Raw genomic sequence first — 71575 nt, forward strand, 5'->3', positions numbered from 1 at the left:
TATGTCAGAGATAGTTTTCCATAGATACAACATTTTCACTGATGCGTTTTCAAATTCATATAAAAACAAAATTTGTGTTAGAAAAAGTTTTTCAGTTTAGCGATATTTCAACATAACAAATAAAAATTTTGCCCATGAGCATTCCCCTAAGGAACAAGGGCAAATTTCTCATATATCAATGAGTGCAGTCCGATTTAAGTTTTAGCTCAATGATAAAGGGCCTTCTTTTTAAAGCCGAGTCCGAACGGCGTGCCGCAGTGCGACATTTCTTTGGAGAGAAGTTTTACATGGCATAGTACCTCACAAATGTTGCCAGGATACGAACTCAGGCGTTCAGCGTCATAGGCGGACATGCTAACCTCTGCGCTATGGTAGCCTCCAAGAGGATATTTAACTAAAGCGAAAAAATTAATTGTACATTTCATTAGGTTTCACTTAAGAGGGATTTCTCACTTAAGCGTATTGCAGTTAAGCGGTTTCGACTGTATATATCTGCGCTACGGTAGCCTCCAAGACGATATTTAACTAAAGCGAAAAAATGAATTGTACATTTCATTAAGTTTCATTTAAGAGGGATTTCTTACTTAAGCGTATTGCAGTTAAGCGGTTTCGACTGTATATATCTGCGCTACGGTAGCCTCCAAGAGGATATTTAACTAAAGCGAAAAAATGAATTGTACATTTCATTAAGTTTCACTTAAGAGGGATTTCTCACTTAAGCGTATTGCAGTTAAGCGGTTTCGACTGTATATATCTGCGCTAACCTCTGCGCTACGGTGGCCTCCTAGAGGATATTTAACTAAAGCGAAAAAATGAATTGTACATTTCATTAAGTTTCACTTAAGAGGATTTTTTTACTTAAGCGTATTGCAGTTAAGCGGTTTCGATTGTATATATCTGCGCCAACCTCTGCGCTACGGTGGCCTCCTAGAGGATATTTCACTAAAGCGAAAAAATGAATTGTACATTTCATTAAGTTTCACTTAAGAGGGATTTCTCACTTAAGCGTATTGCAGTTTAGCGGTTTCGACTGTATATATGCTTTATAGGGTCGCAGGTCAATATTTTGTGCAAACGAAATCGTCATTAAAATAAGACATAAAAAGCTTATAAAAAATTATGAAAAGCAAATAAAGGGCGTTGATTTCAACTAGGCTCCCGATTTGACTTTTTTTTTATTCTATATGGATAAGTTCAAAGTTTCTGTCTATAACTGGATATCGTTCCAACTACTTGAGAAATACGATCTAAGATGGAGATTAAAAAAGAGTCAGCTTAGCCAAACTTAACACGCTTTTACTTTAAAATATTTTTTTTTTATAAATACCTGTTTCATTTATGCCTCTTTTGGTCTCCGGACATATGGTCACCGCCGGAAATGGTATATTCCATATGGGGGTTGACTTCTCCGACAATGAGACAATAACAGGTGTCTCACTCCACTTGGCATACAATTGCAAGATGATGGAGGTGCAAAAGTAAATCGACACCACAAATACAGCAATCCAGAAAAATATCTCCTTCCAAGGGCGATGTTGGCCAAAATATTGAAAGCCATGTATGGAGGTGTTGAAACAGAATTCTGTATAAATCTCCTTAAGGGATTGGCGAAATGTAATATTCCCCCTTGGTGTTTGATTAAGGGATGGAATCTTCTTTGACAGTTTGGCGGTAAGGATTTTTTGTTTCTTTCCGCTCTTCAAGGACATTTTGAGCTAGGAGAAAAAGATTTTTTTAATGATTATAGAAAACTTTTTTTCTACTAATTAAATTTTTTTTGCTTACCTATCCCTTAATATTTATTTATTTTTGTGTGTATTTATATGTTGTTTCGCCAATATTTATATTGTTTTATATATTTTAATTTATTTTTTATTTTTTTTTTATTTTATATATTTTAATTTATTTTTTATTTTTTTTTTATTTTTTTTTTATTTTATTTTAAGGAGAATTTTATATATTTTTGATTATTTTTTCCCTTAAACAATGTTTTAACTAATCGTTATTATTTTCCATTAAAGCTTTTTATACCTCATGCGTTTTGTTTTAGCAGCCTAGTTTAAAAGTTAGTGATTAACTCATGACAATTATAGCTGTGAACGTATATAAGGGTGGATTGTGCTAAGGTAAATTCAACCTATAGCATATAAATGATAAACTTTTAGCAGCATTATTTAATGACAAATCCAAAACTAATTAAGTGGAAGCCACCGTAGCGCAGAGGTTAGCAAGTCCACCTATGACGCTAAACGAATGTGTCTCCCTAAAGGGTTGTGGCACTGCGGCATGCCTTTCCGATTCGGTCATGAAGGTCCCTTATTATTGAGTGAGTCGGACAGCACTCATTGACATGTGAGAAGTTTGCCACCTCTTTGGAGAAATGTTTTTTCATGGCAAAGTACCTCACAAATGTCGCCAGCTTTAGGAGGGAATAACCACCGCAGAAAAATGTTTTTGATGTTCTCGCCAGGATTTGAACCCAGGCGTTCATCGCCATAGGCGGACATGCTAACCTTTGCGCTACGGTGGCCTTCTCCTTTTAATTTTCATAGGCAAATTAGCAATTTCAAAAAAAATTAAGTATCTCGTTTTTTTTAGCTAAATGGTTGTACGAAATTCGAAATCAAGAGAGCCACCCCAATACACATAATATCAGCCTAATTATTTTAAATGTTTTTATTTTTGTTTTTTGTTTAATTAGAATTACACTTGGGCCCTGCATACAGCTAATGGCTCCCTGGAGGGCTACCACAAATCTCTGAGTGTCAAACAATCCTTGAACCAAAGAATATTTCAATGACATTTTATTTATATCGTTATTTAAAACAAAAAACACAAAGTATTATGTGAAACGAATTGAACAAAGTACAATTTGTTATATTCACCACCATAGGGTGGTGAGTTTGCGTTACATATAATGGCGAGATTGTGTTACATATAACTGCCATCAATGGAAAGATATTTTTCCAGAGAAGCGACAAATATATATGAAAATTAATTTTCCTTTAGGAAATGCCATGAAAATGAGGAGTTCAGCAAAAAGACGTATCTGCGCTAAATATCAGTTTAATTTAAATATTTGAAGGTGGGGCTCGGGCCCAATAGCCTCCTAGCTACGTTCCTGCTATAAACCGAGCTAAATATGGTCGAAACAGTTCACTACCGGATATAACTTCAATGTATATTGATCTCCCGTTTTGGAGTCTCTAGACTCCATTTAGTTCAAACTCTGCACAAAAACTTTTGTTATGACTTCCAACATCCGTGCAAAGTATGACAAGAATAGCTCCATAACCTCATAAAGCTTCCACATAAACCGATCTCTTGATTGGACAGCTTAAGCCGCTAGAGGGCGCAGTTTCTATTCAATTTAGGTGAAATTTTGCGAGATGACTTTTGTTATGATTTTCACCACACGTGCACATTATGGCTCAATTCGGCTCATAATTTGATATAGCTCCCACATGAAACTTTCCCCGATTTTATCTATTTAACCGCTAGAGGGCGATATTCAACTCAACTTCCGAATTTGACTTTTTGAGCCGCTAGAGGGCGCATTTCTCATCAGATTTGACTGCAATTTTAATAGATGTGTCCTATTTCCAAATCCACAACAAGTATAGTCCAAATCTCATATAAATCCAACTTCTAATTTGACTTCTTGAGCCGCCAGAGGGCGCAACTTCTTCCTAATTAAACTTTTTTACGTTACGATTATTTTTATAACGATTTTGAAATCCATAACATTTTATGTTCAGCTTCGCCAGCACAGAGCCCCTTCTAGGGTGAATTTCAAGCGAATTGCTTTATTCGCTAGCCAAATCTCCTTACTTTCCAACACTGTTTTATTGTTCGTAAAAATGTTTACATCCGACTTCCTCGCGTTAGTACCACACCACTTCACGTATTCCGTGATCGGCCGGATCTCTGCCTGCAGGACCGTATTATGGTCAGGCAGTCTAAAACAGATCTGAGTCCCTGGGTTCTCTATGTAGACCCCCAGGCCCACTCTGCTCCTAGCTTTGATCCATCCGTGTAACATGATCTTCCAGATGGCAATACTAGGGTTCCGTTAGTCCAAAACAGTGCCGCTGGCAGCAGTGCCTCGCACTCGACCACAAGTGTCATCTCAGGTATCCGATCGGAAACCTCTTCCCTTCCTACCAGGTTTTCTACCGTCGCCTCGATCCCATCCTCAATCCATTCTAACATGTCTCATAGCCCCAATGTCTGCCTCACACCTCATCTGTATGTCAATGTGTCGGATATCTAGAATAGTCTCCAGTGCCTTAGTGGGCGTGGTCCTCATCGCCCATGGAGATAAGATTGTCCAGATTTGAATTCTTGATCCGCTAGAGGACGCAATTCAAATGAGATTTCACAAACATTTTGCAGGCTAATATCTGTTGTTGTTGCCTAATATCTGCAATAAGTATGTCCCGAATCGGTTTATAACCTGATATAGTTCTCATATCAATTTCAGCCAAATCGTAAACGAATTGCGTCCTCTAGAGGCTGAAAAAGTCAAATAAGGAATCGACTAACATAACAGCCAGATCAGGATATGGAGCGATTAAACTATCCTTGTCTTGGATTTCGGAAGCCATTATAAAAATTATTATGCATAATGTAATCGAAATTGCATAATAATAGCGCCCTCTATCGGCCAAAAAAATCAAATTGGGAGAACGGTTTATGTGGGAGCTATATCAGCACTCAAACTGTTTCGTGCCATACTTTTCATGGATTTTGGAAGTCATAAATCCCTCAAAAATATGTTCAGAATCGGTTCATAACTGGATATAGCTCCTATATAGTACATTCGTCCTATTTGATTTCTCGTGCCGCTAGAGGGCACAATTTCTACTACATTTAGACCAAATTGTTCCCAATTTCTTCTAATAAAGGTAAAATATCTGTGCATAAGCTAACTCGAATGGGTCCATAACTGAATGCAGCTCCCATACAAACCGATCACCCGATGTCCCTTGAGTTGCTAGAGGGCTCAAGCGACATAGCTTATGCACAGATGTTTAACCTCTATAAGAAGACATTGGGCACAATCATTCCATAACATCATTGAGTTTCCACCCGATTTCGCGACTTTATTTCCTTGCCAATGACTTCGGGTTCAAATCGGTCTAGAATCTGTTATAGCTTTCACTTCTTCAGAATCTGGAGGGTGCAATTTTTACTTCACTACAGAAATTTTCAAACTCTAATCAACCCACATAACACTGGTGTTGCCTTATGGCAACGCAAAAATTTGGACTGGTTTTTTTTATAAATTTTCAAAATTGCATGTTTTTGACAGGTGAGAAGCGCTTCTTTTAAACAAGTGCAGATTTGTCATTTTTGGAAAAATAAGTCATGAAAAATCTTTGAAAATTTACCAAAAAAATATCAGAGAGATGCAGATGTTTAACAAATTTATTTAAAAATACATCAACTTTTATTCAAACACCTCTTCTTCTATTACGACCCAAATTCGACCACAATCTCAGGGTAAAGTGATAAAATATCTCAACTCCACTCAATAAAGAAACACCCATAAATAGTCCACAGACACCGCCAAAATTGGCCAAAAGATCGGTGACTCCATACAATTCGGAACGTCGAGAGGTAATGAATTGAGGCTCCTTAAAATAGATCCACAAAGCGCTCATTACCATGCCAGGATACTTATCACGCAAGCCCTGAAAATCGCCAATGGCCTTCAGCGTATTCTCCAGACTAAAGCTACCCTCGGATATCTCAGTTTCATAGTCCAAGGAAGTGCAGGCGGGCAGACAATCACAATCTCCTAAGGCCTCAACTGCCTCTATCGCCTGCAAGCCACGGTTAAATTGCCGAAACAATAACTCTTCGTTGGCCTTGCGATAGCAAGAGAGTTTATCTGCCCCACACACAGGTGTCTCGGGACTACGAGGCATGGCGAAGGTAACACAGCCACACAAATGATAGGTGAAATTGGTGAGACACTCATAGGCGCAGTTAGTCTGACTGTAGATTTTGAAGAACTTCAATTGGCGATCCTTGGTTAAATAACATTGCCTCTTGTGAGGAGTATATTCAGCTATGCCAGCCGAGGTGGTTATCATTTTGGGTTTCACCGCAATCATTATATCCTTGTTCATGGAGATGTGTAGGAAATGTTTGCTCATAGTAGGCACATCATCTGGAGAGTGTAGCAGTATCTTAAAACCAGCAGCCACATAACGACAACTATAATCAATGTCCTCGGCAAAGCCTTGTAGGGTGGGCATAAACCCCGCCATCGATCCAGAACCCAAGACACGAGCCGGGTATGTGTGTAATACACCTTGAACTTTATAACCCTCTTCCAGGGACCAGCTTAAAGAATGATTTTCAAACATCTGTACTCTTTCATGTAGTGTTGAATTTAAACTCCTTTGGTATTGCATGGTATTTTCTCGATATAAATCTTTTTCCTTTAGACCATTGAAGGTAAAACACACTCCCTCTTCGGTGTAGGTACGGCTAAACATTTTATCACAACTTTTCTCCACACCAAACCATATGCCACTGTAACAGTATCTGTTGAAATCTGGCAACATTTTGTTGAGAATTTCTATGTAGTCTAGGGCGTCATGTTGAAACGATGGCAACCCAGCATCAGTGGCAACATCGCATAATTGCATTAAGGTGAGAGCATCTTTCAAGTCTGTAGTGGTGAAATTTGAATGAAATTTCTTGCCTTGCTGTAGGTAAACTCTGAGAGAGTTGACAAGTTGTAGATATGAAGGAACTATCAAAATGAAAGAGAGAGAGAGAGAGAGAGAGAGAGGGATAAAAGGAGAGAGAAATGGAATATGACAATTTTTAATAACCATTTGAGTTGGAGAGAGTAAGAGTAAGCTTAAAATCGATAAAAAAAAGGAAAAAATATCAGAGAATGTTAATCGATTTTATGACCACGAAAAAGTTAGCGAGGTGAGTTTTTTTATGATCTCAGGGGAGAGGAGCAATTTTCATTTTCAGGCCATGAGGAAACAGATTTCATACCATTGGTAGGCAATTTTCAAATAATTTGGTCAGAGATATCACAGCAGTTGCAGTTGCATTTCTTAGATTACTAAGATCACCCCATTGTTGGCTATGATTATAAAGGTACCGAAGAGTTGATCTTACCAATCACCTGCAAGTGCTGGAATATATATTGCCAAACTGTCTGAAAGTGGACGACCAATGGTGTGACATCTGTTATTGTCTGAAAAAAATGCCTATTCTTTTGCTCAGTTCATAAAAGCACTCATGAACTAATAAGCTCCATAAACCCCGTTTGGGATTGGATAAGCACAAATATTTTCCACATTTCTTTCTTTGAATTCTTTTGTTAATATTGGGTTGCCCAAAAAGTAATTGCGGATTTTTCATATAGTCGGCGTTGACAAATTTTTTCACAGCTTGTGACTCTGTAATTGCATTCTTTCTACTGTCAGTTATCAGCTGTTACTTTTAGCTTGCTTTAGAAAAAAAAGTGTAAAAAAAGTATATTTGAGTAAAGTTCATTCTAAGTTTTACTTTCTTTTAAAAAATCCGCAATTACTTTTTGGGCAACCCAATAGTTATAAGATCCATAAACCCCCTTTGGGATTGGATAAGCACAAATATTTTCCATATTTCTTTTTTTGAATTCTTTTGTTAATAGTTTTTGTTTTTTTCTTATTCTCACCCGTTTGATTTATGCTTCTTTTGGTCTCCGGACATATGGTAACCGCGGGAAATGGTATATTCCATATGGGTGTAGATTTCTCCGACAAGGATACAATCACCGGAGTCTCACACCATTTCCCATATAATTGCACAATTATGTAGGTGCAAAAGAAGATCGAGGCCACAAACATGGCAATCCAAAATATTACCTCCTTCCAAGGACGATGTTGGCCAAAATATTGAAAGCCATGTATGGTAGTGTTGGAGCAAAATTCCGAATAAACCTCCTCTAGGGACTGGCGAAATGCATTTTTCTTAGATTTAGGCTGATGTGCAAATGCATATTCCTTATCAACTGATGGTATGTCAATGATGAAACTTTTGTTTCTAGCTGACATTGTAGCTGTCGAAGAAAATATGTAAAAAAATTTGCTAAATTTGCTAAATTTAGCAAATTTTGCCAAGTGTTTGTCCTTGTTGTATCACAATGAAACTGATGACCACAAAGACTTTAGCTATTATTCGAAGTAAATTTTCATTTGTGGTCTTAAATAATGCTTCACGCTAAATGGCCATAATTAAAATTTACTATTAAATCCCAAGAAATATCTTTCCACTGTAATTATATCAAATGCATATTAGGGTGGAGCGATATTATTTTTATACATTTGTGGATAACACATGATTTCCAAATTCCAAAGATGGCTCGAATTTTATTCAACATACTCTCTTATATAAACCTATCGCTCTATTGAACATAGTAAGCCGCTAGAGGGCGCAATTCTTATTAGTTTTTCACCACAAGTAAAGTTTTGTGTTTTGTTTCACTGTCAAACATCTTCAGTGTGGTCTATAATTTCACCATGAATCGTCTTACAAACTGTGGTGTAAATATTTAAGCCAAATCGGACAAAAATGTCGGCTTGTAAGGGCTCAAGAAGTCAAATTGGGATATCGGTTTATATGGGAGCTACATACAAATCTAAACCAATATGGCCCATTTGCAATCCCCTACTACCTACATCAATAGTTAGTATCTGTGCAAAATTTCAGGTGGCTAGCTTGACGCTTGCGACCGCTATCGTGATTTCGATAGACGGATGGACGTCATGGCTAGATCGAATCAGAATGTCAAGGCGATCCAGAATATATTAACTTTATGGAGTCGCAGATCAATATTTCGAGGTGTTACAAACGGAATGACTAGATTAGTATACCCCCTTTCTATTATGGTGGATAAAAAAAGTAACAGTTTGGGGTGGTTTATGGGTTGGTGGCATCATTGGACCTTACTTCTTCAAAGATGATGGGAATCGTAACGTAGCTGTGAATTATGAGCGCTTTCGTGGGATGATATCCAACTTTGTTCTTCAAAAATCATATTATATGGGCCGTACTATCGATTTTTCTGAATTTTGTGTGTTTTTATACCCACCACCGTAGGATGGGGGTATATTCATTTTGTCATTCCGTTTGCAACACATCGAAATACTCATTTCCGGCCCTATAAAATATATATGTTCTTGATCGTCGTAAAAATCGTAGACGATCTCGCCATGTCCGTCCGTCTGTCTGTTGAAATCACGCTGCAGTCTTCAAAAACAGAAATATTCAGCTGAAACTATGCGCAAAATCTTTTTTTGCCCATAAGCAGGTTATGTACGAAGGTGGGCTATATCGGACTATATCTTGATTTAGCCCGATCCACCGATTTAAGGTTTTAGGTCCATAAAAGCCACATTTATTGGGTTGCCCAAAAAGTAATTGCAGATTTTTCACATAGTCGGCGTTGACCAATTTTTTCACAGCTTGTGACTCTGTAATTGCATTCTTTCTTCCGTCAGTTATCAGCTGTTACTTTTAGCTTGCTTTAGAAAAAAAGTGTAAAAAAAGTATATTTGATTAAAGTTCATTCTAAGCTTTATTAAAAATGCATTTACTTTTATTTTTAAAAAACCCGCAATTACTTTTTGGGCAACCCATATTATCCGATTTTGCTGAAATTTGTGTTAGTTGTGTTAGGCTTTTCAACATCCCTCTTCAATTTTGTCCAGATTTGGATATAGCTGTCATATAGACCGATCTCTTGATTTAAGATATCGGGTCCATAAAAGGCGCATTTATTGTCCGATTTTGCCAAAATTTGGAACAATGAGTTGCGCTGGGCCCTTCGACATCCTTCTCCAATTTGGCCTAGATCGGTCCAGATTTGTATTTAGCTGCCATATAGACCAATCGTTCGATTTAAGGTTTTAGACCCGTAAAAGTCGCCTTTATAATCCGATTTCGCAGAAATTCAACCCGACCTAGCCGAACTTAACGCTTTTTAACTTGTTTCTTTTTTTTAACTTTCCTATAGCTCTTAAAAAATCACCGCTAGAGGGCGCATTTTTTTTATACGACTGCCATTTTGCACGATGACTGTGATTAATCACATTAATCACAGTCATCGTGCAAAATGACAGTCGTACAAACAACATGCGCCCTCTAGCGGTGATTTTTTAAGAGCTATAGGAAAGTTTAAAATAAATTCACGTCAATGATGTCCCGAAGCGATTCATAACTGGATAAAGCTTTCATATAAACAAATTTTTTGATAGAACTATTTGAGCCGCTGGAGGGCGTAAATTTTATCCGTTTTCATTAAAATTTTGCACAATGACTTCTGCTATGACTTTTAGCAATTCGTTAATTACAGTCATCGTGCAAAAATACAGTCGTATAAAAAACATGCGCCCTCTAGCGGTGATATTTTAAGAGCTATAGGAAAGCTTAAAGTTTAAAAAAATTCACGTCAGTAACGTCCCGAAGCGGTCCACAACCGGATAAAGCTCTCATGTAAACAGATCTTTGATAGAACTTTTTGAGCCGCTAGAGGGCGTAATTTTCATCCGTTTTCACTAAAATTTTGCACACTGCCTTCTGCTAGGACTTTTAGCAATTGTCAGCAGTATGACATATATCGGTCATATAAAACGGTCTGTTAAATTTTAATTTTATCTCCATGAGAAATTTTGTCAAAATTTCATATCCATGGAAATTTTTGTCAAAATGTCAGTCCTATGGGGAATTTAGTCAAAATTTCCTTTAAAAAATTTATTCAAAATTTCTTTTAATTGTAGTGTATAGAAAAAAGTCTGCTTAATAAATAAAAAAAAGAAAGGTAAAGAAAAAAAGTCTCCTCAATAAATTTAAAAAAAAAGGTAAAGAAATGTTTCTCACAATTTCACTTCTATGGGCAATTTTGCCAAAATTTTATTTCTATGGGAAATTTTGTCAAAATGTCAGTCATGAGTACCAAATTGGTCTTTCACCATGTCAGTCATGCGTACCAAATTGGTCTTTCACCTGTCACCATGTCAGTCATGCGTGCCAAATATCGCTTCCACATAAACCCACCATGCGAGTTTACTTCTTGAGAACCCAAAGGGAAAATTCTTACTTGACTTGGACACCATCAATCCCAGAAAATTATTTATAACTCCAATTAAACTCTATTTGTAGTTCAGTTTTTTTTTTTTTTTTTTTTAAAGTACATACCACCAAAACTTCTTTCAAACCCCTATTTGATGTCTACCCATATTCGACCACAATCTCAGTGTAAAATGATAACATATTTCAACTACACTCAACAGGGAAAACCCCATAAATAGACCAAATGCACCGCCAAAATTTGCCAAAAGATCGGTGACTCCATACAACTCCGAACGTCGAGAGGTAATGAAATGAGGCTCCTTGAAATAGACCCACAAAACGCTCATTGCCATGCCGGGATATTTAACACGAAAGCCCGCATAGTCACCAACGGCGTTCAGATGATTCTCCAGATGAAAAACTGCCTCTGATATCTCAGTTTCATAGTCCAAAGAAGTGCAGGCTGGCAGGCAATCACAATTTTCCAAAGTTCCAATGCTAGTTTCCCTCTTCGATTGCCAATCTTGGGTAAATTGTTGAAACAATAGCTTTTCGTTGGCCATGCGATAGCAAGAAAGTTTATCTGCCCCACACACAGGAGTTTCGGCACTACGAGGCATGGCAAAGGTAACACAGCCGCACCGGTGATAGGTGAAATTGGTCAAGCACTCCAATTCACAATTATTACGACTGTAGATCTTGAAAAACTTCAATTGGCGGTCCTTGCTCAAATAACATTGCCTTTTGTGGGGTGTATATGCAGGTATGCCCGCTGAGGGGGTTATCATTTTGGGTTTCACCGCAATCATAACATCCTTGTCCATGGAGACATGTACGAAATGTTTACCCATGGTGGGCACATCATCGGGTGAGTGTAGCATTACCTTGAAACCATCTGGCACATAACGGCAGCTGTAATCAAGCTCCTCCGCAAAGCCTTGTAAGACAGACAAAAATCCCGCCATGGCTCCAGAACCCAACACACGACCCGGATATGTGTTCAGATCGCCATCATCATGGTAACCCTGCTCCAGGGACCAACTCAAAGAAAGATTTTGAAACATATCCACTTTGTGGTACAGGCTTGAATTTAAACTCCTTTGGTATTGTATGGTATGCTCTCGATATAAGTCATGATCCAGCAGACCATTGAAGGTAAAACACACTCCATCTTCGGTATAGATTCGGGTATACAGCTTGTCACAACTTTTCTCCACGCCAAACCATAAACCACTGAAGCAATATCTGCTTATATCTGGCATCAATTTATTGATAATTTCAATGTAGTCTTTGACTTCGTGTTCAAAGGATGGCAACTCTACCTCAGTGGCAACATTACACAGTTGCATTAAGGTGAGAACATCTTCTAAATCGGTAGTGGTGAAATTTGATTGAAACTCTTTGCCTTGCTGTAGGTAAGCCCTGAGAGAGTTGACAAGTTGAAAAAACGAGGGAACTTAAACAAGAGAGAGAGAAAGAAATGGGAGAGAGAAAGAGATAATAAAATGAAAATAGGCATTTGGTTTGCACAGAAATGGAATTGGTTTAAATTGTATTAGGCAAATATATTTTGTCTGCACCGTAGGATGGGGGTATACTAATTTCAGCATTCCGTTTGTAACACCTTGAAATATTCGTCTAAGACCCCATATGTGTATATATTTTTGATCGTCATGGCATTTTAAGTCGATCTAGCCACGCTAACTTTCGAAGAAGTAAAGCTAGGCGATTGGAATTTTGCACAAATACTTCTTATAAGTGTAGATTGTTTGGGATTTTAAATGGGCCATATCGGTCCATGTTTGATATAGCTGCTATATAAACCGATTTTGGGTCTAAACTTCTTGAGCTTCTAGAGGGCGCAATTCTTATCCAATTTGGCTGAAATTTTGCGCATATCATTTTGGTATGACATCCAACAACTGTACCAAGTATGGTCTAAATCAGTCCATAACCTGATATAGCTGCCATATAAACCGATCTTGGGTTTTGACTTCTTGAGCTTCTAGAGGGCGCAAACATCCAACAACTGTGCCAAGTATGGTCCAAAATACTCCATAACCTGATATGGCTGCCCTATAAACCGATCTTGGGTCTTGAGCTTCTAGAGGGCGCAATTCTTATCTGATTTGGCTGAAATTTTGCACATATCATTTTGGTACGACATCCAACAACTGTGCCAAGTATGGTCTAAATCTGTCCATAACCTTATATAGCTGCCCTATAAACCGATCTTGGGTCTTGACTTCTTGAGCTTCTAGAGGGCGCAATTCTTATCCGATTTAGCTAAAATTTTGCACATATCATTTTGGTAGCACATCCAACATCTATGCCAAATATGGTTAAAGTCAATCCACAACCTGTTATAGCTGCCATATAAATCGATCACCTGATTTGACTTATTGAATCCTAGACGGTGCAATTCTTCTCCAATTTGGCTGAAATTTTGCAATATGTCGTTGTGGTATGACTTTCAACAACTGTGCCAAGTATGGTCTCCCAATTTGACTTTCTGAGCCTCTTGAAGGCGCAATTATTACTCGATTTGCCTCAAATTTTGTAGGTTATATTTTTATATGACATGTACGGCATATCAGGTACGGTCCACATCGGTCAATAACTTGATAGGCAAATGCAAATTTGCCCTTGAACATTTCTTTAAGGAATTGAGGCCAACTTCTCACAAATCAGTGAGTGCTGTCCGATTCAATTTTTAAGCTCGGTGTTAAGGGACCTCCTTTTTACAGCCAAGTCTGAAAGGCGTGCCGCAGAGCGACACCTCTTTGGGGAGAAGTGTTTACATGGCAAAGTGCGTTGTTTTACAGCGCGAGTGCGTTGTTATTCAAAACACTTTGACTGGCATGGTGGATCGCGATTTCTGATACGCCATGTCTCTTCATCAACACCATGGTGTATCAGAAATCACGATCCACCATGCCTGTCAGTGTTTTGAATAACAACACACTCGCGTCCAACTTTTATAAGTTCTTTGCTTTGCTATTCTTTGAATAAAAAACATGGAATATGATCTCGAGCTTTGCGATTTTTCCAACATCTAGCTCGAGATTATATTCAATGATTTCTATTCAAAGAATAGCATAGCAAAGAACTTATAAAAGTTGGGCGCGAGTGTGTTGTTATTCAAAACATTTTGACTGCCATGGTGGATCGTGATTTCTGATACACCATGGTGTTGATGAAGAGACACGGCGTATTAGAAATCGCGATACACCTTGGCAGTCAAAGTGTTTTGAATAACAACACACTTGCTTTTTACTACTTTTATAAGTTCTTTGCTATGCTTTTCTTTGAATAAAAAGCATTGAATATGATCTAGAGGTAGAAAATGTTCAAAAAATCACAAAAAAAATGTATGTCTAAATTTGGTCGAATTTTCCAAATTGCCTTGGGAAAAGTTTGTTAAATTTCTTTTTTTCTGTATTTTAACAATCCCCCACCGACCTTACCTCTTGACCCATTCATGGTCCTTTTATTTTCCGGGCATATGGTAACTCTCGGAAAGGGTATTTTCCAAACGGGTGTAGAACGTTCGGAGAAGGTTACTATCACTGGTGATTCGCGCCACTTCACATAAATGCCTAAAATGATAGAGCTGCAAAAATAGATGGATGTGACAAAAACTATAATCCAAAAGATGATCTCCTTGCGCGGCCTCTGTTGGCCGAAATATTGAAAGCCGTGTATGGAGGTGTTGGCACAAAACTCTCTCCAAATTTCCTTGACACCTCGTACCAGAGACTTTCTGCGGCAGGTGGATTTTGGAGTTGCATTACTTTCCAAAGCCTTTTCTTCATCGGTAATAGAGATGGTAGTGTCCTTGGATTCCGTCTTATTGCGATTGTAGACAGCCGATGTCATGATGTAAAATGCTGTATAAGGGAATAATATAAAATTTTATATCCGGGAGAGTCTGCTTTTGATATGTTTTACTCAAAAAGAAATTTTTTCAATTTTTTTTTTCAAAGAAATCGTTTTTAAAATTTCTTTTAACTGTACTCCAGTCAGACGGACGGATACGATACACTAGGCACTGATGAGGGTCACCAGTTGTTGTACAACTCACACACTCAACTCAACTCACACACTCAACTCAACTCACACACTCAACTCAACTCACACACTCAACTCAACTCACACACTCACTTTGTTACAGGTTTGTTTCACTCAAATTTACCCCGTCGCACAGTGTACCTATGCTGCACTAATTATTTTCCACTAGCTGACATGCTAATTTATAGAAATTTTCCCCATTACTTTAGCACACTGGAACTCCCATACGAATTTACGATTGCATGGCTGAGCACACATTACCATATTGAACAGCAATTAGGGTCACAATTGGGAGTAAAGAATGTAAAAAAGTAAAAAAAAAAAAATCTTGCTGTCTTTGGTGAATAAAAAGTCACAGGGCAAATCGAATATTAGCGAGGTTTTATTTGAGCAGAGTAAAATGCAAAACATGCTTTCCATACGATTCGTTTTATTTGTCCAATTTTGCATGAAAAATGTCGTCAATATTTGAACATTTTATCAAAATTTTATTTCATGAAAAATTTTTTGGGGAATTTAAATTTTGACAAAATTGACAAACTGAAATTTAAATAAAATTCCCCTTAGAAATTTTGATTAAATTTCCAAACTACATAAAATTTTTACTAAATTTCCCTATTACATGAAATTTTGAAAAAATTTATGAAAAACTTTTTGGAGAATTTAAATTTTGACAAAATTTTCCATAGAAATGAATTTTTGACAAAATGAAATTTAAACTAGATTTGCCTTAGAAATTTTGATTAAATTTCCAAATTACATGAAATTTTGACAAAATTTCCCTATTACATGAAATTTTGATAAAATTTCCCATAGAAATAAAATTTTCAAAAAGTTTCCCATAGAAATAATTTTTGACAAAATTTCTTACAGAAATGAGATTTTGACAAAATTTCCCTTAGGATAGGTTAGGGTTAGGTTGAAAAGAGGGTGAAGATATTAATCCGCCCCATGCCACTATGGATATACACCTAAGCCAGTAATTGGCTTGTTGTGGCCTCTAAATACTAAATACTAGAAAAGTAACCTCGTAAAAGAAAATTTAAGTTAGGAATTCCGTGCTACTTACAAAATCCTTAATTGTTTTCAATACCACTCCCCTAAGTTGGTTCATGTCTGGTATTGTGTCCCCACCTAAGTACTGGTATCTATTGGAAGCGAAAGCCGGCAATCACGTAGGAAAAGCTCCAATGTCTCATCATCTACCCCGCATGCCCTACACATGCGCTATCACTTGTCGCACCGATTTTGCATAAGTGAGCTCGTAGTCCTATGTGTCCCGTTATGATACCGAAAACTTTACTGAACTCCTTCTTACTTCCTTGCAGTAAAAGCGTCGTCTTCTCTCGACTTGGATCCCCCCATAGAATTTTCGTCCGCCTACCCACCTTTTCGCTATTCCAAAGGCTTGCATGCGCTTTAGTCGCCCACGCCCTTAAGTCGGACAACGTTGACCCGAAAGGCTTCGGGTTAACCAAGTTTATTGGCGGCATTCATCTGGTCTTCACTGCCAAAACGTCTGCTTTCTCATTACCCTTATTCCGCTATGGCCCCGCACCCAAACGATGCAGATCGTGCCATCCCAGATAAGGCGTTAATTTCCTTCTTACATTCCAAGACTGTACGTAATATTACCGTCCTGATTATTATTGCCCTTATACCCTATTTACTGTCCGTAAAGATGTTCATACTGGACGTTATCGCATTAACACCACACCACCTCACGCATTCCATGATCGCCCGGATCTCCGCCTGCTGGACCGTATTATGGTCTGGCAGTCTAAAACAGATCTCAGTCCCTGGGTTCTCAATATAGACCCCCAGGCCCAGCTTAGATCCATCCGTGTAACATGATCTTCCAGATGGCAATACCAGGGTTCCGTCAATCAAAGACTGTGCCGATGGCAGCAGTGACTCGCAGTCGACCTCAAGTGTCGTCTCAGGTATCCGGTCGGAAACCTCTTTCCTTCCTTCCAGATTTTCTATCGTCAGCTCGATTTTGACGAAATTTAGCATAGAAATGAAATTTAGACAAATTTTTTCATGGAAATAATATTTTGACAAAAATTCTCATAACAAAGAAATTTTGACAAAAAATTTCTCATTGCAAGAATAGTTGGTAAAATTTCCCATAAAAATTAAATTTTGACCAAATTTATCAGTGAACCGAAATTTTGACAAAATTTCATATAGCAAGGAAATTTTGACAAAATTTCCCAAGGAATAAATTTTTGACAAAAGGAAATTTTAACAAAATTTCCCATAGAAATTAAATTTTGACAAAATTTCCCAAAAAATATAATTTTAACAAAGTTTCCTATAAAAATGATATTGTGAAAAAATTTCCTACTGAAATGAGATTTTCACAAAATTTCCCATGGCAAGGAAGTTTGGACAAAATTTCCTTAGACATATAATTTTGGAAAATTTTCCATAGGATTGCAATTTTGACAAAATTTTCCATTGCAAGGAAATTTTACAAAATTTCCAATAGCAATAAAATTTTGACAAAATTACAGTAGTTTCATTTCATGTCATTGGGAAACTTTGTCAAAATTTTATTTCTAGGGGAAATTTCGTTAAAGTTTTATTTTGTCAAAAATTCATTTCAATGGAAAAGTTTGTCAAATTTCTTTGCAATGGGATATTTTTAATATCTAAGGGAATTTTTTTCAAAATTTTATTTCGATGGGAAGTTTTGTCAAAATTTCACAGGAAATTTTTGCAAAATTTCATTTCTATGAAAAATTTTTGCAAAATTTCATTTCTATGGGAAATTTTTGTAAAATTTATTTCTATAGGAATTTTTATCAAAATTTCATTTTTGGTGGACATTTTGTCAAAATTTTATTTCTATGGGAAATTTTTGCAAAATTTCATTTCTAGGGGAAATTTTTGCAAAATTTCATTTCTATGGGAAATTTTTGCAAAATTTCATATCTATGGGAAATTTTTGCAAAATTTCATTTCTATGGGAAATTTTTGCAAAATTTTATTTCTATGAGAAGTTTTATCAAAATTTCATTTCTATGGGAAATTTTTGCAAAATTTTATTTCTATGGGAAGTTTTATCAAAATTTCATTTTTGGTGGACATTTTGTCAAAATTTTATTTCTATGGGAAATTTTTGCAAAATTTCATTTCTATGGGAAGTTTTATCAAAATTTCATTTTTGGTTGACATTTTATCAAAATTTTATTTCTATGGGAAATTTTTGCAAAATTTCATTTCTAGGGGAAATTTTTGCAAAATTTCATTTCTATGGGAAATTTTTGCAAAATTTCATTTCTAAGGGAAATTTTTGCAAAATTTCATTTCTTGGCATGATTTTTGCAAAATTTCATTTCTATGGGAAATTTTTGCAAAATTTCATTTCTATGGGAAATTTTTGAAAATTAAATTTTTATGGGAAATTTTTGCAAAATTTTATTTCTATGGGAAATTTTTGCAAAATTTTATTCCTATGGGAAAATTTTGCAAAATTTCATTTCATTTCTATGGGAAATTTTTGCAAAATTTCATTTCTATGGGAAATTTTGGCAAATTTTTTTCAATGGGAAATTTTTGCAAAATTTTATTTCTATGGGAAATTTTTGCAAAACTTTATTTCTATGGGAAGTTTTGGCAAAATTTTATTTCAAAATTTAATTTATGTGGGATATTTTGTCAAAATTTTATTGCTATGTGAAATTTTGTAAACATCTCATTTCTATGGAAAATTTTGTCAAAATCTAATATCTGTGTGAAATGTTGGGAAATTTCTAGCAAAATTTTATTTCTAGGGGAAATTTTGTAAAAATTTTATTTTCAGGGAAATTTTGTCAAAATTACATTTCTAAGGGAAATTTTGTCAAAATCTCATTTCTATGGGAAATGTTGTCCGAATTTCATTGTTATTGGAAATTTCGGCACAATTTCATTTCTCAAGGAAATTTTTATCAAAATTTAATTTCCAAGGAAATTTTTGTCAAAATTGCATTTTAATAGGAATGTTTGTCGACATTTCTATTTTATGGGAATTGTTGTCAAAACTTTGGTTTTATAGCAAGTTTCGTTAAAGATTTTATTAAAAATTCCTTTGCTCCTGAATAGTATGTCATAATTTCGTGCTTTAAAATTTTTTCAAAATTTCATAACTATGGAACATTTTTTTTCAAAATTTCATTTATATAGGAAATTTTGACAAATTTGTTGTTTTATCAAAATTCACCTTAGCTTGGGAAATTTTGATAAAATTTCTAAAAAAAATTTAAAAAACTTAAAACTTCATTTCTGTGAGAGCTTTAATAAAAATTTTATTCTATATAGAAAATTTTAACAATCATTTTTCCTGATTTTGCTATCTTTGAAATTCATATGCCATCTTTTTTTCCTTATTTACTTACACTTCAATAATAAACTTTAAGGTTTTTCCAACTCCTCTTAGTCGTCTAAACACGATTCATGTTCGACCACAGACGCAGTGTGCAATGATAGAACATCTCCACCACACTTAGTATGGAAATGCCCATAAATAAACCAAAAACTCCTCCAAAATTGGCCAACAACTCTGTGAGTCCATACAACTCCGAACGTCTGGAGGTAATAAATTCATTTTCCTTAAAATAGATCATAACCAAGGACATACGGCCACCCGGATATGCTTTGTTATAATCCTCCAAACTGCCAAAGGCCTCCAAAGTGTTGACAATATCGAAATGACCCTCAGACAATTCAGTCTCATAATCCAATGAAGTGCAGGCAGGCATGCATTGGCAACCGGCTGCTTCAAGAGGTAAACTCGCCAAATCCTTGTTCTTCAAACCCTGGGAAAATTGTTGCAGTAATAATTTCTCCTTGGCCTGGCGATAACAGTGAATTTTATCTGCCCCACAAATGGTCATGTCTGCGGTACGGGGCATTGAGAAACGCACACAGCCACACTCTTTATAGGTGAAATTGGTCAAACATTCCCTTTGGCAATTGTTTTGAGTGTAGATTTTGAAAAATTTCAATTGGCGATCCTTGTTCATGTAACAGCGTCGCTTTTGGGGATCATAGGCTGCTATGTCCTGGGCGGTGGTTATCATTTTGGGTTTTACAGCTATCAAAATTTCCTTATCCATGGCTATGCGCACAAAGTGCTGGGACACCGAGGGCACATCATCGGGAGAGTGTAAAAGTATGCGGAAACCCTGCACCGCTCCATTGCAGGTATAATCCAACTCCTGCATAAAACTTTGCAAATAGATTTGCAAACCCACCGTAGAGCCAGAACTCAATACGCGGGCAGGAAAGGTTAGCACATCACTGTTTTCATCATAACCCTGCTCCAAGGACCAATTGGTGGACTTATTTTGCTGGAAAAACGAAGGGCTGGGAGTTCGATTCAGACTGTTTTGGTGTTGCACCACATCTTCCCTATATATATCGGTGATATTTAAGCTATTGAAAGTGTAGCACATGCCACCATCTGTATAGACTTTGGTGAATAACTCCTCACACTTGCTGCGATTGCCAAACCATTTGCAGATGAAGAAATATTTCTCAAAACTGGGTTGCATTTCATCCAAGATTTTTGTGTAGTCCATTTCACCCATGATTTTCGTATAGTTCAGAGGGGGTATATCATGAACGCTCTCGATTTCCAAGCGGCAAATATGCATTAAGGCCAAGGTTTGTTGCAGCTGTTGTTCGGTAAAATTCTGGCTGAATTTTTCATGATTTTTCAAATACTCCAGGAAGTTCGACAGCAATCTGCCATATTTTAAATCTGTAAAGGGGGAAAAGGAAATTGGAAGTAAGCATGTGTGCGTTGTTTTTCATTACCCACCTGTTTTATTCATAGTTCTTTTGGTCTCTGGACAAATGGTTATAGCCGGAAAGGGTATATTCCATATGGGAGTAGATCTCTCCGAAAAACTCACTATCACCGGTGACTCATGCCATTTATAGTAAATTTTCACTATAATGGTGCTGCAAAAGCCCATTGTTATGATGAAGACCACAATCCAAAAGAATATCTCCTTCCAAGGTCGCTGTTGGCCGAAATATTGAAAGCCATGTATTGAGGTATTGGCACAAAATTCTCCATAAATCTCTTTTATGCCGGAGCTAAAAGTTATGCGTTTGGCCAGTTTTTGAGGTTTGTCTTTTGGGGAATTTTCTTTATTTGATAATTGAGAGTCCAAAATTATTTTATTTTGTTGACAATTTCCACACAACATAATTGACTAATGGTGTGGGGGAGGGGGAAAGAAGGTCAAGTTTTTAAGGTGTGTGCTAAATATTGTTATACTCAAAGCATGGTGAATTACTCGTTTTCCTTGAGACACTGAGAGAATTCATAAACAATGCCTGAATGTAAAAATTGATAAAAGTAACTTTCTTAACAACATAAAATACAATATAGGTGACATTGTCCCTCATGGTGTTTTTCAACTAAATTTTTGGGAATATATGAATAGCAAGAGGAATATTATATGCCAGTTTCATTGTTTGCGGAGATAAAATAGATTTTTGTTTTTTTTTTTTATGTAAATAAAACATAGAAGACAACATGGGTGACATTGTCCCTCATGTGCTCTTACAGCAAATTATCGAAAAAGTAAAAAGGGAAGAAAAATGTTGTATAGAAATGTCATCGTTTGCAGCTGTAGAATATGTTTCACAGATTTTTATGATTTGTAACTTCTTACAAACATTGAAGACAATTTAGGTGACATTGTCCCCCATATTGTTTTTTAACAAAATTATCGAAAAAAGCGCAAGAGAATGTTCTCGCTTGCAGCTGTCGATTATTTTTTATAGATTTTTCTTATTTAAAACTTCTTTCAAATATAGAAGACAATATAGGTGGCATTGTCCCTCATAGTGCTGTTAAAGAAAATTTTCGAAAAATTGAATCCCTATTAGAATATTTTATAGAAACTTTATCGTTTGCTGGTAAAAATTTTTGTGAATAAATCTGACCAACTTAAAAGACAATATGGGTGACATTGTCCCTCATGTGGTTTTATAGCAAAATTATGCAAAAAGTTGGGGCGCAAGAAAAATGTCATAGATTGTAGCTTAGAAACATTTTTTTTAGAGATTTATGGAATTTAAAACTTCTTCCAAACATAAAAGACAATATAGGTGACATTGTCATCCATTGTGTTTTTTGACATTTTCTAAAGATTCAATCGCTAGCGTAATATTCTATGGAAATGTCATCGTTTTTTGGTGTAAAATACCTCTTTAATCTTTTCTGATTAAAACTGACCAACTTAGATGACAATATTGGTGACATTGTCCCTCGTATTGTTTTTCAACAATATTATCGAAAAAGTTAAAGCTCAAGAGAAATGTTTCTCTAGCAGCTGTCGATTATTTTTTTATAAATTTTTGTGATTCAAAACTTCTTTTAAACATAGAAGACAATATAGGTGACATTGCTGCTCATAGTTTTTTTTAAATAAATTTTTTTAATCATTAAACCGCAAGAGGATTATTCTATGGAAATTCAATCGTTTTCTGGTGTAAAATACTTTGTTTACAAATTTTTGAGAGTAAAACTGAGCAACATGAAAGACAATATGAGTGACATTGTCTCTCATTTGGTCTTCCAGCTAAATTATTGGGAAAGATAAAGCTCAAGAGTAATATTATATGACAACTTCATCGTTAGCGGGGTTGAAATACTTTTTTGTGGCTGTTTTGTGAACAAAACTTATCACCATAGAAGACAATATAGGTGACATTGTCTCTCATATGTTCTTTCAACAAAATTATCAAAAAAGTAAAAATGTAAGAAAAATATTAAGTCGAAATATTATAGTTTGCAGCTGTGGATTATGTTTAATTGATTGTTCTGAATTAAAACTTCCAAACACAGAAGACAATATTGGTGACATTGTCCCTGGCATTGTTTTTCAACCAAATTATTGAAAAAGTTAAAGCGCAAGAGAAATTTCATCTGCTGCAGCGTTCGAGTGTTTTTTTTTATAAATTTTTGTGATTTAAAACTTTCAAACATAGAGGACAAAATATGTGACATTGTCCCTCATAGTTTTTTTAAATAATATTTTAAAGACATTAAAGCGCAGGAGGATTATTCTATGGAAATTTCATCGTTTTCTGGTGTGAAATACTTTGTTTACAAATTTTTGTGAGTAAAACTGAGCAACTTAGAAGACAATATGAGTGACATTGTCCCTCCTTTCGACTTTCAGCTCAATTATCGAAAAAGATAAAACACAAGAGTAATATTACATGACAATTTCGTCTAGTGCGGGGGTAGCATACTTTTCTTAAGGTCTTTTTGTTAATAAAACTTACCACCATAGAAGACAATATAGGTGACATTGTCGCTCATATGGTATTTCAACAAAATTATCGAAAAGTTAAATTTCCAGCTTTATAATATTTGTTTTTATAGATATTTGTGAATTAAAACTTCCAAACATAGAAGACAATATTGGTGACATTGTCCCTCATGGGACCTTTCAAAAAAAAATTATCGAAAAAGTTTAAGCATAAGAAAAATTTCATCGGTTGCAGCTGTCGAATATTATTAATTAATTTTTGTGATTAAAACTTCTTTCAAACATAAAAGACAATATAGATGACATAGTCCCTCATAGTGTCTTTTGAAAACAATTTCGAAAAATTAAATCGCAAGCGAAATATTCTACGGCAATTTAATAGTTTTCTGTTATTAAATTCATTGTTTTCAAATTTTTCTGTATATAACTGACCAACATAGATGACAATACTGGTGACTTTTTCTCTCATGTGATTGTTCAGCTAAACTATCGAAAAAAGTTAAATCGCAAAGAAAGTTTTATGAAAATCTCATTGCGTTTGCAGCTGAAGAATATTGTTTATTGATTTTTGGGATTTAAAACTTCCTCCAAACATAGAAGACAATATAAGTGACATTGTCCCTCAGGTGGTCATTCAGCAATATTAACAACAAAGTTAAGGAGCAAGATAAATTTCATTGCTTGCAACTGTAGAATATTTTTTATAAATTTTTGGGATTTCAAACTTTTACCAAACATAGAAGACAATATAAGGGACATTCTCCCTCATGTGGTCTTTCAGCAAAATTATCGAGAAAGTTAAAGTGCAAGAGAAATTTTCTTTGCTTGCGGTAAAGGATATTTTTTATAGATTTTTGTGCATTGAAACTTCTTCCAAACATAGAAGACAATATAGGTGACATTGTCCTTCTAATTGTATTTTAACAAAATGTTCAAGAAATTACTTCGCAAGAGCTGTATTGCTTGGAATATTTTATAGTTTCCAATTGTAGAAAACTTTTTTTTATGATTTTTTTTTTTAAATTTACATAAACGACATCATACGTGAAGGTGTCCCCTAAGAGAGTCAACTTCATTGATATAACTTTACAGCATGACTTTTCTATGAACATTAAACTTCCACAAAACTTTTAATGGAAATGAAAAAATTTTTAGCATATTTTCAAAGAAAATAGAATTGTACACAAAATCAAGTACTGACAAAATTTAATTTTCTAATATTCTCTCAGTGTAGACAAAGTTTATTGAAACACAACTAAATACCACATTCACAGTTAGATATATATGTACCTTTTGAAGTGTTTTCTTTGTGGTTTGTTTTATTAAATTTACCAATGACTAGGTACTGACACATGTATGTCTGCTGGTTTCGATAGCTGGTTTTATACTGAAGCATTTTTGAAATAAACATTAGCCATCTATGTATAAGGGAGAGCTGATGATTTCACTCTCATAACGCTTAAGGCTAATCTCTCAATTACGCAAAATATTCCAAATAAATGTGGTCGTAAAATTTTGGTTCAGGGTAATGATGAAAATTCGTAAATGACTCAAATTTAGTATGGCAAGGCTCAATATTAAAGGAACAAAATGAGGTTAAATGTATTTTGCCATAAAACTCCAACAACAAAGAAATTTTTGGCAATGTTTTCTATAGAAAGGACTATGTTAACAAAAATTTCTGTGTCAAAGATTTCTTAGAAAAAAATTTTTGAAACAAAATTTCCCATGGCAGAAGAATTTACTCCATATCTTGAAAATTTGACAAAATTTCGAATAGAAAAGGAATTGTGACAAAATTTTCCACTGCAAAAAATTTTGAATAAAATTTGCTTCCAAAAAAAAAAATCGGCCAAATTTCCCATGTCAAAGAAATTTTGACAAAATTTCTCCTAACAAAGAAGTTTTCTCAAAATTTCACCTAGAAAAAAATGTTAGCAAAATTTTAATATAACAAAGAAATTTTAGCAAATATTTTCATAGCAAAGAATTTTTCCCAAAATTTCCTCTTGCAAAAAAATTTTACCAAAACTCCACATAACAAAGACAAACTGACAAAATTTACCACAGTAAAGAAATTTTAACAAAATTTCCGTATCTGGAAAAATTTTAATAGAAAAAACATTTTTTACAAAATTTTTCTAGCTATGAAATTTTGTACAAAATTTTAACGAAATTTACCGATACCAAAAAAAAAATTTTGCCCAAATTTCCCAGGCAAAGATTTTGGAACAAAATTTCCCTAAGCAACAAAATGTTGATAAAAATTTCCCTAAGCAACTAAATTTTGAGAAAAATCCCTTAGCGAAGATATTTTGACAAAAATTTTATTTAACTTTCTCCCACACCATGAGTCAAATTCGACCACAAACGCAGTGATAAATGATAAAGAATTTCCACAACACTCAGTATGGAGATGCCCATAAAGAGGCCAAATACACCACCAAAATTGGCCAGCAAGTCAGTGAAGCCATACACCTCAGATCGTCTGGACGTAATGAATTGAATCTCCTTGAAATAGATGGAGACCACAGCGGTTTTGCCGCCCGGCGAAGCAAAGTCATATTTGTAAAATTTCTTATACCCCTTCAATGCTTTGGCATCGTAATAGCCTTCGGAAATTTCGGTCTCATACTCCAGCGAAGTGCAGGCGGGCAAGCAGTTGCAGTCATCGGAAGGAGTGTCAGCCACAGTGGCCAAAGTATAGGCAGACATCCATCGTTGAGCGTATAGTTGGCAATCGATGTTATTCTCAAGGCATACTGGCGTATCATTTGAACGAGGCATTGAAAAATGCACACAGCCACATTCTTTAAGGGTGTAATTGGTTAGACATTCACGCTCGCAGTTCTTTTGACTGTAGATTTTGTAGAAAGCCAACTGGCGGTCTTTGTTCATGAAACAGAGACGTTTGGCCGGCTCGTAGGCAGCTACCTCCGGCGATGTGGTTATCATTTTGGGCTTGAGTGCTATCATCACTTCTTTGTCCATGGATATGCGTACGAAATGTTTGGACACCGAGGGCACATCATCGGGCGAGTGCAACATGACCTTGTAGCCTTCCATGGGCCCATTGCAGGTGTAATCCAACTCATGTGGAAAACATTGCAAATATACCACAAGTCCAGCATGAGCGCCAGAATTCGCCAGCCTACGCGGATAAGTATCCAAATCAGTGGCGGCAGCATAGCCCTCTTCCAAGGACCAACGACCAGTATCATAAATTGGCCATTCATCATCGGGCACTTCCCTCATGTTGCTTTTGACCACATCATCGCGATACATATGCGCCATTTCCAAACTGTTGAAGGCATAGCAAATGCCTTCATCTGTATACACTGGGTAAAATAGGCGATCACAGCTTATCCAATCGCCTGACCAATAGCACAACAACAGATACCTATCGTACTCGGGTAACATACGCTTAAGGCTCCGAACAAAATCCATGTCCCTCAACAAAGGCTCTTCTTCAAATAAAGACTCGGCATCACACATATGCATCAAGGTAAGAGTATCCTCCAGCTGGGTGCGATTGAAGTCCGAGGTAAAATTTTTTCCTTGCTCCAGAAATTTTTCTAATTTTTCAAAAAGTTTCTCGAAAGTATCATCTAAGGAAGAAAAAAAAAATTCATTTCAATAAATTTCGAAAAAAAATTATATAAATTTCCATAATAGAGAAATTTTTTAATAATCTCAAAATTTCATTCCTATGCGAAATTCTGTTAAAATCCTATTTTGATAAATGATTTTATTAAAAAAATTTTTTTTTTTTCAAAAATTTATGAAAAGCTCTTTTGTACTCCTATTTCAATGGAAAAAAATTTTTTCCCAATGTTTTCTAATGAAAATTTTCTCAAAATTTCCTTTCTATGGAAAATTTTCCTTTCTGCGGGACATTTTTAATTTTGTCCAAATTTAATTTCTATTGGAAATTTTCTCAAAATGTTGTTTTAATAAGAAATTATGTCAAAATTTCATTTCGATGGGAAATTTTGCAAAGATTTCCCTCCAATGGGAAATTTTGCTGGGATTTCCATGGAAAATTTTGTCAAAACTTTATTTTTATGAGAAATTTTTATTTCTATGAGAAATCTTTATTTCTTTTATTTAGAAATTTTCTCAACATTTCATTTCAATGGTAAATTTTCTCAAAATTTTCTTTCGTTGGGAATTTTTATCAAAATTTCATTTCTGCGGGAAATTTTGTCAAAATGTCAATTCTATGGGAAATTTTGTCAAAATGTCATTTCTATGGGAAATTTTATCAAAATTCCATTTCTATGACAAATATTGTCAAAATTTCATTTCTATGGGAAATTTTGTCAAAATCTCATTTCTTTGGGAAATTTTGTCAAAACTCTATTTCTATGGCAAATTTTGTCAAAATTTCATTTCTATGGGAAATTTGGTGAAAATTTGATTCCCATAGGAATCTTGCAAAATTTAATTTCTATGAGAAATTTTGTTAAAATTCCATTGCTATTGGAAATTTTTTCAAAAATTTCTGTGGAAAATTTTTTCAAAATTTCATTGTTATGAGAAATTTTGTCAAAATATAATTTTTTGGGGAATTTTGACAATATTCTCCAAAAAATTAAATTTTTGGAGAATATTGTCAAAATTTTTGTTTCTATGGAAAATGTTGTCAAAATTTCATTTCTATGGGAAATTTTGTCAAAATTTCATTTCTATGGGAAATTTTGTCGAAATTTCTTTCCATGGGAATTTTTGTCAAAATTTCATTTCTGTTGGAAATTTTGTCAGAAAGTCATTTCTATGGGAACTTATGTCACATATTCATTACTATGGGAAATATTGCCAAAATGTCATTTCTATGGGAAATATTGCCAAAATTTCATTTCTATGGGAAATTTTGTCAAAATGTCATTTATATTTGAAATTTTGTCAAAATGTCATTTCTATGGGAAATTTTGTCAAAATTTCATTTCTATGGGAAATTTTTTCAAAATTTCATTTCTGTGGGAAATTTTGTCAGAATGTCATTTCTATGGGAAATTTTGTCAAAATGTCATATCTGTGGGAAATTTTGTCAAAATGTCGTTTCTATGGGAAATATTGCCAAAATTTCATTTCTATGGAAAATGTTGTCAAAATTTCATTTCTATGAGAAATTTCGTCAAAAATTCTTTCTATGAGAATTTTTGTCAAAATTTCATTTCTGTGGGAAATTTTGTCAAAATGTCATTTCTGTGAGAAATTTTGTCAAAATCTCATTTCTATGGGAAATATTGCCAAAATTTCATATTTATGGGAAATATTTTCAGAATTTTAATTCTATGGGAAATTTTGTCAAAATTTCATTTCTATGGAAACTTATGTCACATATTCATTACTATGGGAAATTTTGTCAAAATATAATTTCTGTTGAAAATTTTCCCAAAATTTCAATTCTATGGGAAATTTGATGAAAATTTAATATCCCCAGGAATCTTTTGAAAAATTCCATTTCTACGGGGAATTTTATCAAAAATTTCATTTCCATGGGAAATATTGTAAAAATTTCATTTCTATGGAAAATATTGTCAAAATTTCATTTCTATGGGAATTTTGTCAAAATTTCCTTTTTTTGGGTAATTTTGTCAAAGTTTCATTTTTTTGTGGAATATTGTCAAAATTTTTGTTTCTATGAAAAAATTTGGTCAAAATTTGATTTCTATGGGAAATTTTGTCAAAAATTCATTTTAGTGGGAAATATTTCATTTATATGGGAAAATATTTCATTTATATGGGAAATTTTAGTAAAATTAAATTTTTTGGGAAATTTTTGCCAAAATATCCTTTCCGTTGTGAATTTGATCGAAATTTCCTTTTAGGATTAATTCTATGGGAAACTTTGTCTAAATTCCATTTCTTTGGGGAATTTGGTCAAAAATTCATTTTTATGTGAAATTTTGTCAAAACTTCATTTTCATGGGGAATATTGTCATAATTTCATTTCTATGCGGAATTTTGTGAATATTTAATTTCTATGGGAAATTTTGTTCAAATTTTATTTTCTTGGGAAATTTTTTCAAAAATGTTTTTTTTTTATGGGAAATTTTGTCAAAAATTTCCTTTCTAAGAAAAATTTTGTCAAAATTTCCTTTCTAAGAGAAATTTTGTCAAAATTTCTTTTCCAAGAGAAATTTTGTCAAAATTTCCTTTCCAAGAGAAATTTTGTCAAAATTTCGTTTCTAAGAGAAATTTTGTCAAAAATGTTCTTTCTAGAAAATGTTGTCAAAAATTCCTTTCTAAGAGAAATTTTATCACAATTTTATTTTCTTTTTAGGAAAATTTTCTCAACTTTTTATTTCTTTGAGAAATTTTATAAAAATTTCCTTTGCATAGTAAAATTTCCTTTTTTATTTTTGTGGGAAATTTTGTCAATATTTTATTTCCTTATGAAATTTTTCAAAATTTCAGTACGATTGAATTTTTTTTTTTATCATTGACCCTTCAATCTTACCATTTAACACATTAATGCTCCTTTTAACTTCGGGGCATATGGTAACCCTGGGAAAGGGTATATTCCAAATGGGTGTGGAACGATCAGAGAAGCTTACTATCACTGGTGACTCGCGCCATTTCACATAAATCCTTACAATGATGGAGCTACACAAATAAATCGATATGACAAACACTATAATCCAAAAACAGATCTCCTTTCGCGGTCTCTGTTGGCCAAAATATTGAAAGCCATGTATGGAGGTGTTGGAACAAAACTCTCCACAGATTTCCTTAACACCTCGTACCAGAGACTTTCTTTTGTAGCTGGCCTTAGGATTTTTATATTTCTCCAATGTTTGGTCTTCATCGGTCATATGTATGGTAAAATCTTTTGATTCCGACATATTGCGGCTGTGAACAGTCGATGGCATGACGTAGTACACTCTGAAGGGAAATAGTTTAAAATTTTATTTCTGAGGGAAATTTGATAAAATTTTATTTCTGGGGGAAATTTGATAAAATGTTTATATATAAAGGATTTTTCGCGAATCAGAGGATTTTAGAAATGTTTTGTTTCACCATAATTTTTTTGTCGTATGATCTTTCATTCAAAATTATGATGGGTCATTATTTTAGTTCTTTAGTTTGCTTCCTTTTTTTAAATATTTCACACTATCACCTAAAGCGTTTTTGTTGCACTAAACTCTTTCCTGTAGCTTACATGCTATTTTATAGAAACTTCTTCCTAGTCACCTTAGCACAATAGGACACTTAGGAGTCATGGTCATACAGGACATACAGGAATTATAGACATACACATTGCACTATTGTTGAACATTCATGGTAACATTTGGTGCTGTAAATGTGACATTGCAATAAAAACTGCAGAAAAAACTAGGAAAAGTTACATCACTTCTGACTCATTCAATCCACCTTAAGTGAGTAATTAGCCAAGGCCTATGATTTTGTGGGAATAAATCTTATCATGTGGGAATAAATCTTATAAATCTAATGTAAAAATCCTTGTACAAAATTTCAGTTTAATTGAATAAAAATTGCGCCCTCTAGAGGCTCGAGACTCTTAAACGGAAAATCAGCTTAAAGAGAGCTATGTCAGTTTATTGACCAATTCAAACCATTTTTGCTTTGGATGTTGGAGGTCAAAGCAGAAATGTTTGTGCAAATGTTTTGCCAAATCTGATAAGAATTGCGCCCTCTAGAGGCTAAATATGTCAATTCGAGGATCGGCATACGGAAGACTATATCAAATTATGGAGCGATTGGAAGTATTCTTGGCACAGCTATTGGAAGTAATTGTGCAGAATTTCCGCGCCTCCTCCAGAGACACAAGGAATATAATCCGTAGATCCTGTTATATGAGAACTATAGCTAAACATGGAATGATTTGTCCGATTTGCAATCCCAACCGTCCTACATCAATAAGATGTAATTGTACAAAATTTCGAAATTCTATTCTTTCGAAAATCAGCGCGTTTTTTGACAGACAGACGGTCCTTGATGGGTCTGAAATGTCATGACGATCAATGATACACGTATTAACCTTATGGGGTCTTAGACCTATGCTGCGGAGAGTTACAAAGGAAAGAAAGAAGTTAATATACTCTCAACCTAAGGTGAGGTTATAAAAAGTGGACGGAATTGCTCACCCCCACTCTTTATGGTATATCCAACTGCAAATTTTCCATTGTTACCCACTCTTTTATTATTTTCTTAGTTTTCCTTGATATTTTCCCCATAAGATCAACTTTTTTCTTCTCCTGTGAAAATTCAAACTTCATCTCTTCTTTTCAAAACCTTCAAAATTTTATTTTCAACTTAAACATTTCTCATCATGTAAATACGAGTATTACTCCCTTCTTCTCTTTAACCCATCATTCTCTCCCACAAACGCAAAGTAAAATGATAGATAATTTCCACTACACTGAGTATGGAAACACCCATAAATAGACCCAATACACCTCCAAAATTAGCCACCAATTCAGTGATGCCATACAATTCGGAACGCCTGGAGGTAATAAATTGATTCTCCTTGAAATAGATGACCAGGCGTGACATCTTGCCCCCCGGGTATTCTGCAAAATAATCATCGGTGCTGTTATAGGCCTCCAAGGTGCTGACCAAATCAAAATAGCCCTCTGATATCTCAGTCTCAAAGTCCAGCGAGGTGCAGGCGGGCAGGCAATTGCAATCATCATCATCTGCAGCCTCCTCATCTTGCGTCGAACCATCTTTAAACTGCTTGACATAGAATTTCTTGTGGGCCTTCATGTAGCATTCGATCTTATCTTCGGCACAGATGGTCATATTTTCTGTGCGTGGCATAGCGAAATGCACGCACTTGCATTGGCCGAGGGTATAATTGGTCAGGCACTCCCGTTCACAATTGTTTTGACTGTAGACTTTGTAGAACCTCAGCTGGCGATCTTTGTTCATAAAGCATCTTCGCTTCTCCGGATCATAGGCAGCTATGTCTGCCGAGGTAGTTATCATATTGGGTTTGATGGCTATCATCACCTCCTTCTCCATGGATATGCGTACGAAATGTTTTGTCACCGAGGGCACATCATCCGGCGAGTGCAACATCACCTTGAAGCCTTGAATTGGTCCATTACAGCTGTAGTCCATTTCCTCCAGGAAACTCTGCAAATATATGGTGAGTCCAGCATCGGAACCGGAAGTTAAAACTCTAGCCGGATAGGTGTGCAAATCACTGCCAACAGCATAGCCCTCCTCCAGAGACCACTTCAAGGGAACTTTCTTTTGTTTGTCCTTAGATTCTGCCGTCACTTTGCTCTTCATCACATCCTCCCTGTACATATCATCCGCCTTTAAGGTATTGAAAACATAACAGATACCCTCATCCGTATAGACTTTCTTGAAGAGACTATTGCAGGAGGTTTCATTGCCAAACCAAGCACAGGTGTGGAAATACTTATCGAAGTTGGGCAGCATTCTGCTCATTATATCCGTGTAACTCAAATTCTTTATAATGGGCTCCGTATTGACATTGATGGAATTGCAAATATGCATGAGGGTCAACGTATCCTCCAGATCAGTGCGAGTAAAATTCTCATTAAATTGACGGTCTCCCTTTTCAAAGTCCTTCATTTTCCTATAAAGTTCCACAAAAGTATCCTCTGAGTCAAAAATACAAAAGAAGAAAAAAATTTAAAGTATTTAAAAATCTATAGATTTTTTTTTCTTTCATTCTCTTACCTGCAGTTTTGTTTATGGATCTCTTGGTTTCCGGGCATATGGTAACCCTGGGAAATGGTATATTCCATATAGGCGTCGATTTCTCTGAGAAACTCACTATCACCGGTGTCTCATACCATTTCACATAGATCCTCACTATGATGGAGGTGCAAAAGTATATGGTTATGGCAAAGACCACAATCCAAAAGAAGATCTCCTTGCGTGGCCGATGTTGACCAAAATATTGAAAACCATGTATGGAGGTATTGCCGCAGAATTCCTCATAGGTTTTCCTAATGCCCTTGGCAAGAGTTTTCTTTGGTGGTGGCTTCTCTTCGACTTTTTCTAAGATTTTCGATGGATCGATTGTGGGATTGGTTTTTATAGCCGCCTTTTGTGGAGTATATAACACGGACGGCATGATGGTGTTGTGGGCTAGAAGAAGAAAAATCAAAAGAACCAAGGAAACTTTTCACTTAACATAAAATAAAATAAAAAAAATATAATAAAAAAAATAAATGAAATGGAATGAAAGAAATGAATGAAATGAATGAAATGAATGAAATGAATGGAATGAATGAAATGAATGAAATGAATGATATGAATAAAATGAATGAAATGAATGAAATCAATGAAATTAATGAAATGAATGAAATGAATGAAGTGAATGAAATGAATGAAATGAATGAAATGAATGAAATGAATGAAATGAATGAAATGAATGAAATGAATGAAATGAATGAAATGAATGAAATGAATGAAATGAATGAAATGAATGAAATGAATGAAATGAATGAAATGAATGAAATGAATGAAATGAATGAAATGAATGAAATGAATGAAATGAATGAAATGAATGAAATGAATGAAATGAATGAAATGAATGAAATGAATGAAATTAATGAAATTAATGAAATTAATGAAATTAATGAAATTAATGAAATTAATGAAATTAATGAAATGAATGAAATGAATGAAATGAATGAAATGAATGAAATTAATGAAATTAATGAAATGAATGAAATGAATGAAATTAATGAAATTAATGAAATTAATGAAATGAATGAAATGAATGAAATGAATGAAATGAATGAAATGAATGAAATGAATGAAATGAATGAAATGAATGAAATGAATGAAATGAATGAAATGAATGAAATGAATGAAATGAATGAAATGAATGAAATGAATGAAATGAATGAAATGAATGAAATGAATGAAATGAATGAAATGAATGAAATGAATGAAATGAATGAAATGAATGAAATGAATGAAATGAATGAAATGAATGAAATGAATGAAATGAATGAAATGAATGAAATGAATGAAATGAATGAAATGAATGAAATGAATGAAATGAATGAAATGAATGAAATGAATGAAATGAATGAAATGAATGATATGAATGATATGAATGAAATGAATGAAATGAATGAAATGAATGAAATGAATGAAATGAACGAAATGAATGAAATGAATGAAATGAATGAAATGAATGAAATGAATGAAATGAATGAAATGAATGAAATGAATGAAATGAATGAAATGAATGAAATGAATGAAATGAATGAAATGAATGAAATGAATGAAATGAATGAAATGAATGAAATGAAATGAATGAAATTAATGAAATTAATGAAATTAATGAAATTAATGAAATGAATGAAATGAATGAAATGAATGAAATGAATGAAATGAATGAAATGAATGAAATGAATGAAATGAATGAAATGAATGAAATCAATGAAATGAATGAAATGAATGACATGAATGAAATGAATGAAATGAATGAAATGAATGAAATGAATGAAATGAATGAAATGAATGAAATGAATGAAGTGAATGAAATGAATGAAATTAATGAAATTAATGAAATTAATGAAATTAATGAAATTAATGAAATTAATGAAATTAATGAAATGAATGAAATGAATGAAATGATTGAAATGAATGAAATGAATGAAATGATCGAAATTAATGAAATGAATGAAATGATTGAAATGAATGTGCAACCTCAAGTAGTGTCGTTTCAGGCATCCGATAGGAAACTTCTTCCATTTTTTCCAGGTTTTCTATTGGTGCCTCGTTTATATTATATGCTCTTAATGTCTATCCATTCTCCCATCGGCTTAAGTCTCATAGTCGCAGTGGCTGCCTCACATTTCACACTCGACGTCCTCGTCTTAACATCACACCACCTTAAGCATTTCGGGATTAGCCGAATCTCCACCTGCAGGACCCTATTATGGTCAGGCAGTCGAAAACAGATCTCAGTGCCAGTGTTCTCATTGTAAACCCCAGGCCCACTCTGTCCTCAAGCTTTGATCCATCCGTGTAGCATGATCTCCCGGATGACTGTGTCGCTGGCAGCAGTGCCTAGCACTCGACCCCAAGTGTCGTCTCAGGTATGCGATACGAAATCATTTCCATTTTTCGAGGTTTCCTAACGTTACCTCGATTATATCGCCATGGTGTAAACTGTTTCTCTCTTCAATCCATTCTCACCTCGTTTTATGTCTCATAGCCGCAGTGGGTGCCTCACACTTAATCTGTATGTCAATGGGTCGAATATCTAGAATAGTGTCCGGTGTCCAGTGCCCGGTCATGGTCCTCACCGTTGCCCCTATGCCAAGACAACATGTTCTCTGAATCTGCTGTATTGTCATTACTTTGCACTTTTTCTTCATCGCAGTCCCCCAAACTACTGAGGCTTAAGTAAGTATAGGTCTAATCACGCTCCTGTAGAGCCCCGCATTCAGGCCCCATTTCGAGCCTACGATCCTTTTACATAGTGGCCAACTACTGTGAGCCTTCTCGGTACGCTTCTGAATGCGACACTTCCAATTAAGTCTTTTGCTCAAGATCACACCTAAGTATTTGACTTTGTCAGATATCGAAATCGTTCTACTAAGGAAACGTGGTGCGTTAAATTGACCCACCATTGACTTGCTCTTGAACAAGCAGATTTCGTTCTTTTCTGGGTTAACATCGAGAACCCTTGGTCTAGCCCAGTCGTATGCCATCTCCAAGACCCTTTCTGGCACCTCTGCGTTGCTAATTCGGATCCTTATCCTTTGGAGGTATTATAACATCGTCCCTCCTCAGTCAACCTCTGCAATAGGTCATTTATGGAGGTCCCTCATAGGAGTGGGGCCAAAATACCTCAGTGTGGCGAGCCCTGTGCCACTTTCTCCCTTACATTTGATATCATGGGATGCACAATCTATCCACCTGTTCCCTACCATAAGGTTTTTCAAGTTTCTAAGGACCCGGTCCACCCGCTACTATTCTAAGGAGTGCATCAGTGTGTGGGTCCACCCGCTTGTTAAAATCCCTCTGGACGTCAATGCATACTGCCAATGTGTATATCTATCCATGCGTCGAGGAATTCTTCAATTTTATGCACAACTTCCTGCAAGGCTGTCTCCATCGAGCTTCCTGAACAAAGGCAGTATGAATCTTGCCCTTGCTGATTTTCTTTATAGTTTACAGAGTTTTCTCTGACCTCAATCATTGGTTCTCCAGTAAATGGGGTTCTTGGGAGTGGGTGATGGTCTCATCGTCAGCTCCCTGTTCATTGGGCTGCATTGGGTTTTCTGTCCCAACTCTGCCCGATGTTTCAATATTAGAATCTTTTCCAAATCAACCTTCCAAGTTAAGTTATCTTTAAAATAACCCAGCAAACATTGTGGTGACTTTTATAAATTTTCACAAAACGCTTATTGCTTTTCGATTTGACTAAAAGTAGTCTTCACATTGACACCTTAATGACACTGTTCTTGCATGGGATTGACTTATAATTACCACACTTAAAAACTTACATTTGACCCTTTTTTACTTTTTTTTTAATTTTTTTTTTATTTCCTCAAAACCGTTGCTTGCCTAGCAAATATTTTCAAACACTAAATTCGTTTTTGGAGATGACTTTCTAATTTATAGCAGCCCTTGTGCACTCACATGAGAGGCACATAAGGTCATCGTTTTGGCCAAAAACAAACTGGGAAATCCTTATACGCCCAGTGGCACTTAAACATTGAAGAACAATGATAGCCGCAACTGTAGGGTCATCATGGTCAAAGGTCACCCAAAAAACTAAAAAAACGGAAGAAGATGACGGCACCTTAGCGAAAAATCATAGCCAATGTGGGGGAATGAGTGAAAAACTAAAAAATGAAATAAAGTACTACCTAGGGATTTGCCATGTACAACATAACCTTGGCTAAGTTTTATTTTGGCTGTTTTTAAACCGGTGTTATGGTGAGGTAAGACAATTTTAGCCATTTTCCTTATATCATTCCATTTTCATATGATTCATTACGATTTGTAACATAATGGCGTCATTTCCTCATTTCTATGTTTTTGTTTTCGGATGGCCCTAAAGCTGTGACCTTTCCTTTCGCTTTGATTCTTAATTTCCCTATGATGATTACGTCTTTACTAATTTGTCCTTATCAAAAAGTTAATTTGAAAAAATTATTACTTGGCCAACTATAAAATGTTATGCTGTGAAAGGGTCATGTATTAGTACTCGAGCATATTTGCTAGTGAAAGTTAATTTGATATTTAAAGTGAGAATTTAAATCAAATAAATTCGTCTTAAGTTCGGCCGTGCTGAACTCTGGATACCCGCCACTATGAATATATTAATTATCCTTTTTTTTAGGTTACGAGGGGAAAATGCACATCGGCCGTCTGTCGGGCCCACTGGGCGACTTACTTATCGACTGAAACCCCACCTTGTCGCCGCTGAGAGTTAATTCCATCTCGGCACTGCTTTGGCATTACTTCGAGGTAGCTCTCAAATCGGTCCTTACACCTACGTCCATTTCATCGCCTATGCCTCGTCGAGATCAGTTTTTTTCGTCTTAGATCGTCTTCTGATCATTTTTACAATACTTTTGAACATTTTGTCTACCAAGTTTTCTGGAGTTATTGGCCGTATCTGGTCTTCAATGAGCGCGCGAAGTTTCTCTCATAGTGTGCCATGGAAGAAAGGATGTTCAGCGTCATCAAGTTGTTCTTCAAAAAGAAGTGCTGCCCTTTCCCATTTTGTGCAAATATTTCCTAAAATATCCGTGAGCGGACAGCATTTGCGTTAAAATGGCCAACTGCTATTCTGACTAAGCGCTACATACTTTATACAAAAGTCAGGAAATAGTTCGGAGGTATTATCTTCGCGGTATAATCCTATCTCTTCCTCTTAAATGAATTAGTTGGCAACCCATCGACTCCTGCTGCCTTCATATTCTATAAGCGGTTTACTGTATTCTGACTTATGGCTATCTATTCAATGCTGTCATTAGAAATTGGTTCGGAGGTATCATCCAAACGATATCATCCTGTCGCTTTGGGTTTAGAATAGTTCAGCTGGCAACCCATCGGCTCCTCTTCCTCTTAAATGGGTTAGTTGGCAACCCATGGACTCCTACTGCCTTCATATTCTATCATCGGTTTACTGTATTCTGGCTTAGCGCTATCTTTTCAATGTTGTCACCAAAAATTGTTTCGGAGGTATCATCCAAACGATTCAAAGAATAATTGCGCCGCCTAGCGGCTGAAGCAGTATAATCAGAAGATCGGCTTATATGGGAGCTATATCCGGTTATGGACCGATTTGGACTATACTTAGACTAGATGTTGGAGGTCACAGCAAAAGTCATTGTGTAACATTTTCGAAACGACAAATCAGAATAGCGCCCTCTAGCGGCTCAAGAACAAAAATTGAAATATGGGATAATATGGAATCTATAACAGATTATAGTTCGGGCAAGACGTTCAAGATCATATCAGACATCATAGTGCAAAATGTTAGCCAATCCGAATAATAATGGCGCCACCTAGCGGCTCATGAAGTATAGTAAGGAGATCGGCTTATATGGGAGCTATATCTGGCTATAGACCGACGGAGGTGACAGCATATGTTCGAGGTCACAGCAAAAGTTATTATGTAACATTTCACATAAATCAAATCAGAATTGCGCCCTCTACCGGCTGAAGAACAAAAATTCGAATATGGGATAATATGGGATAATATGGGATCTATAACAGATTATAGTTCGGGCAAGATGTCGGCAAGATCATATCAGAAATCATGGTGCAAAATGTTAGCCAATCCGAATAATAATGGCGCCACCTAGCGGCTCATGAAGTATAGTAAGGAGATCGGCTTATATGGGAGCTATATCCGGTTATGGACCGATTTGGACTATACTTAGACTAGATGTTGGAAGTCACAGCAAAAGTCATTGTGTAACATTTTAGATACGACAAATCAGAATAGCGCCCTCTACCGGCTGAAGAACAAAAATTCGAATATGGGATAATATGGGATCTATAACAGATTATAGTTCGGGCAAGACGTTCAGATCACATCAGAAATCATAGTGCAAAATGTCAGCCAATTGAATAATAATGGCGCCACCTAGCGGCTCATGAAGTATAGTAAGGAGATCGGTTTATATGGGAGCTATATCCGGTTATGGACCGATTTGGACTATACTTAAACTAGAAGTTGGAGATCACAGCAAAAGTCATTGTGTAACATTTTAGATACGACAAATCAGAATAGCGCCATCTAGCGGCTCAAGAACAAAAATTGAAATATGGGATAATATGGGATCTATAACAGATTATAGTTCGGGCAAGACGTTCAAGATCATATCCGAAATCATAGTGCAAAATGTTAGCCAATTCGAATAATAATGGCGCCACCTAGCGGCTCATGAAGTATAGTCAGAAGATCGGCTTATATGGGAGCTATATCCGGTTATGGACCGATTTAGACTATACTTAGACTAGATGTTGGAGGTCACAGCAAAAGTCATTGTGTAACATTTAAGATACGACAAATCAGAATAGCGCCCTCTAGCGGCTCAAGAACAAAAATTGAAATATGGGATAATATGGGTTCTATAACAGATTATAGTTCGGGCAAGACGTTCAAAATCATATCAGACATCATAGTGCAAAATGTCAGCCAATCCGAAAAATAATGGCGCCACCTAGCGGCTTATGAAGTATAGTAAGGAGATCGGCTTATATGGGAGCTATATCCGGTTATGGACCGATTTGGACTATACTTAGACTAGATGTTGGAGATCACAGCAAAAGTCATTGTGTAACATTTTAGATACGACAAATCAGAATAGCGCCATCTAGCGGCTCAAGAACAAAAATTGAAATATGGGATAATATGGGATCTATAACAGATTATAGTTCGGGCAAGACGTTCAGATCATATCAGAAATCATAGTGCAAAATGTTAGCTAATCGGAATAATAATGGCGCCACCTAGCGGCTCATGAAGTATAGTCAGGAAATCGGCTTATATGGGAGCTATATCCGGTTATGAACCGATTTGGACTATACTTAGACTAGATATTGGAGGTCACAGCAAAAGTCATTGTGTAACATTTTAGATACGACAAATCAGAATAGCGCCCTCTAGCGGGTCAAGAACAAAAATTTAAATATGGGATAATATGGGATCTATAACAGATTATAGTTCGGGCAAGACGTTGAAGATCATATCAGAAATCATAGTGCAAAATGTTAGCCAATCCGAATAATAATGGCGCCACCTAGCGGCTCATGAAGTATAGTCAGGAGATCGGCTTATATGGGAGCTATATCCGGTTATGGACCGATTTAGACTATACTTAGACTAGATGTTGGAGGTCACAGCAAAAGTCATTGTGTAACATTTTAGATACGACAAATCAGAATAGCGCCATCTAGCGGCTCAAGAACAAAAGTTGAAATATGGGATAATATGGGATCTATAACAGATTATAGTTCGGACAAGACGTTCAAGATCATATCGGACATCATAGTGCAAAATGTTAGCCAATCCGAATAATAATGGCACCACCTAGCGGCTCATGAAGTATAGTCAGGAGATCGGCTTATATGGGAGCTATATCCGGCTATGGACCGACGGAGGTGACAGCAGATGTTCAAGGTCACAGCAGAAGTTATTTTGTAACATTTCACATAAATCAAACGAGAATTGCGCCCTCTACCGGCTGAAGAAGTAAAATTGGAATATGGGATCTATAACAGCTTATGGACAGAATCAAATCATATTTGAGCATAATTCGAGCTAAATCAAATAAGGATTGCGACCTCTAGCGGCTCAATCTGAACATCAATTTAAATGGGAGCTCGACTTATATTGGAGCTGCATAAGATTATGAACTGATTCGAACTACACTTGGTATAGCTGTTGCAGATAGATATTATTGCGACCTCTAGCGGCTAAATCTGGACATCGATTTAAATGGGAGCTCGACTTATATTGGAGCTGCATAAGATTATGAACTGATTTGAACTATACTTGGTATAGCTGTTGCAGTTAGATATCATTGTGCCAAATTTCAACCAAATCGCATAAGAATGGCGCCCTCTAGCGGCCAAAACAATATTACCAGGAGATGGACCGACGGAGGCTATGGACCGACGGAGGTGACAGCAGATGTTCGAGGTCACAGCAGAAGTTATTTTGTAACATTTCACATAAATCAAACGAGAACTGCGCCCTCTACCGGCTGAAGAAATAACATTTGAATATGGGATCTATAACAGCTTTTGGACAGATTCAAATCATATTTGAGCATTATTCGAGCTAAATCAAATAAGTATTGCGACCTCTAGCGGCTCAATCTGGACATCGATTTAAATGGGATCTCGACTTATATTGAAGCTGCATAAGATTATGAACTGATTCGGACTATACTTGGTATAGCTGTTGCAGATAGATATTATTGCGACCTCTAGCGGCTAAATCTGGACATCGATTTAAATGGGAGCTCGACTTATATTGAAGCTGCATAAGATTATGAACTGTTTCGGACTATACTTGGTAAAGCTGTTGCAGATAGATATCATTGTGCCAAATTTCAACCAAATCGCATAAGAATGGCACCCTCTAGCGGCCAAAACAATATAACCAGGAGATCGATTTATATGGGCGTTACATCATCTTATAGAACGATTTGTTCTGTACTTGGACTAGATGTTGAAGGTCATAGGAGAAGTTATCGTGCACAATTTTAGTCAAATCGAGACCCCATATTTTTAGCCGTGTCCAAACGGCGTACCATAGGGCGACACCTTTTGGAGGAGAAGTTTGTATACAGACTAGTAGCTCATATATATCGCCACCATTTAGGCCCAATAAATTGAGCGCGTTAAGGAGCGTTGTGTTGAAAAATGCATTTCTGCAAACAAACGTCAAATAACCAACACGCAAAAGTTAAATAATTTTTAATTATGACGACTAAAAAGTCGACTATCAACATGTGGCAGCACTGAATGACGCTCACTTTTAGGCGTCAAAGTTGAACATTTTTAAACTTTTCCACGTTGTTTTTATGGGATTTGTGTGTAGAGTTGCATTTTTGCAAAGCCACTCTCAAAAACCAAGCTCAACGCGCTCATTCCATTTTGGCCTTTAGGTGGGCATTATAACACCTTAAGTTTTTTTCTGGTCGTCACATTGAGATTCGAACCCAGGCGACCTAAAACTTTTCCGTAGAAAGTCAAGAAAGAAAGATTTTCACCCCTCCTTACATCCCTCTGCCAAATAATTCCTACTGAATAACCATCTGCAGTTATCCATGCCTTATTCACCTACCAAATGCATCACTTAAGGCCGAAACAAAGCAAGCGCCTTGAGCTTTGTTGCGAAAAATGCAACTCTGCACACAAATCCCACAAAGTAAAGGTGGAGTTACTTACTATGCCCTCATTAAAAACGCACTTAAAATGCAACTCTGCAAACAAATCCCACAAAAGCATAGCGCAAAAGTTAAACAATTTTCAACTTTGACGCCTAAAAACACCACCGCACATATGGCAACACAGAAATGAGGCTCGAATTCAATTGTCAAACTTGTCTAACTTTTGCACGTTGCTTTTGTGGAATTTGTTTGCAGAGTTGCATTTTTAATGCGCGCGCATAGCATGTAACTCCGCGGAAAAGTTAAAACATTTGCAACTTTAAGGCTTGAAAGCGAGCGTCATTTTATGCTGCCGCACGAAAATATTGTTTTAGTCGTCAATGTGAGTAGGTGGTTTAACTTTTGCGAGTTGATTTTTCGACATTTCATTACCATTTCCAGAGTTGCATTTTTCAACGCTACGCTCCACAAGGCTCTTATTCGGTTTGTTGCGAAAAAATGCAACTCTGCACACAAATTCCACAAAGTAAAGGTGGAGTTACTTACTATGTAAGCATATTATCGCGTACATTAAAAACGCACTTAAAATGCAGCTCTGCAAACAAATCCCACAAAAGCAAAGCGCAAAAGTTAAACAATTTTCAACTTTGACGCCTAAAAACACCACCGCACATATGGCAACACAGAAATGACGCTCGAATTCAATTGTCAAACTTGTCTAACTTTTGCGCATTGCTTTTGTGGAATTTGTTTGCAGAGTTGCATTTTTAACGCGGAAAAGTTACAACATTTGCAACTTTGAGGCTTGAAAACGAGCGTCATTTTGTGCTGCCGCACATAAATAGGGTTCTTAGTGGTCAATGTAAGAAAGTGGTTTAACTTTTGCGAGTTGATTTTTCGACATTTCATTACCATTTCCAGAGTTGCATTTTTCAACGCTACGCTCCACAAGGCGCTTATTCGGTTTAGGCCTTTTCAAGTTGATTGATTTATTTTCGATTTATTAAAGTTTTTCTTAAATTACAAAAACATGTGTGTGTGGGGATAGTTTCTGTTGTCCTCTACCTAATTAGCCTCTGCCATAGAGGAGATTTTCTGCCACAAACGAAGCGTGAAATGATAAACAATTTCCACCACACTCAATATGGAGATGCCCATGAAAAGGCCAACAACTCCGCCAAAGTTAGCCAGCAATTCGGTGACACCATACAGTTCGGAACGTCGGGAGGTGATGAATTCACTCTCCTTGAAGTAAATCGAAAGAATGGAAAACTTTGCCCACACAGTTTCATCTTCGTACAGATCATTGTCTCTCAGTATGTTGACGAAATCAAAATTAGCCTCGGTAATTTCGGTCTCATACTCCAGCGAAGTACAAGCAGGCAGGCAATTACAATTATCGATTGATTTCTCAAAGCTCTGCTCTTCACCTTGTAAATTGTCCAGGAAATGTTTTAGCAACAGCTGCTTCTCGCTCTTTATCATGCAGTCCATTTTGTCCTCATGACACACCGCAGTACCCTGGAATCGTGGCATTGCAAAGTGTACACATCCACACTGGCTGTAGGTTATGTTGGTAAGACACTCACGTTCGCAGTTATTCTGGCTGTAGATTTTGTAGAACCTCAAATGGCGTTCCTCATTCATGAAACATCGTCGCTTGCGTGCATCATAGGCCGCAACATCCACAGAGGTGGTTATCATTTTGGGTTTGATGGCAATCAGCATCTTTTTATCCCCGGCTATGGGCACAAAATGCTTGGCCAATATAGGCACCTCGTCGGGAGAGTTGAGTGAAATCTTGAAGCCAGGCATGGCCCAATTACAAGTGGAATCCACTTCATCGGGGTAACTTACCAAAAACACTTCAAGGCCTGATGTATAGCCCGAACTTAAAAGTCGGGCGGGATATGTGTGCAACTCACCATGGGCAGGATAGCCCTTCTGGAGGGTCCACTCCAAGGGACTGCTGGCCTTGGGTTCGTTTCGCAGTTGACTTTTCAGCACCTCGTCACGATACATGTCATCCGCTTTCAGACCGTTGTAGGCATAACAAATGCCCTCCTCGGTGTACACTTTGGTGAAGAGTTCCTCGCAGGAGAACAGGGTTTCCCCAAACCAGGAGCATGATAAAAAGTATTTGCTGCCACTTGGTTGCATTCTGTTCAGAATGTCAATATAATTGATGGCTGGCCTTAAGGGTTGGGCAATGTCATCCAACTCAATGACATCCGAGAGGCATATCTGCTTTAAAGTCAAGCTCTCCTCAAGTTGGGATTCATTAAAATTTTCATTGAACTTTCCATCCTGTTTGAGAAAAGTTTTCAATTTCTTCATAAGTTGTAAATAATTGTCATCTGCAATGAGTTTAAAGAGGGGGGTTGGGGGGGAGTATGAGGACTTGAATTTTTAAAATTTCCCCAAAATAGGCTTACCAACTGTCTTGTTCATGGTTCTTTTGGCTTCCGGACATATGGTAACCCTTGGGAAGGGTATATTCCATATGGGCGTGGGTTTATCCGAGAAAGTCACTATCACTGGTGACTCATGCCACTTCACATAGATCCTTACAATGATGGAGCTGCAAAAGTAAATGGTGATCACAAACACCAACAGCCAAAAGATGATTTCTTTGCGGGGCCGATGTTGTCCAAAATATTGAAAGCCATGTATGGAGGTGTTGGCGCAAAACTCCCTATAAGTTTGTTTAAGACCCTTTACCAGGGAATTTTTAAAAGGTGGCTTTTCTTCAATTCTTTCCAACATGTTGAACGGCTCGAGGACTAAAATGTCTTTAAAGAAGTTTTCTGTATAAGAAAAAGAGGGGAAAAATTGCATGTTTGTGATATTTTTTAGCATGTGATAGCCATGCCAGGCTAAAAATTTTTATTTTTTTTAATTAAAGGGGAAAATTTGCAATCAAAAAATGTTCGAAACTTTTGTTTGTTTTACTTGTTTTTACTTTATGTTCTAATCTTGTAATCAACTTGACATTCCAAATGATACTAAGGACCATCCGTCCACTTCATTCATACAAAAAACCCAAAGAGGCGTTGGAAAGTTTACATTTTTTTTGCATTACCTTTAATTGGCTAAACGCCTGGGAATTTTCCTCCACTGAGACCAAACCATTATTGCAAAGTTAATTTTAAGTTGCCATTTTTAATAAATTTTATCTTTTTGTTTGTGGAAACTTAAGGCTCCTTAAAATGTGACTCTTTCTTCCATGCATTGAAGGCTGTAAGTGTCACTAGGAGATTGATTATACCCTACTCCCTACAGGGTATTATAACTGAGTGCATTTGTTTGTAACAACCTAGAAGGAAGAGAGATAGACCCATAAGCATACCGATCGAATCAGAATCACTTTCTGTTTCGATTTTGCTATGTCCGTCCGTCTGTCTGTCCGTCCGTCTGTCTGTCCGTCCGTCCGTCTGTCTGTCCATGTTAATTTGTGTACAAACAGCAGTTCCCAGTTTTCGTCCGATCATCTTAAAATTTGGTACAGGCATGTTTTCCAGCCTAGAGATGAAGCCTATTGAAATCGGAAAAAATCGGTTCAGATTTGGATATAGCTCCCATATATATGTTCGTTCGATTTGCAGTAATAATGCAATAAAATGGTCATTTGTTAACCAATTCTCTTGAAATTTAACAGAAAGGATTTTCTTTTGACCCTTGACATTATTGGTGAATTTCATAGAAATCGGTTCAGATTTAGATATACTTGCCATATATATATATCACCCGATTTAAACTTCTCGAGTCACAGCAAGCGCATTTCTTGACCAATCTTTACAAAATTTTGCACCACGCTTTTCTCGACGGCTACCACAATATCTGAGAAGTTTGATTGAAATCGGTTCAGATTTAGATATAGCTACCATATATATGTTCGTCCGATTTTGAGAAATATTGCAATAAAGTGCTCATTTGTTAACCGATTCTCTCGAAATTTGGCAGGAAGGATTTTCTCTTGACTCTCGACATTATTGGTGAATTTCATTGAAATCGGTTCAGATTTAAATATAGCTCTCATGTATATATATCACCCGATTTTAACTTCTAGAGTCACAGCAAGCGCATTTCTTGACCAATCTTGCCAAAATTTTGCACAACGCTTTTCTCGTTAGCTACCACAACATCTGAGAAGTTTGATTGAAATCGGTTCAGATTTGGATATAGCTCTCATATATATGTTCGTCCGATTTTGAGAAATATTGCAATAAAGTGTTCATTTGTTAACCGATTCTCTCGAAATTTGGCAGGGAGGATTTTCTCTTGACTCTCGACATTACTGGTCAATTTCATGGAAATCGGTTCAGATTTAAATATAGTTCTCATGTATATATATTTCCCGATTTTAACTTCTAGAGTCACAACAAACGCATTTCTTGACCAATCTTTCCAAAACTTTGTACAACGCTTTTCTCGACGGCTACCACATTTTCTGAGAAGTTTGCTCGAAATCGGTTCAGATTTAGATATAGCTCCCATATATATGTTCGTCCGATTTTGAGAAATATTGCAATAAAGTGTTCATTTGTTAACCGATTCTCTCGAAATTTGGCAGCAAGGATTTTCTCTTGACTCTCGACATTACTGGTAAATTTCATGGAAATCGGTTCAGATTTAAATATAGCTCTCATATATATATATCATCCGATTTTAACTTCTAGAGTCACAGCTAGCGCATTTATTGACCAATCTTGCCAAAATTTTGCACAAGGCTTTTCTCAACGACTACCACAATATCTAAGAAGTTTGCTCGATATCGGTTCAGATTTGGATATAGCTTTCATATATATTATCGTCCGATTTGCAGTAATAATGCAATAAAATGGTAATTTGTTAACCGATTCTCTCGAAATTTGGCAGGAAGGATTTTCTCTTGACTCTCGACATTACTGGTCAATTTCATGGAAATCGGTTCAGATTTAAATATAGCTCTCATGTATATATATCGCCCGATTTTAACTTCTAGAGTCACAGCGAGTGCATTTATTGACCAAACTTGCCAAAACTTTGAACAACGCTTTTCTCGACGACTACCACATTTTCTGAGAAGTTTGCTCGAAATCGGTTCAGATTTACATATAACTCTTATACATAGGTTCGTCCGATTTGCAATAATAATGCAATTAAGAACTCATTTGTTAACCGATTCTCTCGAAATTTGGCAGCAAGGATTTTCTCTTGACTCTCGACATTACTGGTAAACTTCATGGAAATCGGTTCAGATTTAAATATAGCTCTCATGTATATATATCACCCGATTTTAACTTTTAGAGTCACAGCGAGTGCATTTATTGACCAATCTTGCCAAAATTTTGCACAACGCTTTTCTCGTTAGCTACCACAACATCTGAGAAGTTTGATTGAAATCCGTTCAGATTTGGATATAGCTCTCATAAATATGTTCGTCTGATTTGCAATTAAGAACTCATTTGTTAACCGATTCTCTCGAAATTTGGAAAAATGGATTTTCTTATAACTCTCGACATTACTGGTGAATTTCATAGAAACCTTTATAGGTTTCTCTATAGAAAATTCTTAAAAATCCCACTTTGTCAAACATATCATTCCCATTTAGGGCAACTTTGGGGATTTTAGTCAAAATTTTGGGAATTTAATACTTGCAGTTTATTTTCTACCATATTATTCCACCATTTAAGAAATGTTGATAATTTATGCCAAAAAAATCTAAATTTTTTCCCTTATGAGGATTTTTTGGAAAAATCCTACTTTTTTAAACATATTTCCCCAGTTCAGAGAATTTTGGAGATTTTTGCCTAAATTTTGGGAATCCCAAATATCAAAAAAAGCATATTTTTGAAAATGATTTTTTCCATTTCAGAAATTTTAGGAATCACATATTTTTAAATAGGTTTCCCCGTAAAAAAAAATTGGGGATTTTTGAAAAATTTTTGGGAATCAAAAAATTCCCACTTTTCAAGCAAAATGTTGGAAATATAGGCTTTGTCAGTACTTTGATCATTTGTGCCATACAAAAATTTTAATTTTTCACATTTTTTCCGTTGTGAGTATTTTTTGGGAAAATCCTATCTTTCAAACATGTTTCCCCAGTTCAGTAATTTTTTTGGGGAATTTTGTCAAAAGTTTCAAAAATTTTAAGAATCCCATTTCTTTAAACATATAATCCCGTTTAAGTCAATTTTGAGAATTTTTGTAAAATTTTTGGAAATGAAAAAGTTCTTACTTTTTCAAGGAAATTTTCCTATGTCAAGAAATTTTGGATTTTTTTGTTTTGGGAATATGTGCCAGAAAATTCGATTTTTTCACATTTTTTCCTTAGTAGGATTTTTTTTTGGAAAAATCCCATTTTTCAAACATATTTCCCCACTTCAGGGAATTTTGGGGATTTTTGTCAAAAGTTTGGGAATCGCAAATACCAAAAAAATTTTACCTTTTTTATATATGATTTTTCTCAATTCCTTTTTTTAGGAATCTCATTATTTCAAAAACATTTCCCCGTTTAAGGGAATTTTGGGGATTTTGTAAAATTTTTGGGAATCAAAAAATGTCCTCTTTTTGAAGCGAATTTGCCTATTTTAGGAAATTTTTGGTGATTTTTGTTGGGAATGCGGCCCTACTTACCAATTTTATTAAAAACTTTCCCCACTTCAGGGAATTTTGGGAATTTTTGTCAAAAATTTGGGAATAGCGAATACTACAAAATTTTACCTTTTTTATATATGATTTTTCTCAATTCTTTTTTTTTTTAGGAATCTCATTATTTCAAAAACATTTCCCCGTTTAAGGGAATTTTGGGGATTTTGGTAAAATTTTTGGGAATCAAAAAATGTCCTCTTTTTGAAGCATATTTGCCTATTGTAGGAAATTTTGGGTGTTTTTTTTTTTGGGAATGCGGACCTACTTACCAATTTTATCAAAAACTTTTCCCCATTAATAAAACATTTTAAAAAAAAATTTAATAATTCATAAAAAATCTATAGTTTTCACTAACAATGCTAGCCTACCGCACTTCTTGTCATATTCGACCATAGACGCAAAGAAAAATGATAAATCATTTCCACTATACTCAAAATAGAGATGCCCATAAAGAGACCAAAGACACCACCAAAATTGGCCAGCAACTCGGTGACTCCATACAGCTCGGAACGTCGAGAGGTAATAAATTGATTCTCCTTAAAGTAAATGGACATTAGGGACATCTTGCCACCAGGATATATGCGAAAATAGTCATCAAAATTGTTGAAAGCCTTAAGGGTATTGACCAAATCAAAATGACCCTCGGATATTTCCGTCTCATATTCCAACGAAGTACAGGCAGGCATACAATTGCAATCGTCTAGCGGTAGATGGGCCAAGCCATCTTCCGATGCCAAGCCATCCTTGAATTGTTTAACCAACAGTTTGTTATAGGCATTGCTGTAGCAGAGGATTTTATCCTCTCCACATACCGGCATATCCTTAAAGCGAGGCATAGAGAATTGCACACACCCACATTCCGCATAGGTGAAATTGGTCAAACACTCCCGCTCACAATTGTTCTGACTGTAGATCTTATAGAACTTCAATTGGCGATCCTTGCTCATAAAGCAACGCCGCTTCATGGGATCATAGGCTGCTATGTCATCCGAGGTGGTAATCATTTTGGGCTTGACTGCTATCATCACCTCCTTGTCCATGGCTAGGCGCACAAAATGCTTTGACACCGAAGGCACATCGTCGGGTGAGTGCAGTAGAATTTTAAAGCCCTGAATGGGCCCATTGCAAGTGTAGTCCACCTCATCGAGAAAACTCTGGACATGGACATTAAGGCCTGCCTTGGAGCCAGAGCTTAAAACTCTTGCTGGATATGTATGCAGGTCACTGCCGCGATCATAGCCCTGCTCCAGCGACCATTGCAGGGGGAGGTTTTTATCATCGGTCGCATTGGAAATCGAACGCATTTTACTCTTCAACACCCCCTCGCGATATAAATCATCTGCCTTCAGGCTGTTAAATGTATAACAAATGCCTTCATCTGTATAGACACGATTGAAGAGCCTCTCACAGGGCACCATATTGCCAAACCATTCGCAGGTAAATAAGTACTTATCGACACGAGGCAGCATATGATTTAAGTTCTCCGTATAATCGATGTCCTTAAGCAGTGGCTGGGTAATTTGCACAATGCCACTTATGCCTGATTTGCAAATGTGCATTAGGGTAAGGGTTCTCTCCAAATCGGCAAGGGTGAAATTTTCGCTATGCTGCTGGCCCTCCTTTAAGAAGGTGTCCAATTTTTCCATCAACTGAAAGAAGGTATCATCTGTAAAAAGGCAAACAATGATTGAATTATGGGGAAAAACAAAAAATTTTCCAGCTACCCTACCAGTACTCATATTCATGGCCCTTTTGGTTTCCGGACATATGGTAACCCTGGGAAATGGGACACTCCATATGGGGGTAGATTTCTCCGAGAAACTCACTATCACCGGTGTCTCACTCCATTTCACATAGATCCTCACTATGATGGTGGTGCAAAAGTATATGGTAATCACAAAAATGACAATCCAAAATAAGATCTCCTTGCGTGGCCGATGTTGTCCAAAATATTGAAAACCATGTATGGAGGTATTGGAGCAAAAATCTCCATAGATCTCTTTGATGCCCTTGGCAAGGGTCTTTTTCGAGGGTGGCTTTTCTTCAACCTTTTCCAATATGTTTTTGGGATCTATGCCAGGGTTAGTTTTAGTTGCGGCATTTTGTGGATTATAGAGAATCGAAGGCATTGTGGTGGAAGCTGGGAAAAATAAATGTTAAAAAATATTACAGTGAGAAAAACATCAAACTAGAATCCCCACTTTTTTCAAAAATTCCCCAAAATTTCCTTAACTGAGGAAATATATTTAATAAGTGGGGTTGTTTTTAAGAGAATTGGGATAAATTGCGGTAAAAAAACGGATGAACTAGTGGTAATCAGCTGTAAAAGTCAAATTCCTAAAATTTATACAAAAATCCCAATAATTCCCAAAATACTCTCAAAAGTGCAATTTTTTAATATTTAGTTATAGGAAAAACTGTGACAACCAATAACTGCTCAAACTGTGCAAAAAAACCACAAAAGTCAAATTCCTAAAATTTTGACAAAAATCCCCAAAATTCCATAAATTGGAAATATATTTGAAAATGTGAAAATTTCCAAATATTTTCAATACAGAATATACTGGGTAAAAAAACTGCTGAAAAAAACGGTTAAAGTAGTGGTAATGAGCTGTAAAAGGCAAATTCCCACAATTTTAATAAAAATCCCAAAAAATCCCAAAAAATCCCAAAATAGTCCCATAAGTGAATTTTTTTAATAATTAGTTAAAGGATAAACTGTGACAAACAAAAACTGCTAAAACTGTGCAAAAAACCACAAAAACCAGATTCCGAAATTTTTGACAAAAATCCCCAAAATTCCATAAATGGGGAATATGTTTGAAATTTTCAAATATTTTCAGCACAGAATAAACTGTGGTTAAAAAAACTGCTCTAAAAAACGGTTAAAATAGTTATAATCATCTGTAAAAGTCAAATTCCTACAATTTTTACAAAAATCCCAAAAATTCCCAAAATACACCCATAAGTAAAATTTTTTAATATTTAGTTATAGGATAAACTGTGACAAGCAAAAACTGCTAAAATCATGCAAAAAAACTAAAAATATCATATTCCGAAATTTTTGACAAAAATCCCCAAAATTCCATAAATGGGAAATATGTTTGAAATTTTCAAATATTTTCAGTAATGAATAAACTGTTGTAAAAAAAATTGAGGTAAAAACGGTTTAAATAGTGGTAATCGGCTGTAAAAGTCAAATTCCTACCATTTTAGCAAAAATCCCAAAAATTCCCAAAATACACCCATAAGTGAAATTTGGTAATATTTCGTTATAGGATAAACTGGGACAAACAAAAACTGCTAAAACTGTGCAAAAAACCAGAAAAGTGAGATTCCGAAATTTTTGACAAAAATCCCCAAAATTCCATAAATGGGGAATATGTTTGAAATTTTCAAATATTTTCAGTACAGAATAAACGGTGGCAAAGTAAACTGCTGTAAAAACGGTTAAAATAGTTATAATCATCTGTAAAAGTCAAATTCCTACAATTTTTACAAAAATCCCAAAAATTCCCAAAATACACCCATAAGTGAAATTTGGTAATATTTCGTTACAGGATAAACTGGGACAAACAAAAACTGCTAAAACTGTGCAAAAAACCAAAAAAGTCAGATTCCGAAATTTTTGACAAAAATCCCCAAAATTCCATAAATGGGGAATATGTTTGAAATTTTCAAATATTTTCAGTACAGAATAAACTGTGGCAAAGTAAACTGCTGTAAAAAACGGTTAAAATAGTTATAATCATCTGTAAAAGTCAAATTCCTACAATTTTTACAAAAATCCCAAAAATTTCCAAAATACACCGATAAGTAAAATTTTTTAATATTTAGTTATAGGATAAACTGTGACAAGCAAAAAATGCCAAAACTGTGGAAAAAATCAAAAAAGTCAAATTCCTAAAATTTTGTCAAAAATTCCCAAAATTCCATAAATGGGAAATATATTTAAAAATGTAAAATTTTCAAACATTTTTGATACAGAATAAACGGTTGTGAAAGTGGCAAAATCAGATTGGCAAAATCCCCACAATTTTCTTGAAATGGGAAATGTATTTGAAATGGGAAATTTATTTACGATACAAGACAAACTTTGTACTTAAACAAACAAAAGTGTATAGAAAAAGCATATTGCACATTGATTCCCCAAACTTTTGTTTTCTAAAATGAGGAAATATGAAAAATGGGGATATTTTTGGGGATTTTCAAAATGGGATGAACACTGCAAAAAAACCGGCAAAACTGTGTTGTGATCTCTGGCTTTCCTTTCCCATTGCAAGATATCATCGATCATTAAACTCATCTCGCAAGAGAAATAAACGAAAAGCAGCAAAACCTTAAATTCCCAAAATTTTTCCAAAAATCCCCAATAAATTCCCAAAGGGGAAATAATTTGGGCAAATGCGATATTGGGAAAAATTTCTTCGAATTGAGAAATATGAAAAATGGAGATATTTTTGGGGACTTTTAAAATGGAAAAAACACTACATAAATAAAAATGGCAAAACTGTCTTGGAATCTCTGACTTTTCTTTCCCATTCCAAAAATCTTTGATCATTAAACTCGTCTCGCAAGATAAATAAATGAAAAAAGTAAAAATTGTAATTCCCAAAATTTTTGCAAAAATTCCCAAAAATTTCCCAAATGGGGAAAATGTTGGGGATCTGGGGATTTGTCACGTTAGTATTAGTATTTTGAAAATTGATCCAACTTTGGCGAAAAAATGGCTAAAACTGTGGTAAAACACACGTTGAATCCCAAAACTCTTGACCAAAATTTCCAGAGTTTTATAAAATGGGGATAAATGACTAAAACATGCTAAAATGGGGAAATATGAAAAGGGGAAAATGGGGATTTTTTTAAACATTTTCAAAATGGTATAATTACTGCAAAAAACCCTGGTAAAACTTTTGTTAAAAGAAAACAAAATTTCAATTCCCTAAATCTTTGCAAAAATCCCCTAATTTCCCCAAATGTGAAATATTTCTGACATATACAGATTTTTTAGCATTTTGGAAATAGAACAAACTGTGGCCAAAAACTGCTAAAACTTTAATTATAAAAAGGCAAATACCAAATTTCCACAGTTGTAATAAAAATCGTTAAATATCTGCAAAATTAAAATTCCTAAAATCTTGACAAAAATCCCTTAAATTAGCAAATATGTTGAAAGATGTGGGAATGTGGGAACTGGCAAAACTATGGATAAACCTCAGCAAAATTTAATTCTCGAAATTTTTACAAAAATACCCATAACTCCCTTAATTGGGAAATGTGTTTGAAAAACTCCAATTTTTTCAATATTTTCAATATAAAATAACCTGCGGTAAAAAACAATAAAAATGTGTTGAAAAAAACTGCAAAAGGTAAATTCCCAAAATGTTTCCAAAAATCCCAGAAATTTTTTTAAAAGGGGAAATATTTTCGAAAAGATGTACTTTATAGTATTAAGCTTATGTGTCTAAACTAACATATATTTAAAAACCTGTAAAAGTTAAATTCCCAAAATTTTTCCAAAAATCCCCAAAATTCCCAAGTATGGAGAAATATGTTTGAGAAAATATGATTTTAGTGGTTTCTAGGTGGAATGAACTGTGCTAAAAAAACTGGAAAAACTACAGGAAAAAACTACAAAACCTGAATTCCCAAAATGTTGACAAAAATCCCACAATTTTCCTCAAATGGGGAAATGTCCTTAAAAACGTCAGCATATTTTAGCAAAAATGTTACATATTCAACTGAGTTAAAGAAAACTATAAAAAAATATGGTGAACAACTACAAAAGTCAAATTCCCAAAATTTTTACAAAAATCCCCAAAGTTCACTCAATTAAAAAATGTGTTTGAAAAAGTGAAGTTTTGCTGGATTACTATAAAAACTGTCAAAAATCCATTTTCTATATGGGATGAACTGTGTTAAAAAAAAAAGACTAGAAAAAAACTACAAAAGTTGAATTCCCAAAATGTTGACGAAAATCCCCAAATTTTCCTCAAATGGGGAAATGGCCTTAAAAACAATTGCATATTTTAATAAAAATGTTACAGATCCCACTGTGTTAAAGAAAACTATAAAAATTATGCTAATCCAACACAAAAATCAAATTCCTAAAATTTTTACAAAAATCCCCAAGGTTCACTGAATTGAAAAAATGTGTTTGAAAAAGTGAAGTTTTGTAGGATTTACTGTCATAAATCCAATTTCCATATGGGATGAACTGTGTGCAAAAAAACTGGAAAAACTATGAGAAAAAAAAATACAAAAGTTGAATTCCCCTAATGTTGACAATATACCCCAAATTTTACTCAAATGGAAAATGGCCTTAAAAACAATTGCATATTTTAGTAAAAATGTTACAGATCCAACTGTGTTAAAGAAAACTAAAAAAAAATTGTGGTAAAAACAACAAAATTCAAATTCCCAATTTTTTTTCACAAATCCCCAAAATTAACCTAAATGGGGAAATGTGTTCAAAAAGGTGTAATTTCGCAGATTTTTTAAAACAAGGTAACAAAACTAATACAACGATGGAAAAAAAAACTGTCAAAGTCAAATTCCCAAAAAATTTTACAAAAATCCTCAAAAATTTCCATGAATAGAGAAAAAAGTTATAAAAAATGCGATTTTTTAGTGTTTTTAATGAACAAAGTTTGAATTGCTTCCAAAAAAAAAACTAAATTTCCAACAGTTTGACCAAATTCAGTTACCAACATTTTGACAAAAGAAAAGTGAAATTAGCATATTTTTTCACAAATCCCCAAAATCTACTTAAAGGAGAAATATGTTCCAAAAAGTTTAATTTTGCAGAATTTTTAAAACAGTGTAACAAGACTAATAAAACCATGGTAAAAAAAGTGTCAAAGTCAAATTCCCAAAAATTTTGCAAAAATCCCCAAAAATTTCCATGAATAGAGAAATATGTTATAAAAGATGGAATTTGGAATTATTTCTGGAATTTTTCAGTTTTTGATATACATAGTTTGAATGTCTTCAAACAAAATTAAATTTTCAACAATTGACAAAATTCAATTACCAACATTTTGACAAAAATCCCCAATTTTCCTCAAAATGTGGAATTATAGTTAAATACCGGGATTTTTTGTTTTGATAAATCTTCGAATATATAAACTGTTAAGACTGTCCTAAAAGCAACAAAAGAATAATTCTCTAAATTTTTGCAAAAATCCCAGAAATTTCCATAAATGGGGAAATATGTGTGATAAAGTGGGATTTTTAATAAATTTAATTAAATTTCATTTTGAAAATTTCTCCGAAATTTTTTGTTTGTATTTCGGCGTTTACATTATCAATAATACGAAAATCAAAATTGATGTTAGATAATTTGTTTTGCTTGTATTATTGTGGGAGCGGAAAATCGTAAAATTTGTGTCAATGGGTATTTAACGTAATGCAATTTTTTTTAATTTTAAAATTAAAAAAAATTATCCTTATAAAGAGCAATTTCTTTAAATCGGATGTCAATTTTTGTCTATTTTTTTCTACTTTTCACTTTCGTTGTTGTATTTATTATGATAATGTTCGCCCTTGGGACTACTTTACATTGTATGTAGTCCAGTCGATTTCTTATTTACTGCCTAAGGGCCTTTTTGCCAAAATTTTCGGAATAATTTAACAATTTAAACACTTTTGGCAGCAGTTTATGTGTATTTTGTATTCCCAAATTAACAAATGGGATCCACGAACTTAGCTGATTTGTATGAGTATTTGTTTTTATTTTTCCATTTCCCAAACACTTTTGCCTTGTTGATGTTACTATGAGTTACTAAAGTCTCTCTAAACTTGACATTCTGTTTTATACTAAACAATGAGAAACGTTTATATGTATATGAAATAATAAAATAAGGAAATAATTTCATAACCAAGGTCTCATTGGGGCGTTAAAGCTCCAAGTGACAATTAAACATCAAAGAGAAAAAGAAAAGTGGCACCTTTGATGCCATCAAATTAATGAACGCTTTAAACAAATTAAGTAAAAAACAGATGACGCCATTAAGGCTAGAGATATGGAGAACAGGGGTCATGACAATGAAAGTTATAAAATTTAAAAATGGTTTATGAAAAAATATGAAATTATTACTTGAACTAAAGACTTTAAAGAAAAAATTTTTTTTTTAATTTTTGTGTAAGATACAAGATACAGTCATTTAAAGTTATATCGGATCGAAACAAAAGAAGATAAGAGGACCAAAGATATGATCAAGCACGTTTAATGTAGAAACTGCTTGATGATAACCAAGGAGATACAATCATTTTAAGTTACTACGAAGTTTGCCACGATACATCATGGCATTTGGTTTAAATGAATCTATCATGTGGTAAACGCTTTGTCATTTGTTGTCTCTCCGTTTGCACTTGCTATTAGCCGAAAGTATCCAATGTGCAAATGCATCCTTCAATGAGTAAACTGTTCCTTTTTGTTTAAGATTTTGGAAAGTCCAAGTGCTCCCTCAGTCATCAAATCAATCAGGACGGGGGTATACTAATTTCGTCATTCCGTTTGTAACACATCGAAATATTAATCTGATACCCAACATAGTATATGTATTCTTGATTGTCTTGACATTCTTAGTTGATTTAGCCACGTCCGTCTGTCGAATGCACGCAAACTTTCGAAGAAATAAAGCTGGGCCCTTAAAATTTTGCACAAATACTTCCAATTTTTTTTGCGGTTCAGGATGGGAAATGCTTTACGCATGTGACGAATAGGTCTCCTGACTTATGCAGGACTCGGCTAAACACCCACCCTATGTCACCCCTGGGGATTAATTCCACTTCGGAACCGCTTTCACATTACTTCAAGGTGGACCCCACATTTGGTAATTATTCATACCATTTTCATTGTGTCTGCATCCAGACCTCCGCATTCATACTCTATGCCGCTGCGTCCAGGCCTACCTTCTTCATAGATCGGGCATAGGAGCAGAAACACACGGACGCTGGAAGCAATTGAGCATGTATAATTCTACGAAATTCCGAAATTCAAGGAACTCTGGGTTACTGACTTCCGCTGTCAAAGGGCGATCTTCGTCGCCAACCCAACATAGATCGAGTATGGCATTAAGCGTCGCTTTCTCTCTTCCCCGAAATCAGAACCGCCACTGCGTCTTGTACCTTCGATCACCCTGCGGAGTTAACCTGTCTAATAAGTCAAATGCCGAAGCAGACACCCATAATTGAAAATCACCCGAATCATCGAAATAAAAAACCAGTGCATCTTCAGAAGACGAGCGAATTCATCTTCATTTTTTTTCCTCGACATTACATTCTCAAACCAGTTTAGTTGGAAATTTCCAAGAAAATACTTAGCCTTCCGAGGAACCCGCAATCCACCCAACCTAGAGTATATCCATTGAGACACTAATCTTTTTCTTTCTGTCCGTCCGTTTGTTGAAAACAGAATTCCATCGAAATACGATTACATCTGTGATTCCATATATAACGGAACTCCCGACTAAATTTGTTGAACACCCTACTATGACTTTCAACATCTATGTCAGTTTTGGTTCAAATCGGTTCACATATACACCGGTTCCCCTATTTGATTTGGTGATTTTTATATCCTTTTTTATCACGATCAAAATTAAGGATTTACAATCATTTTAAGTTATTGATATGCGATATGACAATTATTAAGTCGATAAGTGGATTCTTATCTGCGGCTTTCATTAACTCTCCAAGTTATATATAGTCATTGAATGCTTCTATAACATTGTCGGAAGGAGTTACTTAATTTTTGTAGCCTTTTATCAAAATCATCCAATAATAATTTTCCACATAAAATCCATCAAAAATCTGTATTACATGCATTTTACAAAATACAATTCTCGCATTCATTCATTTTGTTCAATTTAGAAAACATTTGGCATGATTAATGCAACTTTGACAGATAATGAATGTAAGAGACCTCCCTAAATAAGCAACAACAATTCATATTTGATGTTGTAAAACTCCAAAGAAACAACAATGTAGGCAAATTATGGAAACAATGCAAATGTTGTTGTCTGTTATTCTTTCGTCCTAGAATGATGAATGACTCAAATGAAAAGGTACGAGGCTTTCATATGGGAAGACAGACTACCACTTCACAGAACAGAGTGCACATATGACCACATTTTCAACCAAAAATTTCAAAGCCCATACGAAACTTTATTAACTAAACAAATGAAAATGGAGAGAAACACAAGTAACAAATAAATTCAAACAATGCTACAGTGAAAATGGTATGAACCCCTTGCCAAAAGCAATACAAACGAATGAATTAAAGCGGCACTGAGTATAGTCACAATGCTTGTATGTAGCCTTCAAGCGGCCCACCCTTCACTACCCTAAAGACAGAGAGAAAGAGAGCTAAGGGTGAAAATAAAAGAGTTGTTGGAAACTGTTAATATTTTAACAAAAACCATTGGAAAAAAAATAAAATTAATTACCAAAGCTAAAAGGCATACAACTGTTAGCAGCGAATAAAAGATTGTTGAAGAAGCAATCCAAAATAAATTCCCCCTCATAACAACATGCACATCCTTATATTCTATATGTAGTCTTCACTGCAAAGCCTTACAAACCAATGGGGCGTTGAAATACTCCACAACAAACACTCATCTATCTATAGGCGACAAAGGTTATCCTAGACACACGCAATCGAATCCTTTAAGCGTGCACACACGCAAACATATGTATGCTTGTATCTTTCCTATTGTATTTTTATACACCTCATTATGTAAATGAATGAGGATTTTTAAAAGCACTCACAAAAGAAGGAGTCTACCTTCAATTGACATACTTTCGATATCTGTAATCCCTAATTCTTGTTGATGATAGCGCCTATCAAAGGTGTTAACTTTAGAAATGAACATTCATTGTTGTCATTTTCCTGCGCCTTGACATAGGCGAAACATGTTTGCTAATAAGCCTTAAAGAGGGCCTTACTTTACAAGGCCAGAACATTTTGTAGAATGATTAAGGGATTAGAGGATAAAGTTAATGAAATATTTTTAAATCATCTTTTAGTCATATTAGCAAGTTGGATAAGAATTAAAGCATTTCTAGCATAGATCACCTCTTCTTAAATGGAGTGTTCATGGGGAATTTTGTAGTAGTAGCATGGAAATTGTCCTTCCTGTGATATTATATAGGACTTTATTTGTATTTATTGTTAAGACATTCAGACAGTATATTAATCTTGCTATTAAAAGTTTCCTAACTCGAAGTAATGTTTAACGGTTCTACTTTATTATGTATCATTAACATCCACTGATCTACGCAAAAAATTTTCAGGGGTGGTTTTCCTCTTGCTAATGCTGGCTGCATTGGTGAGTTATCTGGCCATGTCAAAAATTCTATACCAAATGGTGTCGCTATGCGGCACGTCGTTCGGAGCTTAAATTTTATTCCGACTGGACTCATTGATATTAGCAAAACATTCCTGTTCCTTAATTCAACCATTTTAAGTTACTCATATAAAATTACTGTTAAACTTATTACAATTTTGTTTCCATTTCAATATATCTTGAAAGTCTTAACTATACAATGAACCTATCCTGATCCGTCCCATACTTATGTGATAAATATCCTAGCTTAAGGTGGGAGGCCTTACTTATCTTGTACGCTTTCTTTCTCTAGGTGCAGCACCACGTTGAGGAAAAGCTTAGCATGTCCCCCTATAACTCCTTACAGGAACATTAGCATCTTTCATTCTCTCTGCCATTATTAGTGAGGGCTTCAATCATTATAAACGCAGAGTTTTAAGGAAAGTAGAGAGAAAAAGATACAATTTTTTCACGAATATTTAATAAAAGGACAGTGTGAAGACATCTTTTATAACCAAGCACTAGTGGTTATAAAAGATGTCTTCACACTGCCCTTTTATTAAATATTCGAGAAAAAATTTAGACCTTTTTCTCTCTACTTTCCCTAACTCTTAATATTTCGAAACATTTTTACATCATTAAGTATATACAGCAAATTTAAGTTAATTGTAACAGAGAACGTTAAGCAGTTGTATTCTTTTTTTTTCAAATCCTGTCTAACCCTGCACTTTGTCCCTTACCATAGGATGGTTGGAATACCAATCTAGTCGTTGCGTTTGTAACATCTTGCAATATTGATCTGCGTCTGCTTTAAGTATATTTTCTTTACTTTTCATATCCTATCCCTATCCTTTCCTGTCCATACCCAATCCCTATACTATCACTGTCCTATTCTGTTCGATTTCCACCCTTTAATATTTCTTGAGGTATACCTACTTACTTAAATACTATTTCTTATCGAAACCATGTTCTGTCAATATATACTAAACCTATAAGTATTTTATTCCAATAACTTGTCGGTACCAGCCCATTCCTGTCGCATTACATACTATCCATTTCTAGCCTCTCCTTTTTCATTATCTGCCACTATCATAACAGTTTGCAAACCCTAACTCCTGGTCTGTACCATCATAGCCATATCCTATTCCTCTTCCGATTGCTATTCCTTTTTTTGTACTACTCTAATTTCTTCCATAAGTATTCCTTTTTACTTATCACTACTTTATTCCGATTCTACCCAAGTCTATTTAAATACTTTATAATTTCTGTATTATCCCTATGTTAAAACTATTCTCCGTTTAAGGCTGTTCTTTATACATCCTAGCAACACCCTACTCCTTGTCCCTATTCTTTTTCATTCTGTCCATATCTTATTTATCTCCACATCAGCCCTGTTTCAATTCCATCCTGTCCCTATACTAACCCTAGCCTATCCCTTTCGTAACCATATCCAACCCTATCCTCATTCTAATTCCATTCTTCTCCTAGCCCCGCCCTTTATCCCCAAAAAAATCCCATTATTTTTCTAAGCCTAAACCTCTCCACCTTAACCTATCATATCACTATTCTACTGGAATCCTATCCCACTCTCATTCCATAATTTTGGTATTTCTATCCTATCCTATATAAGATCACTATACCCATCCATGATATTTATATTCCTTTCCTTTCATATTATAATCCTTTTCCTTCTCAAACCATGTCCTGTCCTCTTTTCATTCTATCTCTGTATAATCCCAATTTAAACACCCATCGTTTTCTTATGCCATTCCTATCCCCTTCCGGTGTCAATACTTTTTTGCACGCTCTTCGAATGGTACGCTTTTCTATGCCAGAGTTGTATTTTTTATTCTATTTGTCTCCATTGCGTCCATGTTTATTCTGATTTCCATATAATCCCAATTCCAAACCAATTCTTCTCCTAACCCTGTCCTTTGTCATATTATTGCTATTCGAACCCATTCCTTTCCCTGTCATATACCTATCCAATTCTTATCCATTCCACCTTTCCAATAAGAATCATGATCCTATTCCAAATTCATATGCTGTTCGTGTGCTCTTTTTTTTATTATGCCATTAATATTTCTCTTCCAATCGTGTACTATCTGCAAAGAATTTCTAGCTATATCCTATCCTTATCTCCAAACCCTGCCCAGCCCTATTCTCTGCTCTTCTTATTCTATTTCTGTCTCTATTTTACAAACCCTATAGAAATTCCATTTTTATGTGTACTATCTACAAAGCATTTCTAGCTATATCCTATCCTTATCTCCAAACCATGCCCAGCCCTATTCTCTGCTGTCCTTATTCTATTTCTGTCTCTATTTTATAAACCCTATACAAATTCCATTTTTATGTTATTCTTATTTTTCTCACAACCTTCATAGTTTTCCTATCCTATCCATCCACATATCCTATTCCTGTCCCATACTTATTCTATCCTTATTCTTATAATAACCTGTTCCTGTCTAGTCCTCAAGTCCTCCTATTCCAACAAAATTGTTTTTCAACCCATATTCCCGAGTCCCAAATTCTTTGTATTTCTACTGAAACTCAATCATATACTTACGAGTATTACATGCCTATTCGATACGCACCCTATACCGGTCCTTATTCTATCATAATACTTACCCTTATCAATATCTTCATCCTTATCATTTACCTATCCGGTGCGCATCCTATGCATAGTTTTCCTATCCTATCCATTATCATATCATATTACTGTCGTACACTTATTCTATTCTTATCTTAGCCTGTCCCTATCCGTGTGTAATCCTCAAATCCCCCTATTTTAATTAAATTGTTATTCAACCCACATTCCCGAGTCCCATATTCTTTATGTTTCTATTGAAACTCAATCATATACCTATGAGTATTACCTGCCTATTCGATCCGCACCCTATACAGGTCCTTATTCTATCATAATACTTACCCTTATTAATATATTCATCCTTATCATTTACCTATCCGGTGCGCATCCTATACTTAGTCTTCCTATCCTATCCATTCACTATCCCTATCCATAACTAATCCTTAAGCCACCATAGGGACAGGCCCTATCCGTATCTAATCCTCAAGTCCCCCTATTCCAACAAAATTGTTTTTCAACCCATATTCATCATATTTCTATTGAAACTCAATCATATACCTACGAGTATTACATGGCTATTCGATCCGCACCTTATACCGGTCCTTATTCTATCATAATACTTACCCTTATCAATATATTCATCCATATCTTTTACCTATCCAGTGCGCATCCTATACTTAGTCTTCCTATCCTATCCATTCACTATCCCTATCCATAACTAATCCTTAAGCACCCATATATTTCTTATTCCAATAAAATTGTTGTTCAACCCATATTTCCGAGTCCCATATTCATCATATTCCTATTGGAACTCAATCATATACCTATTATAAATATCTTTATCCTTATCATTATCCTTATCCAGTGCGCATCCTATCCTATAGATATCCTATTCCTGTCCTATCTTTATTCTTTCCCAATGCCCATCCAATATTTCATGTTATCATATCCTATCTACATTATATCCATAACCCTAATTGATCCCAACGCTATCCCTATACTATCCCATCCCCAGCCATCACAATTCATCTATATCCTATCCTTTTCTTATCTCTTTCGTTCAGCTATCAAATGCCATCCCTATTCTATACAAATCTCCACCTTTTATATCCTTATTTTCATCCACTCTCTATACTAAACCCTACCGTACCTCATTATCCATATCCATTCCAATATCTTCATTGTAGTCCTATCTTTGTCATATACCTATCCGTATCCTATTCCTGCCCTATTCATATCCTTTCCTAATGACGCTCCTATAAGTTACCTTACCATATCCCATCTACATCTCTAACCCTTACCTATACATAATCTGTACCATATCTATTCTACCCGTATATAATCTCATATTTATCCCAATCCTATTTAAACCCATCTCTATACTATCTCTGTCGTATTTCTATTTTACATCTATCCACGCTCTAAACCTTTCCCATCCTCTTTTCTATCTTAACTCTTATCCGTTTTGTGCTTTTGAAGCTTCTCGATCCTAAGGGCCCCATATCTTATCGTGGTTACCCCCCTTTACAAACATTACCACTCATTTAAAACAATAGCCCCTTTATATCATCAGATAGACATAAAACCATGGCTTTTAATGCTAATGATGGCTGTAGGCCATAGGTTATTTGCCTAGATGGATTAACAGCATGGATGAGTATTACAATGGTCAACTAGACTTAGTGTGACCAACCAACCAACCGACCATGCAACGTGCCTATAGTTAATGTCAAGATGTTATCAATTAATTCGTTGAAATTAACACAACATTGTTAACCCAAAATGAGGCAATTAATTACCTTTATAGTACGTGTGCCGGGGACATGCGAACATACAGCATGACACCCACATAAACACATGACAGAGTAGCCATATATTGTGGCTACCAAAAGGCCGTGGGGTTTTTCATGTCCCTATGCTAAAATCCCATCTCTGAATGCTTTTAGTAGTAAAGAGTAAGGAAAATGTGTACAAAAATGGGAGAAGAGAAGAACTGAAAAGGGTATGCTTCGATGTTTGGGCAAAAGATTGATGAGCTTATGTTAATTTGGTGGACTAAATGAAGTCATTTACATTTTACACCTTCAACATAGCAAAACAAAAACTTATCAAGGGTGCTTGTAATGAGATGGTGATGGGCTCACTTAGTTTTATTTCAGGCAGGAGCAAAGGGGTTGACTTATGGCAATTTGGGGATGCCTTTCTGAAATAACTTTAAATGCAAATATATCCATTAACAGAAAAATCCAATCTTAACTGTAACATTCAATATCCTGAAGTCTTGTGGCTAATGTTAGAGATGTGGAAGAGTAGAGGGAGAACATTCCATTGAAACACTTCTCACATTTTATTGAGCGCTGTATTCAATTCAATTTTAAAATCAATGATGAGTGATCTCCTCTTTATAGTCGAGTCCGAACAGCGTGCCGCCATGCGATACCTCTTTGGGGAGAAGTTAATACATGGCTTGGGTTGGAATCCTGGCGAGAACATCAACAACATTTTCTCAGCGCTAGTTATAGTTTTTGTTAGTACCTCAAAAATGACGCCAGCATTAGGAGGGTATAACTACCGCTGAGAAAATGTTGTTGATGTTCTCGCCAGAATTCGAACCCAGGCGTTCAGCGTCATAGGCGGACAACATGTTAGTTAGCACAACCTTTGCGCTCCACTCATAGCTTAAGAGAGAATGAGGATGGGCAAGGGAACAGTGTTGCCGTTTTTGGTAGGTTCCTACCAAAAATCGCCAGGAATGACTCAAAATTAGTTCACTTCGTGTTGTTCCTGAGTATTTGTTAAGAGTACAGAATTAGGCCAAGGATAGCGAGGGGCCAAGGAAGTTATTGCTTCAAATTTCAAAAAAGGGGCGTAGATTCTTTTATTGACCGTAACTGCTGGTACGAGTGTTAAGGAATATCTTCCAAACTTGATAAATTCTGAATTAAAAATGGGGCTATTGTGAGTATAATGCCTTCAGTCGGAAAAAAGGGCTATGTGGGAGCTGCATACAAATAAGGTCAAATCTGGTCTATACTCAAAAGTTGAGCGGTACATACATCTCGCTGTAACGGCGAAAATGGGAAGTAAAAGCTCATTACTGGGCTCAAACGCTCAAATTGGTTTATCCAAACTCGGCACGGTTGCATTGAAATTGGGGCAAAATACGACTTTATGAACTCAAGATTAGGCCATCTTTGAACTTAATGCTGTAGAGTGATTTCAAGCAATAGGCAGATGGACATGTCTGGATTCCTTATGAATAACGACGATCTAGCCTCTGTAGCCTTGAGCATGAATAAGTTGATTTGTTCCAAATGGAATGCCAAATGGCCAACTCTTCGGTGGTGGGTATAAAAATATATAAGCCATTTTTGGCTTGTAGAACATTTGGTAGGTTTTGGTCGGCTTTAGTAGGGTTTTTCTTAAATTTTGGTAGGAAATAATTTTCTTGGATGGCAACATTGTTAAGGAACAACCACTTCTCTCATAGATCTTAGATTCCTTGTGTTCACCTCGGAATTTAAGAAAATTTTAGAATATGTAGTCGAATATGGATACAGTTCTTATACCGATGATATGCTTGAGAGATGGTGAAAGCCTCACTTAGTAATATTTCAAGCGAGGTTAAAAGCGGTCGGGAAAGCCTTTACAGAAGGAGTATTTCCCAAACATATGGAGAAGGTTAGAAGCTCCTTGATTTAGACTTGCTTAACCTCCCTCCATTTCTTCCATTATCGAAAGATCATGCAAGTAATTATAAATTATCAAACATGTTCCCATGATGTTCTCAGCAATATTCATTTTTCTAACTTTTGGTTCGACATCAATCTTTTTTCCCTCAGTTCCAAAGCATTATCTCTTTTTGAAGATCTGCAAATATCTCTTAAATGAATTGCGGTAACAGACCATCAGTTTTATCGCTCTCATGGCTAAGGTGTTAAGTATTTTAACAAAAAGCACTCAAAGCTCATTGTATATCTCATATTCCTATATTACCACTTCAGCCATTAGGTGGCCAAAAAGTATGAAATGTGTCAAAAGACCTGTGTTATGCTTTATGGCAAGAGATCGAGTCACTGCCACCACCATACATGGCCCTCCTTTGTCGTATAGGAAAAGGACCAGAAAAAGCCAACACATCTGACAGTTCGAACCATAACTTATGATGGATGTAGTAAGTGACCAACGATCATGACTATTCGAAGATATCATTATGAATTAATAAATATTTATAACTTTGACAAAGTTTTTTTTTTTTTTTTGAAAAAAGTAGCCGTCGAGTATCAATAACAGCAAAAATCAAAGTCTGTCAAGTAGTCATGATTATTTGTTATTAATAACTGAAGCCTCTCAACTCACAGATCTTACCAAAACTAAAGTAAACTAAATCAAAGGGAGGGAAGTCAAGTTAGTCAGTCATTCTGTCTGCAGACTGTCTGGTCGAAGATCATCAGGCAAAGATAAGAAATGTTTACACTACTAGTGACTGCTAACTTGTTTTTGCTCTTATGGGTCATCGAAGATCATAAATTATGACTTTTTCAAGTGGTTGCTTGAAAACGGCAACCAGCAACTAAAGTGTTTGGTGTGAAATTAAAAGAAAAGTTGGTTTTTTTATTCTAAATATAAGGGGACTACAGCGATTCCGACCTCCTACCGAAGTTTTGACTATATCCTAGCTTGCTGAAAAAGGATGACGAAACAATCGTCATCCTTTTTCAGCAAGCTAGGCTTGATGGGGCCTTTGAAATAAACTTTGAGTAGTTTAGATGTCTTATTTGTGCCTTAAAACTCGTTATGGAATTTCATCCAGGATTTACTTTTCTTTCTTCCATTTAGAAGACTTCTGAAGTTCATTGTATGAATTAACTTTAAATGCAAATATATCCTCTATTAGAAGCTTCAATTATTAAGAGTTTTGGACCCTAGAGATGGTGTACTACATAGACTATAAATTAAGGGGTAGAAGAGTGGGTAAGAAATGTAGAAATATATTGGGTTGCCCAAAAAGTAATTGCGGATTTTTCATATAGTCGGCGTTGACAAATTTTTTCACAGCTTGTGACTCTGTAATTGCATTCTTTCTTCCGTCAGTTATCAGCTGTTACTTTTAGCTTGCTTTAGAAAAAAAAGTGTAAAAAAAGTATATTTCAAAAGTTCATTCTAAGTTTTATTAAATATGCATTTACTTTCTTTTAAAAAATCCGCAATTACTTTTTGGGCAACCCACTACAATAATCCTGTGTGTATGCGAGGGAACATGGGCCCGTAATGTATGGAAGCTTCGTCCTCGCACACTTATTATCCTCACTGATTAATTGTTTGATAAGATTTTTTGTAGAGGTAGCTTTCGTTTCTTGCCCAGAGCTTAGAAAGTCCGCCTATGACGCTGAACGCTTGGGTACGAATCCTAGCTAGAACATCCGAAAAAATTTTCAGCGATGGTTATCCCCTCGTAATGCTGGCGACATTTGTGTGGTGCTATGCCATGTAGACTTTTCCTCAAAGATGTGTGGCACTGCAGCAGGCCGTTCGGACTCGCCTATAAAAGAAGGCCCCTTAGCATTGAGCTTAAACTTGAATCGGACTGCACATATTGATGTGTGAAATGTTTGCCCCTGTTCCTTAGTGGAATGTTCATAGGCAATATTTGCATTTGTATAATTCTTATGGGTTGCGCATAGATGGTTTGTTTGATATATATTCACTCCTTACCTTGGCTGGAGATGGGACTGAAGAAGAGGGGCTAGATGTGTGGAAAATACATATGTCGGTCTTTAAAGTTTTACAGAGTGAACAAAATTATCTTAGCACTTTTGCAAAATTCCCTCGGAATAATCCTGGCTGGTGGCCTTTCCTCACCTGGAATGCGCATAAAATCAGGTTTATTGGAACTCCTCTCCCATTACCCTCTTTCTTTACTAAAGTATGAACTGGCCAAGTTGCCGAGAGAGGCTCGATGTGCTGCACGTCAGTCGGGCTTTAGCCCGGCAACGATACACTAGGTGTTTACTGCGCTGATTCGGCTGATTCTCTCGATGTTCGATTTGGCATCGGGTTCTGGGTAGATGCAGGCGCTCTGTAGTATGGTCGATAATGTACTGAGGAGCATCGTTGGATGTCGTTTTTCCCAAGGGTTACAGACTAGTCCCAATGGCGCTCCGCTGTGCGACAACTCTTTGTAGAGATGTTTTACATGGTACCTCTCAAATGTTGCCAGCATTAGAAGGGGGAAACCACCGCTGAACACTTTTTTTCTGATGGTCTCGCCGGGATTTGAACCCAGACGTTTAGCGTCACACATGCTAACCCCTGCGCTATGGCGGCCTCCATAAGAAGAATTGGTCATAGATTATTTCGTTCTGTCTAATGATTTAATGTTCACAAAAACTTTATTTTCCAAACAAATCAATCTTATGGTGATACTACGGTCGTCGAACTCACTATGGCAAACTGGAAAATTTATCCACTGTTCTCTTGGTAGTTCAAAATTAACTTTAAATGCAAATGTATCCATTTTTATAGCATTATCATTGAAAATCACGCATAAATGCCTCAGGAAGATGAGCCAGCAATGACAGGACGATTATTTGAAGTGACTGCTGCAAAAGCTTTGGGTGACTTTTACAGGAAAGCAGGAATGATTGCCTCTCTAGGCCTAGAGCCTTTATGAAATCCGAAAATTTTATATAAACAAGACTATATTATACTTGATATCATCACTTTGAGAGATAAATTACTTGGTTATGATAATATTTCTATTGGGATGCCCAAAAAGTAATTGCGGATTTTTTAAAAGAAAGTAAATGCCTTTTTTCATAAAACTTAGAATGAACTTTAATCAAATATACTTTTTTTACACTTTTTTTCTAAAGCAAGCTAAAAGTAACAGCTGATAACTGACAGAAGAAAGAAAGCAATTACAGAGTCACAAGCTGTGAAAAATTTTGTCAACGCCGACTATATGAAAAATCCGCAATTACTTTTTGGGCAACCCAATATATTGGACCTCATTTTCGTAGTCGGGAAAGTGTGTCTAACATATCTCTGTCTTTTGATTGTTCTCATTGCCACTAGGATTCTTCTCAGACTGCTAGGATTGTTCTGACGTTTTAAGATAATTTTTTGTAGTTAAGATACCTTTTTTTTCTATCAACCGACACGCAGGGGATGTCCCCTATGAATTCAGTGCATTGCGTTGGCGAAAGGAAATTAGGAATTGGAGGTGTATTATTGACATTTGTCTTAAATCTTTGGATGTCAAAGTGGGTGGGAAAAACATTAGCCGGAACTCAATTCCTCATACGAACGGTTCGAACGAACTAAGAATTCTCCCTATAATGCATTGTGCGGTCCGCTGGCCAATCAATTACAATCGGATGTGAGTTCCTGGAATGTCTAGTATCCCTGACATACATTCTTACATCAGGAATAAGAAGACGAATATCAGACGAACACACACCATGACAGTACCGATAGAACAGTGCCTAACAACCCATACTGCGACGATGATCAAAGGAGGCAATAGAGTTGGCTACCCTACTGTCCCCAATCAACGCCACCGCTCTACTTTGTACATGGTCCAGCAGCTCCAGGGATGATTTTGAAGCTCCAGTCCATACATGTGAGTTGTACTCAATTTTCGGCCTTATGCAAGTGGTATAAATGTTAAGAAGATTAGACGGATTGAAGTAATTCTTACACCGTTTAAGTAAGCCTAAAGACTTGAATGCTTCTTTCGACACTTCAAATACATGTTTAGCCCAACGGACATCACTTTGTATTTTCATGCCCAGAACATCAAGAGCTTCTGATTACTCAACATTTATACTGTTAATAGATAAAGATGATCGTAGTGGGTCACCGAATTATTTGTGCGATTAAAGTAATTCTTACACCGTTTAAGGAAGCCTAAACACTTGAATGCTTCTTTCGACACTTCAAATACATGTTTAGCCCAACGGACATCACTTTGTATTTTCAGGCCCAGAACATCAAGAGCTTCTGATTGCTCAACATTTGTACCGTTAATAGATAAAGATGATCGTAGTGGGTCACCGAATTATTTGTGCGACAATAAGCAGCACTGAGTCTTCCGTGCATTAAAATCTACTCTATTCATTCGACCCCACTCAGAAATGGCCAGCAAATCCTGGCAGAGTGTATCATCCATAACCCGCCTCTAGTCCTCAATCTCTCGAATACTCGGCCTATGGTCGAATGAGTACGAATGAC

The 71575-nt window shown here is 35.6% G+C and overlaps 7 protein-coding genes across 7 annotated transcripts; all 7 read right to left on the reverse strand.

Moving 5' to 3' along the window:
• Nucleotides 1–5456: 5456 nt before the first annotated feature.
• LOC106083406 (pickpocket protein 28-like) lies at nucleotides 5457–8075 on the reverse strand. The gene is made up of 2 exons (XM_013246365.2): nucleotides 7697–8075; nucleotides 5457–6769 (listed from the first exon to the last, which is right to left on the reverse strand). The coding sequence occupies exons 1-2, from the start codon at nucleotides 8073–8075 to the stop codon at nucleotides 5457–5459; spliced, it is 1692 nt and encodes a 563-aa protein (XP_013101819.2).
• A 3156-nt stretch (nucleotides 8076–11231) lies between these two features.
• LOC106083405 (pickpocket protein 11-like) lies at nucleotides 11232–15015 on the reverse strand. The gene is made up of 2 exons (XM_013246364.2): nucleotides 14559–15015; nucleotides 11232–12547 (listed from the first exon to the last, which is right to left on the reverse strand). The coding sequence occupies exons 1-2, from the start codon at nucleotides 14968–14970 to the stop codon at nucleotides 11232–11234; spliced, it is 1728 nt and encodes a 575-aa protein (XP_013101818.2). The 5' UTR covers nucleotides 14971–15015.
• Nucleotides 15016–19497: 4482 nt separating this feature from the next.
• On the reverse strand, nucleotides 19498–23497 carry LOC106083435 (pickpocket protein 28-like). Its single transcript, XM_013246434.2, has 3 exons — nucleotides 23461–23497; nucleotides 20975–21292; nucleotides 19498–20914 (listed from the first exon to the last, which is right to left on the reverse strand). The coding sequence occupies exons 1-3, from the start codon at nucleotides 23495–23497 to the stop codon at nucleotides 19593–19595; spliced, it is 1677 nt and encodes a 558-aa protein (XP_013101888.2). The 3' UTR covers nucleotides 19498–19592.
• A 2281-nt stretch (nucleotides 23498–25778) lies between these two features.
• Nucleotides 25779–30325, reverse strand: LOC106083404 (pickpocket protein 28-like). Its single transcript, XM_013246363.2, has 2 exons — nucleotides 29914–30325; nucleotides 25779–27004 (listed from the first exon to the last, which is right to left on the reverse strand). The coding sequence occupies exons 1-2, from the start codon at nucleotides 30323–30325 to the stop codon at nucleotides 25779–25781; spliced, it is 1638 nt and encodes a 545-aa protein (XP_013101817.2).
• Nucleotides 30326–31778: 1453 nt separating this feature from the next.
• Nucleotides 31779–37873, reverse strand: LOC106083403 (pickpocket protein 28-like). The gene is made up of 3 exons (XM_013246362.2): nucleotides 37828–37873; nucleotides 33132–33545; nucleotides 31779–33052 (listed from the first exon to the last, which is right to left on the reverse strand). The coding sequence occupies exons 1-3, from the start codon at nucleotides 37871–37873 to the stop codon at nucleotides 31779–31781; spliced, it is 1734 nt and encodes a 577-aa protein (XP_013101816.2).
• Nucleotides 37874–43855: 5982 nt separating this feature from the next.
• Nucleotides 43856–45771, reverse strand: LOC106083402 (pickpocket protein 28). Its single transcript, XM_013246361.2, has 3 exons — nucleotides 45743–45771; nucleotides 45226–45597; nucleotides 43856–45147 (listed from the first exon to the last, which is right to left on the reverse strand). Exons 2-3 carry the CDS (start codon nucleotides 45554–45556, stop codon nucleotides 43856–43858), a joined length of 1623 nt encoding a protein of 540 aa, XP_013101815.2. The 5' UTR covers nucleotides 45557–45597; nucleotides 45743–45771.
• A 4011-nt stretch (nucleotides 45772–49782) lies between these two features.
• Nucleotides 49783–57187, reverse strand: LOC106083401 (pickpocket protein 28). The gene is made up of 3 exons (XM_013246360.2): nucleotides 57128–57187; nucleotides 51153–51563; nucleotides 49783–51089 (listed from the first exon to the last, which is right to left on the reverse strand). The coding sequence occupies exons 2-3, from the start codon at nucleotides 51550–51552 to the stop codon at nucleotides 49783–49785; spliced, it is 1707 nt and encodes a 568-aa protein (XP_013101814.2). The 5' UTR covers nucleotides 51553–51563; nucleotides 57128–57187.
• Between the last annotated feature and the right edge of the window lie 14388 nt (nucleotides 57188–71575).

The sequence above is a fragment of the Stomoxys calcitrans genome, chromosome 5 (genome assembly GCF_963082655.1).
Source record: "Stomoxys calcitrans chromosome 5, idStoCalc2.1, whole genome shotgun sequence".
Lineage (NCBI taxonomy): Eukaryota > Metazoa > Arthropoda > Insecta > Diptera > Muscidae > Stomoxys > Stomoxys calcitrans.

What these genes read in the sequence shown, in the direction of transcription:
- LOC106083402 (XM_013246361.2), bottom strand. Translation starts at nt 45,556, where the DNA reads ATGTTGGAAAGAATTGAAGAAAAGCCACCTTTTAAAAATTCCCTGGTA. An exon ending in AACCATGAACAAGACAGTTG is followed by an intron (nt 45,148 to 45,225) that starts GTAAGCCTATTT and finishes AACTCATTGCAG; the next exon opens with ATGACAATTATTTACAACTT.
- LOC106083401 (XM_013246360.2), bottom strand. Translation starts at nt 51,552, where the DNA reads ATGCCTTCGATTCTCTATAATCCACAAAATGCCGCAACTAAAACTAAC. An exon ending in GGCCATGAATATGAGTACTG is followed by an intron (nt 51,090 to 51,152) that starts GTAGGGTAGCTG and finishes GCCTTTTTACAG; the next exon opens with ATGATACCTTCTTTCAGTTG.
- LOC106083403 (XM_013246362.2), bottom strand. Translation starts at nt 37,873, where the DNA reads ATGGAATTAACTCTCAGCGGCGACAAGGTGGGGTTTCAGTCGATAA. An exon ending in GGTGGGGTTTCAGTCGATAA is followed by an intron (nt 33,546 to 37,827) that starts GTAAGTCGCCCA and finishes TTCTTCTTCTAG; the next exon opens with CCCACAACACCATCATGCCG. An exon ending in ATCCATAAACAAAACTGCAG is followed by an intron (nt 33,053 to 33,131) that starts GTAAGAGAATGA and finishes TTTTTGACTCAG; the next exon opens with AGGATACTTTTGTGGAACTT.
- LOC106083405 (XM_013246364.2), bottom strand. Translation starts at nt 14,970, where the DNA reads ATGACATCGGCTGTCTACAATCGCAATAAGACGGAATCCAAGGACACT. An exon ending in GACCATGAATGGGTCAAGAG is followed by an intron (nt 12,548 to 14,558) that starts GTAAGGTCGGTG and finishes CTCTTGTTTAAG; the next exon opens with TTCCCTCGTTTTTTCAACTT.
- LOC106083435 (XM_013246434.2), bottom strand. Translation starts at nt 23,497, where the DNA reads ATGAGCGACAATGTCACCTATATTGTCTTCTATGGTG. An exon ending in CTATATTGTCTTCTATGGTG is followed by an intron (nt 21,293 to 23,460) that starts GTAAGTTTTATT and finishes ATTCCCCAAAAG; the next exon opens with ACAAACCTCAAAAACTGGCC. An exon ending in AAGAACTATGAATAAAACAG is followed by an intron (nt 20,915 to 20,974) that starts GTGGGTAATGAA and finishes CCCCCTTTACAG; the next exon opens with ATTTAAAATATGGCAGATTG.
- LOC106083406 (XM_013246365.2), bottom strand. Translation starts at nt 8,075, where the DNA reads ATGTCAGCTAGAAACAAAAGTTTCATCATTGACATACCATCAGTTGAT. An exon ending in AAGAAGCATAAATCAAACGG is followed by an intron (nt 6,770 to 7,696) that starts GTGAGAATAAGA and finishes TCATTTTGATAG; the next exon opens with TTCCTTCATATCTACAACTT.
- LOC106083404 (XM_013246363.2), bottom strand. Translation starts at nt 30,325, where the DNA reads ATGCCATCGACTGTTCACAGCCGCAATATGTCGGAATCAAAAGATTTT. An exon ending in GAGCATTAATGTGTTAAATG is followed by an intron (nt 27,005 to 29,913) that starts GTAAGATTGAAG and finishes TTCTGGAGCAAG; the next exon opens with GAAAAAATTTTACCTCGGAC.